The 55,542-nt window shown below is 38.0% G+C and overlaps 1 protein-coding gene and 2 long non-coding RNA genes across 4 annotated transcripts; 1 reads left to right on the top strand and 2 right to left on the bottom strand.

The window, feature by feature from the left end:
- The first annotated feature begins 15,695 nt into the window (after positions 1-15,695).
- LOC133783714 (ferredoxin--NADP reductase, root isozyme, chloroplastic-like) lies at positions 15,696-21,251 on the top strand. Of its 2 annotated transcripts, none has more exons than XM_062223362.1 (6): positions 15,696-15,824; positions 16,543-16,608; positions 16,727-16,795; positions 18,949-19,170; positions 19,891-20,068; positions 20,597-21,251. In XM_062223362.1, exons 1-6 carry the CDS (start codon positions 15,804-15,806, stop codon positions 21,100-21,102), a joined length of 1,062 nt encoding a protein of 353 aa, XP_062079346.1. In that variant the 5' UTR covers positions 15,696-15,803; the 3' UTR covers positions 21,103-21,251. The 2 variants fall into 2 exon arrangements, with proteins under 2 accessions (XP_062079346.1, XP_062079345.1); XM_062223361.1 differs by having other exon boundaries at positions 18,946-19,170.
- Positions 21,252-23,044: 1,793 nt separating this feature from the next.
- Positions 23,045-24,449, bottom strand: LOC133783712 (uncharacterized). The gene is made up of 3 exons (XR_009870928.1): positions 24,284-24,449; positions 23,467-23,661; positions 23,045-23,070 (listed from the first exon to the last, which is right to left on the bottom strand). It is a non-coding gene; the product is annotated as an uncharacterized LOC133783712 (long non-coding RNA).
- On the bottom strand, positions 24,449-25,266 carry LOC133783713 (uncharacterized). Its single transcript, XR_009870929.1, has 3 exons — positions 25,209-25,266; positions 24,583-24,836; positions 24,449-24,503 (listed from the first exon to the last, which is right to left on the bottom strand). It is a non-coding gene; the product is annotated as an uncharacterized LOC133783713 (long non-coding RNA).
- Positions 25,267-55,542: the final 30,276 nt, after the last annotated feature.

Below are 55,542 nucleotides of genomic sequence, written 5' to 3'. Positions count from 1 at the left end.
ATCCTGTATAAACTTAACAAATGGCCAGAACCTTCGCCCCACGAGGTCAACTATATTTTTGACCTCAAATCTAACCCACAACACAACGGGACGGGCTTCTTCCACTTCTGCCACCAGGAGACCAGCCGGACGTTCCTGAGTGACACTACCCATATATCAAACGTGGGGCATTACAATAAGGAGTATTTCCTTACTCCAGACATAACCAGCAACAACTTGGCCTTCGCTCGAGGAGGTAAGAGCTTGTCTTTGACTGGTCGATACTTTTACTCAAGGTGCCTTCTTTCGTTTTTCTCAAACTGTAATATGTTTTTCAGGCCCTTGGTTACGTCCGACCCCAACACCAGACATGGTGTTGAGGTCCAACACTCTGGCCAGGACGTCTGACGCAGTAAAGAGTGTCAAGACCCTGATAACTGAAACAAACTTGAGGCTGTCTGGCCTCCTGGCTCCTCGCCATGAAACTAGAGGGTCCGTGGTGGACGACGCCACTGCCGAGGGGGTTCCCGAGCAGCAACCTCCTGTGTCCCCTCCTAGAAGGAGACCAACGGGGGTTACAATCAGGGAACCCACAGGCAATCCTTCTGCAGAGAGGCCCTCTGCTCCCCAAGGCAAGGGGAAACAAAAGGCCAAAGAAACCATTGTGGACTTGGGAGAATCCTCTGATGATAATGGTAAAGTTATTTTGCTTTTAAATGGTTTACCAATTCCCTGTCATCTGTTTGACGGGGAGGGTAACTTTACATATGCTCCAAACTTAGGGCCAGACTTCTTCATGCCAGATAATGAATATATGACTAATAGAGTCAGTAGTGTAACGACCAGTAGTTGTAGCTCGGGTATTCACTTTGTTGCCTTTCTTCTGTTGCATATAATATACTTATATCTGCCTCTTATTCTTATCAGTTTCCTGTGTTTAATTTCATGCAAATATGTCTACTCCCAATATCTTCGACATGTACCAGGCCGAGGAGGAAGAGGAGGTTCCCCAACTTCAGCGGAGATCCAAAAGGAGAACTGGCGAATCCAGCCGAGGCCCTCCAGCCAAGAAAAGTCGAACAGAAGATCTTCCTCAGGACGTGCCATCTGGGCGAAGTCCTGCGCCAACTGGGAAAAGTCCTGCCCCTCCTCCAGCTCCTTCTGAGCAGCAGACTACTCCTGCCCCAACGAATCCTCTAGCTGCGCCTGCCAAAGAGCAGCCTACTCGTGAGGAAGCTCTCGGGGCCAAACTCATGAGCCGCGCTCTTCGATCAGCCAGGGATCGCCTCAACCGCATTGGCAAAAGCGACCGTGTCAGAGATGCAATGGTCGAGGCTGAAGACATGGGGGCTGACCAGGTTCTGAACAGGACCTTGAATGAAATTTCCAGTGTGAGTAACTCTTCACTTTTTTAATGCCTTAGTCTTTTATTTTTCACAGCAGGCTCTAACTTTTTCCTTTATTCACAGGCCTTGCTGTCTGCTCTCACTGCTCGTACCCGCATCCAAGCTTCCATCGAGGAGGCCAAAGCAAAGGCCACTGAGAGGCACCACGTGAAGGCAGCTGAGGAGCTTTCGGCTACAGAGGCTAAGCACGCCAAGGAGTTGGAAGCACTGGCTCGGGAGAGGGATGCTACGGTGACCAAACTGTCAGAAGCTGAAGCCGCAAAGGATGCCGCAGTAAAGTTGAGGCAGCAGTATCGAGAGGCCAACCAAACCCATCTTCGTGAGATCAAGCATTTGGAAGGGACACTCAAGTCCAAGGACGAGGCTATTGTCACTATTGAAGGCAAGGTGAAGCAGCTGGAGCTTGACAACTCCAAGAATCTGGAAAAGTACAAGAGGACAACACTCCGATGTTTCTACAACTTCTGGAAACATAATCAGGGTGCCGACTTTAGCTATCTTTCGGAGGAAGTCAGGACTGCTGAGTTGGCTTGTTGCACTGCCCAACTGGCCGAGGAGGAGGCAAGATTGAAGATCCCTGTCTCCCCAAGCATCGTTGGCGTGGAAGAAGAAGAAGTTGTCGAGGACGCGACCAACCAGGATGCTGCCCAGGACCCTCCGGCTCCAAATGCCTCTTAAAACTTTCCATTTATTTTTTTCTTTCTTTTTGGATATACGACCCACGGGTCGTGATGTAAAAACAATTATTTCTTTTTTAAACTTTGCTGCATGGGCAGTAAATATTTTTTCGTTTACCTGAACAGTTACATCCAAGCAGCGATGCTTGTGATGTAAAAGCTTAAATCTTGATGCTATAATATTTTTATTTATTATAACATTTGTCCGAATGACCGAACTTAGCATAGTACTTTGGCATGATTTAACAAAACATAAAGTTTGAAAAATACTCTAAGTACTGTAGCATGCTTTCACTCATTTTGTTCATGTGTTTACATACCTTGAGAGTATGCTTTGCTATCGATGTGCCTTATATGCTCCCCAAGTGATCGAGGAGCTTTAGGTCCTTGGTCATTTGCCTTGACCATGTCCTGTTCGAACATTCCTGTTCGTGTAAAAAATGATACTTGTAATATAGCAAAACAACACACGTAATGAACAAATACTTGCAAATGTAAATTCACAATGGTTGGCAAGAATGACTGGCTACGCACAGTCCCTTATAATCTCGTATTAAAAATGGACTAAACATGTCTTTATGAGTGATTCTATAATAGAACCATACATATACGAGCAGTTAGCCATACAACGTGGCTAACCCTCTTGCAAAACTTGTAAAATTCAGAAGAAATTTAATACAAGCCAGTCCTTTAAAAAGGGTTGTTTACTGATAATACTTGTGCAGGTGTTCTCCATTCCAATAGCGGGGAACGAGATCTCCATTTAAGCGTGCAAGTTTGTAGGTGCCTGGATGAAGGACTTCTTCAACTTGGTAAGGTCCTTCCCAATTGGGTCCGAGCACTCCAGCAGTAGGGTCGCGGGTATTTAAGAAAACTCGTCGTAGCACCAAGTCACCGACGTTGAATTTTCTTTCTTTAACTTTGGAGTTAAAGTACCAGCGACTTTTTGCTGGTATGCAGCAACTCGGAGTTGAGATTTCTCTCGTATCTCATCAATTGTGTCTAGGGACTCCATCATTAGCTGGCTGTTCTGATCCTGGTCGTAGGTCAAGCGCCGATGTGAGGGGCGATCTAACTCGACAAGCAACATGGCTTCATATCCATAGGCTAATGAAAATGGAGTATGTCCTGTCGCTGTTCGGTGGGACGTTCTATACGACCACAAGACTTCAGGCAGCTGCTCCGGCCACTCTCCTTTAGCTTTTTCAAGTCTTTTCTTCAGGGTGTCTTTAAGAGTCTTGTTTACGGCTTCGACCTGCCCGTTTGCTTGGGGGTGTGCAACTGAAGAAAATCTTTTAATAACTCCATGCCTTTCGCAGAAATCGGTGAATAAATCGCTGTCAAATTGGGTCCCATTGTCTGAAACTATCTTTCTGGGAAAACCATACCGACAGACAATGTTCTTGATAACAAAGTCGAGAACTTTCTTGGTCGTGATGGTTGCTAGTGGTTCAGCTTCGGCCCATTTGGTGAAGTAATCAACTGCCACAACCGCATATTTTACTCCGCCTTTCCCTGTAGGCAGGGATCCAATTAAATCTATCCCCCACACTGCAAAAGGCCACGGGCTCTGCATCTGCTTCAATTCGTTTGGAGCTGCTCGTGGGATCTTGGAGAACCTTTGACACTTATCGCACCTTCGTACATACTCCATTGAATCTTCATTCATCGTTGGCCAGATGTAGCCCTGCCTTAGAATCTTTTTTGCCAAACTCTGCCCCCCAGCGTGATCCCCACAGAAGCCTTCATGCACCTCCTTCATGAGCTCCTTAGCCTTTTCTGGTGTAACGCACCTGAGTAGTGGCATTGAGAATCCTCTTCGGTACATAACACCATCGACCAGTATGTATCTAGCAGCCTGTCTTTGTAGAGTTCTGGCTTTGTTCCTATCTGTTGGCAGCGCACCATTTGTCAGATACTCCAAGTAAGGCGCCATCCATGTATCCTCCATTCGAATCTCCATACTGGCCTCAGCTGCTCGTATGCTTGGCTTACTCAGTCTTTCTACTGGCACAATGTTCAAAGTGTCAGCATCCTTTGCGCTCGCGAGTTTGGCTAAGGCGTCTGCGTTTGAATTCTGATCTCGCGGGATTTGCTGGAGGGTGTACTTCGTGAACTGGGCTAGTAGGTCCTTTGTCTTATTTAAGTAGGCTACCATTTTCAAACCTCGCGCTTGATATTCTCCGAGGACCTGATTTACCACCAGCTGTGAATCACTGTAAATATCAAGCGTCTTTATGCCCATATCCTTTGCCATTCTCAATCCAGCGAGGAGTGCTTCGTATTCCGCTTCATTGTTTGATGCAGTGAAGTCGAACCTGATGGCGCAGTGAAATCGATGCCCTTCCGGCGTTATCAATATCACTCCCGCTCCAGCGTGGGATTCGTTGGATGAACCATCCGTGAATAGCTTCCCCGAAGGAGTTTTGTCTTGGGGCATGGGCGCTTCAGGCAGTTCGAACTGCTCACTGTCTGGGAGTTCGGTGAACTCCGCAATAAGATCAGCCAGGACTTGTCCCTTTAAGGCTGCTCGCGGTGAATAGGTTATATCGAACTGCCCTAGCTTGACTGCCCATTTTAACAATCGCCCAGCCGCCTCAGGTTTTTGGAGGACTTGCCGAAGGGGCTGGTCAGTTAGAACTGTGATAGGATGGGCTTGGAAGTAGGGGCGTAGCTTTCTAGAGGCAAGGATCAAGCAATATGCTAACCTCTCGATCGGCGAATATCTCAATTCTGCCCCGATCAGTCTCTTGCTGACATAGTAGACTGCTTTTTGTACACCTTCTTCCTCTCGTACTAGCACCGCGCTGGCAGCAACTTCAGTAATCGCAAGATAAATAAACAAAGTTTCTCCTTCGATCGTCTTTGACAAGATGGGAGGTTGCGCCATATGAGCTTTCAATGCCTGGAATGCTTGCTCCCAGTCTCCCGTCCATTCAAACTTCTTATTGCCCCTAAGTAGATTGAAGAAAGGGACACATTTGTCAGTTGATTTCGAGATGAATCTACTTAGGGCAGCGATTCTTCCTGTCAAACTTTGTACATCCTTGATCCTCTCCGGCGACTTCATGTCGATCAGGGCTTTTATCTTGTCAGGGTTGGCCTCGATTCCTCTTGAATTTACTATAAACCCTAAAAACTTCCCTGATCCGACTCCAAAGGAACATTTGAGGGGATTCAACTTCATCTGGTACTTGTTTAGCACATCAAAGCACTCTTGTAGATCCCTCACATGTCCTTCTGCCTTCTTAAGCATGTCATCCACATATACCTCCATGTTTGCACCGATCAGCTCCTTAAACATGTGGTTGACTAGCCGTTGGTAAGTCGCACCTGCGTTTTTCAGTCCGAAGGGCATGACTTTGTAACAGTATAAGCCCGTATCGGTCCGAAAGCTGGTGTGATCCTCGTCAGGGGGATGCATGCTAATCTGGTTGTAGCGTGAATATGCATCCATGAACGAGAGGATCTCATGTCCTGCAGCCGCATCGACCAGTTGGTCGATCCTTAGGAGTGGGAAGCAGTCTTTTGGGCAGGCTTTATTGAGGTCTGTAAAATCCACACAGGTCCGCCACTTGCCGTTAGGCTTGGGGACCAGCACCAGATTTGACACCCACGACGGATAAAACGCCACCCTGATAAACCCATTCTCCTTAAGTCTTTCGACTTCTTCTTTCAAGGCTCTTGATCTATCTTTATCGAGCAGCCTTCTTTTTTGTTGCAGGGGTGGAAAAGTTTTATTTATGTTCAAGATGTGGCTGATTACCGCAGGATCTATCCCAACCATGTCTTTGTGCGACCAGGCAAAAACTTCCTAGCTCTTTCGCAAGAATTCCACCAGTGCATGCTTCGTGGTAGGCTCTAAGTTTTTCCCAACTTTCACGACTCTGGTCGGGTCTTTTTTGTCGAGTTGGACCTCCTCCAGGTCCTCGACGGGTCCAACATTCTCTTCAAAATCCCCAAAGCGAGGATCCAAATCTCCATCCTCGCTTTGGGCAACACCCTATTTGGTGACTTCACCACCTGATTGGGCTTGCGTATCAACTGCCATCTGTAATCGGTCTGGGGTAGTGCTCCTCGACGTTCCACTTTTCGCCTTTGTGATCGAGGCGTTGTAGCACTCCCTGGCTTCCCTTTGGTTTCCTAAAACGCGTCCTACCCCCGCGTCTGTTGGGAACTTCATGGCTAGGTGCCACATAGAGATGACGACCCGTAGATCAACCAGTATGGGCCTTCCGACAATGGCGTTGTACGCCGAAGGACAATCGACCACTACAAAAGTGGCAAGTAATGTCCTTGTTGCAGGCGTTGTACTCGTCGTTACTGGAAGTTTGATCATTCCGGCTGGGGCGAGTCCTTCTCCAGAGAAGCCGTATATCGTTTGATTGCAGGGCTCCAAGTCCTTTATGGACAATTTCATGTGTTCCAGTGTTGACTTATACAGGATGTTCACTGAACTTCCTGTATCGACTAGTACCCTCTTCACCATCATATTGGCCATCTGGATGTCCATGACCAGCGGATCGGAATGTGGGAACCGGACGTGCTGGGCATCGCCATCAGAGAAGCTTATCTCTCCTTCCTCTGACCGAGCCTTCTTTGGTGCACGGTCCTCCACAGTCATCATCTCGATGTCCTGGTCGTGGCGCAGAGTCCGAGCATATCGTTCTCTGGCCTTTCCACTATTTCCCGTGAGGTGTGGGCCTCCACAGATGGTTAAGAGTGTCCCAGCCACGGGGGCAGGCTGTAATGGTAGCGAGCGTTGGTGTGTGGACGCCTGCTCGTTGCCACCTGGAGCTTCTCGTTGGGAATTTCCCGAGGCCCGTACGTACCTTCTCAAGTGTCCTTGTCTAATAAGGAACTCGATTTCGTCTTTTAACTAGTTGCATTCATTAGTGTCATGTCCATAGTCGTTATGATAACGACAGAACTTGGTAGTATCTCTTTTCGAATGGGTCCAGGTTTCTTGTAAGGCACACTAGAGCTTGTGGCCTGGTAAACCTCTCCCCGAGACTCAACGAGGGCAGTGTAGTTAGTGAACCTAGGTTCATAACGATTACCCTTGGCTCGTTTATTTTCGGAGGTGGAAGGCTCATTGTGCGGCCATTTTCCACCATTTTTACCATTTCCGTTACCGTTCCCATTGCCTTTGCCGTTGCCATTGGGTTTGGACCCATTGCCGGCTTTGGCGGGTTCGGCAGCTTTCCTGTCCTTGCTTGAAGGCTTTCCACCATCGGCAATGGCCTCTTCAAGCTTGATGTAACGATCAGCTCGGTCCAAGAACTCCTGGGTGGTTCTAACTCCTTCCTTTCGGAGACTTTTCCAGAGGGGAGAGCAACGCTTAACCCCTGCGGTAATGGCCATCATCTTGCCTTCGTCTCCTACTGTTTTTGCTCCAGCTGCCGCTCGCATAAAGCGCTGGACGTAATCCTTCACTGACTCCCCGTCCTGTTGGCGAATTTCGACTAGCTGGTTTGCTTCGGTTGGGTGTACACGACCCGCATAGAACTGTCCGTAGAACTCCCTTACGAACATTTCCCAGGAAACTATGCTTGCAGGCGGGAACTTAAAGAACCACTCCTGTGCTGCTTCAGAAAGTGTTGCAGGGAAGATCCTGCACCGAGCGTCTTCGGACACTTTCTGAATGTCCATCTGAATCTCAAACTTATTCACATGCGAGACAAGGTCCCCATATCCATCAAATTTTGGGAGCGTAGGCATCTTGAATTTGCTGGGAGTTTCGGCGTTAGCTATCCTTTGGACGAAAGGAGTGCCTTTCCTCCTGTCGTGGTCGATGTAGGATGTCCTTCCCCCGACCAGCTGTTGCACTGCTTGGTTGAGGGCATCAATCTGGGCCTGTACAACGGCAGGAATCGCTGTGGCCTCTATTGTCGGGGGGACGTTCTCACCGTGCCGCTCGCGGCGATCGTTGAGTATATCTCTCAAGTCCTCTTCTCTTCTCCGCTGCTCGCTACCCCCGAGCCGGTTGAAGACGTTATTCTATTTAGGTTGCCCCCCAGCGTCTCGTCTGTTGGGATGGTCATCTTGGGGTACCTGGCTCCTGCCCTTACCCCTTTCTTCGTGCCTCCTACCAGCATCTCCTTTTCCTGAATCGGCCTCATTATACCTGTGGCCGTCTCTGAATCTCGACTGGCTATGGTGGGATCGGCTGTTCCCTCTATTCTCGTCTCTGGCAGAACCGTCCCGAGCGTGAGAGGGTGGCCTGCGTTGGTCGCGGTGTCCCCGTGCATTATCATGCTGTGGGGGACCTCGGACCGCAGAGCCTAACTCTGAGTCCCTCCTATTACCAGGAGGGTAATGACCTCTGTTCGGTAGGTTTGGCCCATCATCCCCATGGCGTCTAGGACTACGAGGCTGACACTCGGCCCTATTTTGCCTTTGTTGCGGGGGATTACCCCAAGCAACTTGGGATGGTGGATGCGCCTCAGGGTTCAGCGGGACATCGTCATGGGGCATCTGAGGCTGTTCGGGATTTTGCAGACTTGAAGGATGGATTGGTGGGCTAGGATTGGGACCCTTCTGGGGTGGCCCATTCATTGGTTGGTCAGGCTATGAGGCAGGTGCGGTCTGATTTCTAGCCAACAGCAAAGCTGCCTCCAGGGCTGCCATGGCTTCGTTCTGGCGGCGATCCACCTCCGCCTGCCTTTCGCTTAATTCCGCGCGCTACCTTTCAATCTCCTGCTGCTGCCGTGCCATAACTTCAGCGGCGGTCTCCTGACTGGCCTTCAGGCTAGCCAGCTCTTCCTGCAACGCGCCCAGGGTGCTCTTCAACGTTGCATCATCCATTTCCTCCTCTTCAAAATCCAGTTGCGGCTCATCCTCCGCCATGCTTGCAGGAGGAGGAGGAGGTGGTGGATTCGACGGTGCAGCGGCGGCGGCCTGCCCAGTTTTCTTTCCTGCTTTCGCCATTAATTTTCTTAACAGCAATAAATCAACTCTCTCAATAAAAGCACCAGAATGTTGACCCAAGATTTGGCCAACTGACACGGAGTCAAAATGTGATTGATATGAATGAATGTATAGAGAAGAACGTATGGCAAAAACAGTAAATCACACAAGAATTTTATAGTGGTTCGGCCCCAGGATCTGGTAATGACCTACGTCCACTTAGACTGATATTGATATAAGAATCAGAAGAGTGATCAAAGAACTCGGGTTCAATGAGTTTCACCAACCTCTCAATAACAGTACAATATTCCTAGGGAAATAATTATAGCCTCAAATGATTTAAAAGCCAAAAATTCCCTCCCTTGAGCTATCTCTTGCTATTTATAGGCTCAAGGGGGATTACAAAAGATTGTTACAGATATTCTCCCCTGAATAATCGGGTACTCAGGAGATTGAGTGAGATAAATTCGGGATTACAAAGATCTTCCCATTAATGTTGCCGTGTATGCGGAACTACCGACCAGCCTGGTCGCAGGTAGGACTGGGCCGTGTACTACCTTCAGCACATCTTCTGGTCGATACTCTAGCCGAACATTTCCAGGTGTCAGCCACGTGTCCAGGGATCACTTGCCACGTCACTAATGCGAATTTATTGGATAACAGTCACCACATTACATTTTTGTGTCGGCAAAAGTGCTATTTAGACGGGGGTACGTCGTTGCTTTTTGTTGACGCAAAAGTGCGTCGGTAAAACCCATAAGGATTTTGCCAGCGCAATACCTGACTTTTGCCGGAAAATTTCCGCCGGCAAAAGTCAGATTTTTGGTAGTGTGTATTAAGTGTAGAGGGATTAGATTTAAAAGAATATATATATATATACATATTAGCTTTATTTCATTAAAATTGGAAAATTAAATAAATTAAAAATATTTGGCTAATGTCATTGCTAAACATTCACATTGAAGTATGCAAAAGAGAGTAAAAAATTGAATTTTCTTAGCATTCTCAAAAAGATATCAGATTAGTGTTGTCTACATTAAATTGAAAAATTAAAGGTGACTATCATCTAATAAATGCCCTCGAGGATGTGGAACCCTAGAAGGAGACTTCTGGATGTAGATTTGAAGCTTTGAGGATAGAGATTATCAGTTTGTTGGTTGTTATTTTAATCTTGTGTATAACTCTGCCAACTGGCCGATTTGGTATTCTCTTTGGTTATATATATATATATATATATATATATATACCCCTTCGTCAATCCCAAAGGAGGAATTATGTAATGAAGTTTAATGGTAGTTTTACTTTTTATAATGCTGAAAATAGTGTTTAAACAGACTATTTCCACACGCATAAGAAAAAATAACCACGAGTACAACAAATTATTTGGACCTTATTTTTTATACTGTAAGTTATTTGAAATTTATCAAAAAAAAATCGAGGATGCTCTAAATAATTACTATATATACAATCAGAAAAAAAAAAATTGTACCTGTTATACTCCAAATTTTGAGATGGATTAAATTACCTCGAAATGAAAGCTCGAAGAGAGAATTAAGTTAAGGACAAATATATATATATATATTGTAAAACATGTATATATTATTAATGTTGATGCCACGCAATCATCATGGCCTGAAACGGAAGGTTAGCTCGGAAGGTCTGGATTGTGATCAGAGGTTGACCTCAAACGATTGATAGACGACGGCTCCGACAAGATTTAAGGTGTTAGCTCGAAGATTATTGTGTAGGCTCGAAAGCGTGTATTTAAAAGACACCAAGCGATTACGTTTGAGAAATTGAAGCCTACATTTGTAGATTTATTTGTGTATTAGTTGGATCATGCTGATTCTTAATGGATTCAATGTATTCCAAATTCACAATGTAATATTGTTGTAACTTCCTTAAAAATATGGGAAAGAATATATGAACCCAGTATATGAACATTGGGATTGTTCACTTGTATTTTTCAAGCTCAATTCTATTAGTTAAAAGCTTTGTGAAATTACTTTTAAATGTTTAATGCAGATACATTAATAATAGTTACTCGTGGACAGGAAAAATTTAATTATTGAACCACGAAAAAAAATTGCAAGGGAGCCACACATTAATTCTATTGAATTGTTTTTCCTTGCCCATCGACCTAGTCATCATTATAATAATATTTGTGGTATATGTTACGGCCACCCATGCATAAGTGCAATTCAAAATTCATTGTCACTCTTGAGACAAAACATTATTAAATAAGACTCAACTCGTCTCAACTTTTTAACTGGCACCCCACCACCAGTACGTAATTTCTCATATTTAGGTTTATTACGACTAGAAGAGTAGTAAATATAATGAGGTTGTAAATGATGATAAGAAAAGAAAACTATAACATTTTGTCAATCAAGAATTTACATTAAAAAAAAAAAATTCGCGTGGAAGGGAAATGAGAATAAACACAGAAGAATCTATTAATTATATTAACTATTCTATAAAATATATTTTACAAACTACAAGAATCGATGTTACTATTAACATAAAAACAGTCTTTTCTGAAACATACTTTTACATAAGACAGAACAGATGAGTCTCATAAGATTGCATTAATTTCTTGTATGGTTATAGAAATAGATGGGTCAATTCCTATTTGACAGTGTTTTATGTTTTGATGGGATCATCCATACTAAAATGTTGAAATATGTGCAATCTTATTTAATGATTTTTTTCTCTCTCATACCCAAAGTCGACTCACACTCTAATTTCTCAGATGCATACGTCTTTGGTCCACCAGAGTTAACATAAGAATGAACCACAACGATTTCTTCTATTATTACTATCTCTTCTCTATACTACTAATATTTCATATGCTATAACTCTAAGAACTGTTTTTGTTTGTATTTTCTATATTTTCTTATCTTCAAGTACGTTAGTTAAGAATTGTAATGACCGAACTACTCTAGACTTTTGGACCATTAACGAAACTACTCATACTATTCCTTAATAAAACTTACATTGTGAAAATACCATAACTTTATTAGGAACTTGTAAAGATAAGAGTTACTTACATAAAATATCAAGTAGGATATGGGATCCCATTGTCTTTAAAACAAAACATAATTTGAAGTGAAAAGGAGTTACATATAAAGTGCGGAAAAATACATGTAAAACCATAAAAAGGTAAAACAAGACTACATCCTCGAAAACCGAACTCTCGACTCCTTGACTCCATTCACCACCGATACACATCCTCCCAAGCATCCACGAATCTTTCCGCCACTATAGCTATTTTCCTACACATATAAACAAAAAGGAATGAGCCTAATGCCCAGCAAGGAAAATCTACCACATAGTTCATATACATAAATTCCATAAGAAACATAAAAACATAACAAAACACTTTATGATACACATACTATAATGGCCATTATTACTTGGGGTCCCATAGACTAAACAAGTCATATGCCCATGAGATTAGTGGGGTCCTACTAGATAAGTAGGTCATATGCCCATAATCTATTTGGAGTCTTGTTAGTCATATGGGTCATATGCCCAAGCCTACAAACATACATATCATAACACTTATCATAACATAAGAAACATAAGATAACATATAAAACATATAACATATGAATTTCTATCCTATTTTCCTTACCAAAGTTATCGAGATATGAGGACAGAGTTGGGACTTTTGGAACACTCCTAAAACCATATATAACAGGGTGAGTAGATTTGAAGAAAAAGAAATGAAAGGAATGGAAGGACTAAACCATTGAGAAACATACTTACCAAAACCTTTTTGCTCAAGAGCTTAGATTTCCTAACCAAAATAAAAATTAAGGTTAGAGGCTGAGTAGAAGACTATGAGAACTTAAAAGAACAAGTATAGAAATGAACTAGAGTTTTGGGTTACCTTGAAGACTTGTAAGACCAATCTACACCTCAAACCGAAATACTATAAAACCTTACTTCCCAAAGTGTTTGATAAGCTTATGATGATCAAGCTTATGATTCCCCAACCCAGGTGTATACACTCTCACACTCACTTAGCATTTGCAGCCTCTGAACTTAGAGCAAAAGATGAATAATGGCTGGGTACTAGGTCCTATTTATAGAGTTTAGGAATGAAAGGATCTTAATTTTACTTAAATAAAAATAATAGCTTTTTAGGTGAAAATAATTTGAATTGTTGTTTAGCAGAGGCTGAAGACTCGTTCAAAAAGATGTTGGACTTATCAAGAGGTTGAATGGCTGAATGGAAAACGATTTCAAAATGTTTCAAAATATACTGAAGGAGTCGATATATCGCCCCCTGTAGGCGATATATCGCCTGGGCCAGTATGCCGAGGCTGTCGTGCATCGTCTCATGTTTTCCGTATCTACGTGCTGCGATATATCGGCACACGCTGATTATTTAAACACGAAATTACACATTTTTAGCTAAGTTTGAATGGAGTAAATAGCCTTGACTAAGCCCTCAACGTATTCAAAGCTGCTGACTGACCTTAAAGCATTCAAACTTTACCCTTATTAAATTTAATCCTCAAAATACTTAATCCTTAATCACACATTCTTAACATGTGCTTAAAATCCTATTGGTTCTTATCTAAACCTTATAGTATAATAAATATTATCCTTAATATCAGTCATATTAATCAAACCTTAGGTTAAAATTAATATTCTTAAACTATAGGTTAAACTTAGAAAATCTATAAGTACTACTATGAGTGTCCAAATAATTCCCGGTCTGAACCAAAATCCACAGTTACAAAGATAATACTATAAATATTATAATACTACTATCTATCTTAGCTAAGTAAAGTTCTTAGACTCTACAAGAATATTGGTAATTGTGTGGTACATCATAACTTTAGGTCCAAGTTAAATATATTTTTAATTTTGATAAATAAAAAACTGTTGTGAAATTAATCTTAAAAATGATACTTACACATCCTAACCACATCATACTTCTTATAAGAAAAATAAATAAAAACCCAAAAATAATTATTATTTACAATTTATTATTTTACATTTCATATTACATACAATCATTTCACCTAAAATTATTTTTAGTCACAGACTTTTTAATAATGGCATATATAAATTATGGTTAACCCCTAAAACAGGGATGCACCGCCGCACCCCCTTGTGTTTTTCGCTTGTGAATAGTTTTAATCATAGTTTTTGTGTATGACGGTATACATTGTAGTTTTTTTAGAGTATTTAACAAATTATCAAAAAAAATTAGAATAATTTATAGTACCGAGAACAAGGTTCATATAATTTGTTACATACGTTACGGTTTTTTTAAGTATATGTATAATAACATGTTTAAACCTTATTTTTGACAATTTAAGTTATTTGGAATTTTTTAAAATGTGGAGCATGTTCTAAATAACTATAATAGACATGATTGTTAAATAAATAGAAATATTTTAGAAAATTTTGAAAATTTTAAATAATTTAAAGTTCCGAAAACAAGGTTAAAATAAGCTGCTATCCACGCACATAAAAAAAATAGTTACGAGTGTAACAAACTATTTACACATCGTTTTCGGCACTATCAATTATTTAAAATTTCAAAAAAAAAATTAGGTACTTTGAATAATTAAAATGTACACCGTTATACAGAAATATTGGGATGAAAACTATTCACGAGCTGAAAATGCAAGAGGAGTACACCATGGAAACTACTTATAGTTTATTATTTTATATAATTGGCCCTAAATTATTTAAAAAAATTATAATTATATTGAAGTTATTTCTATAGTAACACTTTATTGCACTTTTTCTCCCTAGTTATTTATAAGTCATCTTAGAAAAAAGAGTTTTTTTTATTCTCTTTAAGCACATCTTTATAAAATTAATAAAATGCACATACATGTTATTAGAATTAAGAGTATGTGTGGTTTAAAGGAATGAAGATGGGAATGGAATATTGAGGAATGATATTCGTATGTTTACTTTGCATGGTTTAATTGTCGAATACCCTAAAATAATTACCTAGTTCTTCAAGTCAATTCAGTGTGCCCTCGAGAACTAACGAGGAATATCGCACGAGGAATGACAAATATAAGATTTAAATTGCTATGGGGTACTACCGGTGTCCAACACTAGAAGGATGTGACATTTAAATTTATTAGTGCAATTCAATATCAGGTCCGACACATTTAAATTTAATAAGTATTATAGGGTACCTCATGTAGACGCCTTAAAATACGAAATAACAACACCATATAATATATCATCATTTCCATCCATTCTCTTTAAACACCCTCATTCATCAAAGTCTCCATTCATCCACTACAAAAAAAAGTAACTTTTAGTGATAACTTTTTAGTTACAACATATATTTTATGTGACTATATGTCACTTTTAGTAATAACAAAAAATTACTTGTGACTAAAAAGCCATATTTAATCACAAGTATTGTCACTAATGTAATTTTAGTTACAACTTATTATTTTTAGTGATAAAATTTGTTGTGACTAAAAATATATTTAGTGACGATAAATTGTAATTTTTGTGACTAATAATTTTAGCCACGAACTTTTTAGTGATGACATAAGTAAGAAAGATGATTATTTTTAGTCACACATTTTTTCTAAGATTTTTTTGTAGAGATCCTCCAAAATATAAGGTATGCATAATAAATGTGATGACGTACGCATAATAGACAAAGCAAGCCAACGGAAGCTATCAAATCAATGGTGTGAACAAAAGCAAGAAAAAAGAATAGAAAACATCTTCCGTTTACTCACTATATAAATCCCTCAACTCAAGCCTTATCAACTCACTCAACTCAAGCCTTCATTGTTACTTTATTGCTGTAATTTTCCGTCTCATATCCATGGCCCTCATCCTCCCTCAGGTTAGTACGTATATTTCATCCAGAAAAATAATATGAAGGGCTGACATTTTTTTTTCCTTTGCAATAATATAGTGTGTGACTTTTGTTTTTATTATTTTCAAATATCAATATTAAGTTCTTAATATCCCTTTTATATAACTAAATTTCATTTTATTCATTTTAATTTGGAAATTTTCCTATACATGTAATTTCGAGAAAATTTTGGAGTGTATATATAATTTCTAGAGTAAAAAAAATTTACTTTTGAAAGTTTAAGAAATTTGTTTGACAATTAAAAATAAAGACTAATTAGTATAGTGTTTTCTAAAACACAAGGAATAAATTGCAACCAAATTAATAATGATAACAAACTCAGGGAATATTTTTGAGAAAACCCCAAATAATAATACATCAAAATAATATATACTTTAACAATTTTAGGCAAAAACTTAAATAAAAGAACTAATATACCCAAAATATGCATAAAGGTGAAACCAAAAAGTTATGAATATAATTTTTAGAGAAATGTAAAGATAGGAAAACAAACAGAATAACAATTAAGAAAATGAAAGAGAAAAAACGCTAGGGAAAAATATTAATAAAATAATTTAAGATATTTTTTTCAATAAAATAAGTTGCCTGTATATATTATTGAAATCTTATTATCGCTATGACTCTCTTTGTTATAGTGGCTAGACTATATATATATTCTTGGGGTGTAAGGCTTGCAAACATGCAGGTTGCTGCAACTACTTTTCTTGTGAGTGATAGCTCCCTGAAGCTCAGACAATCTTTGTTCATCAAGGTAATTGTTTTGTTTTTCGATTGAATGTACTTTGTTAGGGTTTCATGTTTTTAGATATATGCAAAAGAGTTCTTGAACAAATGATCACTGCTTTCCATTTTGTTTTTATCTTTTGTAGACTAGAAATGTAAACTCATTCCACAAGGCGGTACCTTCCGTGTTCGCTAATTTTGAGCCATTAAACCAGGTGAATTTTAATAAGTAATAATTAATAAGAATATTGTATCCATCTAAATATCCTCTAGTTGAGCCAGCAAGCGCCTGCCCAGATATTATGGAGCAGCTTAATTTGGTTAGACTTTAATGTGCTTAAATTTATTCTTTTATTAACTAGTATTTATTTTATTATGTAATATTTTTTATTTATCCAAATATAAAGACATAAATATATACATATATATATATCTTCTTATTTTGTCAATTTAGTTTTCTATTAATGAGAAATTATTTATTTTAATTACTCTAGCCTTTAATTAAATAATATATATTTATATAAAAAAAATTTGTAGGCTTTACATTTTTTTAATTAAATAATTAAAAGTTTACCAAATAAACTAGAATGCATCATTTTTATATATAAAAAAAATGGATATCTAACAGATTCTTGATTTAACATTTTTTATTTTTTTTTAAATTAAAAATTATCTTTTTTTTTTAAATTATAAACAATAATTTGGATTTAATTTTTTTAATATGTTTATGTCATTCTTTTGTAATATATGACATTGTTTATTTATTTAAAATTTATATGATAATTACAAATTTAATAAAAATAAAAATATATATATTTTCTAATAAATTTGTTGCTTTTACCTAGTACTAGGAAGAAGCAACGTGCGATGCACGTTTACTTAGTTTTAAAGTTGTAAACATTGTCTATAATTTCACTTTTTTTTTAAATATACATATAATAGAGTGAATTATAGTTCTATAGTATATATAAATATTTATATCAATAATCTATATATATATATGACATCTAAACATAACGATCACATATATATATATATTTACTTGACTACATGACATATATATATAATATAATAATATTTAAAAAAAATTAATAATAGAAATAAAATAAGAATAGAAAATGTCATAATGTAGAAAGTAATATACATGCATCAACTATTTTTGTTTCTAATATATCTCGCAATGTCCTTTGGTAAATTTGATGAAGAAAAAAAGCTTCAATCACTTGATAAAAAATAATTTTATTTAAGTTTAAGTTATGTTTACAATCTACCGTTAAATATAAGAATATTCTGTTAAATATAGGAATATTCTCTTAAAATTAATGGAAAAAAATAAAAAACTGTTAAAACCAAGAATTTCTGCTATCTACACACTTTTTATATAGAAGATATATATATATACTAGATACACTTAACTTGCAATGCAAATTTACTTAGTTTTATTTATAGAATTTATTAATTACTTTTATTAAATTTATATTAATGTCATATAAATTTTAAATAAATATCTTATTTTAATTAAATAATTTATTTATTTTTGTTTAAGTTTATGTTTGTTCTAGTTTTTTAATTTAGGAGTGACAACAAGAGATTATATATTATATGTTTAATGTAATATTAAATATTATACATAGATTTTAAATTTAAATTTCTTGCTAGTTTTTTTTAAAAAAAAATAATTTATTGCTAATTGACAGCAAATTATATTATATGTTTAATATGATATTATTCTAATAAGTGAATTTAAGTTTAATTAAATTTTATTTAAGTTATAAAACATATGATTTTATTATTTTTAAATGATTATCATTGTAAAATATCTTATTTTAATTTGTTTAATTATTTATCATTTTTAAATAATTATCATTATAAAATATCTCAAAAATATCTTATTTTAATTTTTGAGAAAATTTATTTTATTTAAGTTTAAACGATGTTTACAAACAACCGTTAAATATCAAAATATTCGTTTATATATAAAAATATTCTGTTAAAATTAACATTAAAAAAATAAAAAATCGTTAAGACTAATAATTTCAGTTGTGATATAGAAGAGATATATTTGATTAGTAAAACATTGCCATAATCTTGAAGGTGGTAGTCTCCTGATTATTCCCATATACAATTTAAAGTTTAATAAAAAATACAGCAGTATCCCGATTAATAATGCGTTTAATATTACCTAATTATTGTTTATTTAATTCATTTGTAAAGAATATGTTAGAAATTCTAGTACTTGCTAGGACTAGTACTATGCTAAGCATAAATAGCACTATGCTAAGCATAAATAATTTTTGAAATGGTATTATAATAAACCTCTAATTAAAAAAAATGTCGAGCGGAATATAATAGATATTAGCCTCAGCAGGAATTCGATTGTCGAAGAAACGTTAGTCCCTCGTGTCTTGAAAATGCCGGCCCAGCTCCCAAAAATTTATACACGGTCAATTCACCTCTTACAGCCACCATTCGCAATAAGATTCCGATTTCAGGCGACAGCCCTCGTAAAAGGCAAGCTTACCATATCGTATTGGATCATAAAGGCAAGCTTCCTCTCCGGGAGGGACAAAATGTTGGTGTAATGCTCCCGGTATGGTAGCAAAATATTTTTTAATCATATATATTTATTATTACTATTTATAATTTTGCATGCTGTATTATTTGGCCGATTAAATTTAACCAATATATTATATTTATTTCTACATTCTAGAAAAAGTTAAAATAAATAGTATCTGGAATTTATTTTTTTATTTAAACCTTAATTCCCTGAACTTCAATACTGTAATATATTAAAATAGGTTTTTCGAATATTTTCTATTATTACAAAATTATATTTTAAAAAGTATTTATTGATGATAAAAATCTAATTAACAATCGTTTATACTATTTCTAAAAAATTAAATTAAAATATTAATTAAAGAAAAATAATAAAAAGCAATTTATTTTAATTAATTTGAAAAAATATTATTTTTTTTATATTTTAAATTTAATTTTATAAGAATTCAAAAACTATATATATTTAACAAGTTAGGGTATCAAATCTCAGATCATTTAGGCTTTCCACTAAAAATAGACTGATGATTTTATTTTGGACTCAATTAATGACAATTAATTGCAGTTTTAACTTTATTTTTTGGTTAAAAAAACTAACTAGTAATAAATTTTTGAAAAATAATAAAGTGGTATTTGGTTTAGTAAAATTGGTCCTAAATTAAATGGTACATCCCCGAACTACTATATATATATATATAATTCGAGCCTTATATAAATTATCTTATATTATTATTATAACTATTATTCGCATAGCCAGGCCAAAACTTCTGTTCTACCGGACAACGCCAAAGAGCCTCGTTACTTTCCTTGTGCTTCTTCTAGGTATGGAGATACATTTGACGGTACAACAATTAGCTTATGTGTACGCCCTGTCCCTGAAACCATCAGTGAATTTTTGTGCAATTCAAAGGAAGGAGATGAAATTCAACTTGTAGGTAAATGCTCAACTTTACTATTCTCATATATATATTTAAAGGTCATGAAGTGCCATCTTAAAACTAATTGGTTTTAAGATGGAATCCCAAAAATCTTAACCTAGTGGATATTATTCATTCAAAACTGGTCCAATTATATTGAATAAAAAATAACTAAGCTGCTTAAGATCAAATTAGTGAAAAAAAATAAAACACTTGAGATCCACAAAATAGAGAGCTAAAAAAGAAAAAACTAAGGTGCCTGGAACCAATTATTGCAAAAAGATACTTGAGATAAAAAATTATAATAAGTTGAGAAAAATTCACTTGTGATTTGTAGTTCAAGAGTTGTGAGCAAAATAGCCACCGTCTTAAAAGAAATGTTAGAGCATAGCATCCCACATGTAAAATGTGGGTGAATATTGAACTATTTTTATAAATATGGATCACCAATTAACTACAAGATGAAAACCCATAAATTCTAATAGTATATATTTATAAAATTATACGCATATATATATATATATATATGTATGTGTGAAATTGCAGGTCCAACTGGCGAGAAGCTGATTTTGGGAGATGATGATGATAAGGCAACTCACATATTTGTTGCTACTGGGGCTGGCGTTGCTCCATTTAGAGCCCATCTCCGTCGGTTTTTCAGAGAATATATTCCAAAATTTACTTTTAATGGGTTTGCGTGGCTATTCCATGGGGTATACAATGTTGAAAGTTTAGATGCATACTACAGAGAATTCCAGAAATATCAAGTAGACTACCCAAAAAATTTCCAGTATAACATTGCATTGAGTGAACGAATTTCGTCAAATTATTGGCGAAAGACATATGTTCAGAATATTTTTGAAGAACATGCGGAATCTGTATTTGAAAAGTTGGTTGATGAGGGAGCATACATATACTTTTCTGGGCGAAAAGAAATGGTGACTCCAATTCAAAATGCCTTAATGAAAGTTGCCGAGAAAAAATGCAAAAATTGGGAGAAAGAACTGGCAAAATTGAAGAACAACAATCAATGGCGTGATGAAGTCTACTGACAATGTTGGAGTACAAGTGTTTAACATGGATATGTCATTTTCTATAATATCTGTTCATTTCCAGTTATTGTGTACTTTTGATTATGTGTGTTATCTCTAGCTTCTTTTCTTGAACTTATAAAGTGGAATAAAATTTAATCATTAGAGCATGTGTACTAGCTAGTATAGTGCTATAAAAATGTATCCCGTGATCTGCTGGAGGAAAGATTGGGTAAAAAGGCTGTGCAATCCCACATCACCTAAGGAATGTCAAGTGCGATGATTCTAATACTGTGTAGGTATGAGACTACACAGTTGAAGAGGGTTAAATTGATTGATGGGTATGACCTATGCCTACAAGATGCATCTTCTTTTCGGTAGCCCATCATTTTAGAACTCCAAAGTTAAGCATGCTTGACCTAGGGCAATCTCATGATGGATGACCTCCTGAGAAGTTTTCTCACGAAGCGTGCGAGTGAGGACAAAACACGCTCGAAAGACTTGTGTTGGGTTGCAGAGCCAGTCGTCATTCCAGGAAGCAGTCTTTGTGACGTGGGGCGTTACAGTATATATGTTTGTTGTTGAAAAATGGAGAGTAATATTATTAGTAGAAATAAAGAGACTAGAGCTATAAATACGTGTTGGGATTTTTAACATGACACAATGTGATGAATTGGCACGGCACGACACGACACAAAAAATATGGGCTTGAGCATGACATGTCCGACAGCACGACACGTAAGCATGAACAGAGTAGCTCGGTAGAACGACATGTTGAAAGGCCCAATAATTTGACATTAATAATAATAAATATTTATTTTTCAATTATCTATAATTTAAAATAATAAATGTTGATGACGTTTTTCGTCAACCAAAAGATGATTAAGACACTACAAGAAAATGGACTCTTTACTTACACCTATATGTGTAAGTAAAACTATTTACTTACACATAAAATAAGTGTAGAGATGTGTAAGTAATATTGAGTAGCTAAAGGTTTACATAATTATAAGATGATGTGGCAATGACGTAATTGATTACATGTCAATGAATTCTTGTGACGTGGAGATGACATGTCAATGATGTGGTCGGTGACATGGCTAAAGATGTAGCGATGACATGTTGTTGCCATGTGTCAAAACAAAACAGTGACACGTGTGAGAATTTCATGTGTAAGTAAATATTTATTATATGTACAGAAAATATAAATTATATGTAAGTAAAACATAAATTATATGTGGACAAAATACTTTCATATGTAAATAAAACTTAAATTATGTGTAAGTAAAAGATTTTTATGTGTAAGAGTATTTAAATTTTATTGAATTTAATATTGAAATAGATCAAAATAACTAACAATATCTTATTAATGTTTAAAAAAGCTAACAATATTTTTTTATAAAATGGCTCATCTGATTAATCTCTAAAACACTACATATAAGAGTAATTTATAGAATACAAACTAATAATAAGTCATCAAGGTAACCAGTAGAATACAAAGACTAAGTTCTCTCATATCAAAGTATAGAACACAAATACTAAGTCATTACAATCTCTAAAACACATATACTAAGTGTCACAGTAATATCTAAAGCACATGTATATACCAAGTATCCTAGCTAGTAGTCTCCAAAACACATACTACAAGTCATCATAACACTCTGAAAACTCTTGAGAGGTGTGTATCATCATAATCTGAATTCGGATCGAACACAAACGTGCAATGTCTTGAAGGTGGCATGAGATTGTTGTCTTTTAGCACTTGCGACACTCATTAAGACCCTTCAAAACCTCTTGAAGTTTCTCATGTAACTCATCATACGTCGAGCGTCTGCAACTACTTGAATCAGTATCAGAAGTTGTTGTGGAAGCAGGTGAGCGCCCCCACCCTTGTAGGCGAACAGAATTCCGCCCAAGAACACGCTCCATGATATCCTTATTAGACAATACTTCTGGAGGATGCTCATTTCGTAAAGTCATCATACGATCCTACCAAAAAAATCACAATATAATTATACAACTTATAAATAATAATTTTTAAACTTATGAAGAATGTTTGAATTTGACTCAACACCAAGATTTCTTGAATTTGCAATAGTCTCAAAAACAAACAAAACCAACAGAGCATACATGACAGAGAAATCAAATATGAAAAAAAAATTACCAAAGAAAAACATCACACCAAGTTTATCCTAGTTCATCAATAAAAATATATTTCCCACATAAAAATTGGGCACAAAGACAATGCTTTTAGACAAATGACAAAGGACCTTGCCTATATATACCATCCTAATACAAAAGCAGTGGATTAAAAGTATAAAAATATTAAAAAAAAACATTAGGCAGGGGTCATTTAATTCAAATAAAGTTATAATAATTACTTACATAGATCTCCTCAAGCTCTGGGGCTATCCATCCATTGTGAGGATCACAATGCTTCAGTCTCCATGTCTCAATTTGACCACTGGGTGCTGTCAACACAACTCCTCTACGAATGTGATGTCGTGGAGTGGAAACTGACCCATTTCTTGATCCCCACTTTCTCTTTGATCGACTCTCTGTGTTCTTTGTTGACCAATCCTGATTGAGAATAATCATATCATTAACAAAGTAGTTAAATGTCGAGAATGATCAACAAAAGACTCACCTATTAACATTATCAATCAAGACTAACAAAGAAATGAATGAAATCAAGTACAAAAACTAAAATAAATGATAGCAAACCAGATAAACAACACAAAAAATTATCTTAGTTCAGACTAAAATCAATGATAGTAAACCAGAAAGAAAAAAAAAATTATCCTAGTTCAGACTAAAATCTTAGTCCTACATTAAGCAGAGTCCACCAACAAGCTTCACTAATCAAAAGAATGACTATATAGCGGTCAAAAGTCTTAGTTAACTCTCACGTGCTTGATTGCTCACACACATCTAGTCCATGAACACAAGTATATATCATTTTGCTAATCTCTCCAAAACAGTAATTAGATATCACAAACTCACAAGACATTATTTCCTCTCTTCTCACATCACAATTCAATAAATGAGATTACTAAATTGCTATTTATAATAAGAGTCGAGCCCTCTTTATTGATAAGCCAAGCCATTTAGTTATAACTTAAAAAAAAAACAAGAGAAGAGCAGCTGAGAATTTGGAGATTAACCACAAAAATTTTAATAGTAAAAAAAGTTGTATAATTACCTGAAATTTCTCTGACGTCCAATAATCACATAAAATCTCCCAATCTCAATGTTAATTAACCTTTAACTCTGGATGGGGCTTCCTCTTAGCTAACTCAACATCTCTTTCTCCTCCAATCTCCTTGAAATAAGTGTGAAGCTTGTACTTGTGTCCTCTCCATGCCTTTCTCATCAATGAACTTGAATGTCGTCTTATCACACAAGTTGATGTCAAAACTTTCCTACGACATGAAAATAAATTTAGCTATTGAATATTAAAATATATATGACAAAAATATGTTAAAGTAACAAAAAACCTACCAAAAGATATTGTCTCAATGGCGCTCTCACCTCCTCCGGCACAAGCCTCCATTCTTTATAAGTAAATGTGCCATGATTACGAATAACAAATCCAATCTCATTGTTAAACTTTTCAGCATTTGTACAAATAGCTTGGCGACAATCACTATTAAAAGTAACAGATAACTTGCCACCCGGAGCAACTCTGGCAGCTATGACAGTCCCTTTACCACGAGTAGGCCCTCGTTTAGAAGACTTTGTGGTGATACAAGGCTCTGCAAAATTAATAATTTATTTATTGATAGCCTAATCTAAAAATTCAATTTATGTAAGAGTGTGAGATATGTATCAAATTGATAATAAAACAAACTTTTAAAATGGTTCCAAGTTATTCGAGATGCATGGGGATCTCCTTGAGTAAATGTTACTCTATAATTTACAAAAACAATGATACCCAAAAAAATAAACTAGTTTAAGTATATATAATCTATGTTACACACTTATTCCTTAATGGCTAGCCAATAGGGTTAAGATTAAATGACAGTTCATTAAAAACAAAACACTCCAGCCACTTGTACAGATAAAACATTAAAAATTTAGCTACAAACATTCATACAGACATAAGATATAAAATCTAAAAACCAAACCTGCTTCTGATGATGAAGGTGCATAAGAGAATGCACTGCTATCTTCTGTGCTAGGCTCTGAAAAAATAATTAATTATAAAAATAAAATTCATACAAATATTTAGATAATAAGATAGCTAAGTTTATGAAAATTACTTACCCATTGTAGAAGAAGATGGTGAAAGTGGAAATTGCTTTGTAGCTTGAGTGGTTGAGCGCATAAAATGACTAGCCTCAGTTGTAGTATGTCTCCCTCGTCATCCAGGTGCCATGAAAAACAAATCTATAAATATAGAAAATAGTTTACTACTAATTTTTTCATTCATAATTTGAAAATCTAAGAATCACATCATCATCATCATTAAACTCCTGTTCTTTTTCATTATCTGAATTAACTTGTGTTTCTTCAAATGGTAATTTTTCATCATTAAAGAAAGGATTTCCGTCATCATAATGATTGTCTTCCTCGTAATCATCTTCATCTTCATCACTTAATATAAGATGAGTATTGATATTCAATTCCACAAAAAGATGACCAGGCAGTGTTAATAGTTCTACATCTTGTCGGACTAATGTTGATTTTTCAACCACTTCCTCAACTGGTTGAAAAGGAGGCAGCTCTGTTGACTCTTCTTCTTGAAATATTTCTGCATGTAATAACTCATTAGCATTCACATGTGTCTCGAGAATATCATAGATGTTACGATGATTCACTTTTTGAACAACTTTCCAATTTGAACCTTTCTTTGTATTATCAAGATAAAATACTTGTTGTGCTTGTGTTGCCAAAATGAATGGATCATCGTGATACCAATTAGCACTTGTGTTGATGGATGTTAGATTATGCTTGACAACAATGGACTGACTACTAGAATTGTACCATTTGCACCGAAAAAGAAATACTCTTCTATCTAAGAGGAACGATAATTGCAAGATTTCTAAAAGGACACCATAGTATATGATTTCTTCATTATTATGATCACCTTCAGTGCAAACATGTAGAGTCCAAGAACTTTACTTAGCTAAGATAGATAGTAGTATGATAGTATTTATAGCATTATCTTTGTTACTTTGGATTTTTGGTTCAGACCGGGAGTTATTTGGACACTCATAGTAGTACTTATAGATTTTCTAAGTTTAACCTATAGTTTAAGAATATTAAGTATAACCTAAGATTTGATTAATGTGACTGATATTAAGGATTATATTATTATATTATAAGGTTTAGACATCAACCAATAGGATTTTAAGCACATGTTTTGAATGGTAATTAAGGATTAAGATTTTTGAGGATTAAATATAATAAGGAGTAAAGTTTGAATGTTATAGGGTCAGTCAGCAGCTTTGAGTACGTTGAGGGCTTAGTCAAGGCTGTTTACTCCATTCAAACTTAGCTAAAAATGTGTAATTTCGTGTTTAAATATTCAGCGTGTGCCGATATATCGCAGCTATAGGGGGCGATATGTCGCAGCACGTAGATACGGAAAACACGAAACGATGCACGGTCGCCTCGGGCATACTGGCCCAGGCGATATATCGCCTACAGGGGGCGATATATCGCCTCCTTCAGCATGGATTCAAACTCTTTTGAATTCATTTCCTTTCAGCCATTCAAACTCCTTCAACAGTCCAGCATCTTGTGAACGAGTCTTCAGCCTCTGCTGAACGATTATTCAAATGATTTTCACCTAAAAAGCCATTATTTTTATTCAAGTAAAATCAAGATATTTTCATTCCCAAACTCTATAAATAGGACCTAGTACCCAGCCATTATTCACCATTTGCTCTAAGTTCAGAGGCTGCTAGTGTTAAGTGAGTGAGAGAGTGTAAACACTTGGTTTGGGGAAAAAAACTATAAGCTTAAACATCATAAGCTTATCAAACACTTGGGAAGTAAGTGAGTGTTATAGTATTTCGGTGGATGTTAGATTGATCTTGCAATCTTTGAGGTAAACCCAAAACTCTAGTCCTTTCTGTATTCTATGTTATTTCTTTTCTCAAAACCTTCTACTCAGTCCCCTAACCTTATTCTTATTTTGGTTAGGGAATCCAAGCTCTTAAGCATATAAGTTGGTAAGTATGTTTTTATGGTTTAGTCTTTCTTTCCATCTCTTTCATTTCATCTCCTCTCTTTAGACTCACTCTTTCTTATGGTTTTAGGAGTGTTCCAAAAGTCCCAACTCAGTCCATAATCCCGGTAACTTTGGTAAGGAAAATAGGCTAGAATCAACATGTTATGTGCTTATGTTATCTATATGATTTATGTTATTAAAAGTGTTATGATATGTATATGTGTATGTTTGTAGGCTTGGGCATATGACCCATATGACTAACAAGACCCCAAATGGGTTATGGGCATATGACCTACTTAGCTAGTAGGACCCCACTAATCCCATGGGCATATGCTTGTTTAGTCTATGGGACCCCAAGTAATAATGGCCATTATAATAAGTGTATTATGTGTTATGATATGTTTTTACGTTATTATGAAATTATGTTTATGTTTATGACTATGTGTTAGATTTTTCCTTGCTGGGCATTAGGCTCATTCCTTTCTGTTTATGTGCAGGAAATAAGCTTTAGAGGTGGAAAGATTCGTGACGCCTAGAGGATGTGTATCGATGGTGAATGGAGTCAAGGGGCCGAGCGTTATTCGATTCGAGGATGTAGTCTTGTTTATGCTTTTATGGTTTTAAATGTATTTTCCGCATTTTCTATGTAACTCTTTTTAGTTTTTAAGTTATTTTTGTTTTAAAGACAATGGGTACCCATATCCTACTTATTTTATGAAAGTAACCTTTGTTTCCACAAGTTTCAATAAAATTATGGTATTTCCGCAAAAATGTAAGTGTTATGTATAGATTCGTTAATGGTCCAAATAGTCTAGATTAGTGGGTCGTTATAGTTGGTATCAGAGAAAACGGTTCCTTCGCATGAAGTTCTCCTCGATACACATGCTCAAAGCTCCGAATCGGACCGCCAAGTAAGTGTTTAAGTTACAAGTTACAAGTTACTTTGTCTATGTGTATAGCTAACGACTTTAGTGTTTATGTTTCAGTTAAGAATGAATGGAGCTTTAAGCAATGAGGATATCCGAGCCATTAAGGCTTTAAAAAGAATAAGGGAGCCAAGAAACACCGTAGGAGTACTAGAAAAGATCACTCGAAGATTGATCTTGTTCCACAAAGAGATAGGTCACCTTCAAGGGTCTAAGCAAATCATGATGAGAGCTGCAGAACAATATGTCCTAGTAATTAGGCTTTTAAAAGATTTTCCGTCAGCAATTTTAACTTTAGAAGAAATATGGGAGAATATAAATAATGACGATGACTTACAAGCAGCCCTAAGATATTATTCTCTCATACTTAAGTTCACCTATGATTTAGAGTTTCAATTCACTAATGAGCAACAACATAGGATCTTCTTGAATCTTCCCCGAGGAAATTTTGAGGCTCAAGACAATGATGATTATAAGGAGATAGATGATGATATGCTAGATGAAGGATCGGATGTAGAAGATCCCGATTTTTAGAATAGCTAGTTTTTCATTGTTTGTTTTGTTTATTTCTGTAATAAGTGAAAATCTTTTTTCCAAATCAATAACATGTCGTTTTTCTATCATGTATGAGTTTGATTTTTTTTTTTTCGCAATCATAATAAGTAATAAATAAAATAAATAATGACTAAGTTCAGTGAGGGTGGATACAAATCAATGAACCAAGTTTCCTTATTGAGAGTTAGGGGGCCTTAGTAGTGGGAACGATTTTACTGATCCCAGCCCTCCCTCAATATGGTTAACTTTGGAACAAAGATAAGTTTCGAGCCTGAGAATTAAGTCATATAGGATAATTAGAAACACACTTAGAAAATAAAGATGACTTGTTTTTCTAAGTATAGAAACCCACTCTAATAATAAATAAAGACCTATATAATTTTTCATAAGAAGTCATAATACATAGGTCCGAGATATGTTTGTTTTAGAATAAGTTTTTGCCTTAGAGCCTATTAGGGTAAGTTCTAACAAGTTCTCGACTGTTAGAACTTTTGGTGAAGATGTCGCTCCGAAGATCTGCACGCACCAACGGAAACGCCTCCAACGTTGTTCCAACGACCAATGATGCCCTCCAGTGCACAGAAGAGGAGTGCGTGCTACTACTAGCCGCAACACGCCGACACCGCCATCTGACATCACCGCGGAAATCGCTAGACGACAACAACAAGTCGAGGAACTCTTGCAGCAACAACGTCAACAGGCGCAGACTCAGCCTCAGCCTCCGCCGCAACCGCAGTCGCAGCTACATCAAATGGCCCTAGCACCCCAACAAGTTGGTCCATATGGGGGATGGCCAGTGACGAACTACGCGCCACATCCAGTACCGAATATGGAGTCAGTGTATGAAAGGTTCCGCAAGCAGCACGCTCCAAACTTCGAAGGGACTATAGACCCCTTTGAGGCATAAGAGTGGCTAAGGAATGTGAAGCCAATTCTTACGCGCATGAACCTCAGTAATGCGGACCGCATATCCTGCGTCTCGTCATTACTAAGGAAGGATGCCAGAATATGGTGGGACTTAGTTCAGCAGACTAACGATGTCACCACCATAATATGGACAAGATTTGTGGAGCCGTTCCACAAGAAGTATTACACCTCGGCAGTCATCGCTAATGGTAGAAGAATATGCTCGTCAGTTCAACAGATTAGTCAAGTTTGCACCAGAGTTGGTCCCAACCGACTTTACGAGGTTGACCAAGTTCGTCAGAGGACTTAGACCAAAGATGGAATTAGGGGTTAAGCTAGCAGACCTGGGAACTACAACAAAAAGGATTCAGAGGAATGCTAAGAGGGATTAAACAATGGTTCCAGACCAAAGTCTTTGCATTGACCCAAGGAGGAACCCATGCTAGTAACAAGCATTTATAGGTCAGATCATATCCTCAATAGTATATGTATCGCTAGATTGGTAGCAGTATACTCGTATATCTCGTTAGGAATGATAGAAAATCTAGACAAACCTAGTGAAAGATTTAGAACTAGGTTTGTAACCGAGTTGCCTTCGGGCAGAGTAGTTCTATCATCACGAATAGTACGAGGCTTACCGATCAAGATTGAGGGCATAGGACTAGAAGGAGACCTGATAGAGATAGTGATCAAGGACTTCGACGTAATACTAAGCATGGATCGGCTAGCACGGCATGGCGCAACGATCGGCAGCAAACGCAAGAAGGTGATGTTCGAGACTCCTGACGACCAGAGACGATGCTTCATGGGACAAGCTCCAGGATTACGCACCCCGTTAGTGTCATCTCTCAAAGCTCAACAAAGGATAGAGAAAGGATGCCAAGCATTCTTAGCCAGCATCACGAATGTGGAGAAGGAGACATCACTCAAAGTTGGAGATGTTCGGGTTATACAAGAATTTCCAGAAGTTTTCCCCGATGACTTGCCAGGATTGCCGCCAACTAGAGAAATAGACTTCACGATAGAATTAGTACCGGGCACCGAGCCTATCTCTAAGGCACCATACCGGATGGCACCTACGGAACTCAAGGAGTTAAAGACACAGCCATAAGAACTCCTAGACTTGGGTTTCATTAGGCCAAGCCATTCACCATGGGGAGCTCCGGTACTATTCGTGAAGAAGAAGGACGGAAGTATGCGCATGTGCATAGACTACCGTGAGCTGAATAAAGTGAACAAATACCCGCTACTTCGGATTGATGATTTGTTTGATCAACTCCGAGACGCGACTGTATTCAATTTACGGTCCGGGTATCATCAGCTCAAGGTAAAGGGAGAAGATATTCCTAAGACAACCTTTAGGACTCGTTATGGACGTTACGAGTTCTTGGTTATGTCTTTGGGTCTTACTACCGCACCAGCCGCGTTTATGGACTTAATGAATAGGGTCTTCAAAGACTATTTGGATAAATTCGTCGTTGTGTTCATCAACAATATCTTAGTATACTCCAAGGATGAAGTAGAGCACGAGGAACATTGAGGATGATTTTGACGCGATCGAACGAGCATCAACTTTGCGCCAAGTTCAAAGAAATGCGAATTTTGGCTTTCGCAAGTGGCGTTCCTCGGGCACATCATATCAAAAGACGAAGTTGCAGTAGATCCATCGAAGGTAGAGGCCATGAAGGATTGGCCTAGACCAAAGAACGCGTCAGAAGTAAGAAGCTTCTTAGGGCTAGCAGGTTACTATAGAAAGTTGTAGAGGGCTTATTCTAAGATAGCCACTCCACTCACCAACCTGACCCGGAAGCAACAAAAGTTTAACTGGAACGATAAGTGTGAAGAAAGCTTCCAATTGCTTAAGGATAAGCTTTGCTCAACACCAGTACTTAGTGTACCGATACCCGACGATAAGTTCGTTGTCTAATGCGATGCATCAAAGCTAGGATTGGGATGCGTGTTGATGCAAAAATGACAAGGTGATAGCCTACGCCTCACGTCAGTTGAAGGAGTATAAGCAACACTATCCAACTCATGATATGGAGTTGGCAGCGGTGGTCTTTGCGTTAAAAATCTGGCGCCATTATCTTTATGGAGAACGGTGCGAGATTTACACGGACCACAAAAGTTTAAAATACTTCTTTACGCAGAAGGAGCTCAACATGAGGCAGCGCAGGTGGTTAGAGTTAGTAAAGGATTACAACTGTGAAATCCTATACCACCCAGGGAAAGCGAATGTAGTTGCCGATGCACTCAGCCGGAAAAACTATGGGAATTTAGCAGCCTTATCCGGGATAGAAAAGCCACTACAGCAGGAGCTTATCAGTGCTGGAATAGAAATGGTTGTAGGCAAGCTGGCTAACTTGTCTATCCAATCAAATCTGCTAGAGGACATACGGATTGGTCAGAGACATGAGGAATCGCTAGCACCACACATGGATGCAGTCAGAGACGGCAAGACTACAGATTTCTCAATATCCAGTCAAGGTTTATTGAGATATAAGGATTGGGTATGCGTGCCAGACGATCAAAGTATTAAGAAGACGATCCTAGAAGAAGCGCAAAGCACCCCATACTCGGTTCATCCAGGGTCTACCAAGATGACTCATGACATCAAGGCAGTCTATTGGTGGCCAGGGATGAAGAAGGACATAGCGGAGTATGTGTCTAAGTGTCTGGTATGCCAGCAAGTGAAAGCAGAGCATCAGCGCCCTGCAAGATTATTGCAACCGCCTAGCATACCGGAATGGAAGTTGGACGATATAGCCATGGACTTCGTGACGGGTCTGCCAAGGACGAATAAGCAGCATGATTCTGCTTGGATAGTCATAGATAGACTAACCAAGTCGGCTCATTTTCTGCCTGTTAAGACTTCTTATACGGCAGACCAATATGCAGACATCTACATCCAAGAGATTGTACGATTGCATGGGATCCCCAAGACGATAATGTCAGATAGAGGATCAGTATTTACGTCAAAATTTTGGAGAAACTTACAGATAGATATGGGTACTAAGTTAAGCCTTAGTACAACTTTCCATCCTCAGACAGATGGGCAGTTTAAGCGTACGATTCAGATCTTAGAGGTATGCTACGCGCGTGTATACTTGATTTCGGAGGATCGTGGAACAAGTACTTACCGCTGATCGAGTTCTCGTACAACAACAGCTACCAGTCAACGATCGGAATGGCATCTTATGAGTTGCTATATGGACGAAGGTACCGATCACCGTTGCACTAGGACGAGGTAGGAGAAAGGCAGCTTCTAAGGCCCGAAGCTGTTAGACAAGCTCAAGAAGCTGTAACGCTTATTAGACAGCGTATGCTGGCTGCTCAAAGCCGTCAGAAAAGATATGCGGATACCAAGCGACGTGATGTGGAATTCCAAGTTGGAGATCAAGATATCTCCTATGAAAAGTGTCAAGCGGTTCGGAAAGAAAGGCAAGCTTAGTCCCCGATTCTTAGGTCCTTTTAGATATTGGACAAAATGGGAACAGTTGCGTATAGACTAGCCCTACCGCCAGCATTAGCCGATAGTCACAACGTCTTCCACATCTCGATGTTACGCAAATATGTGTCAGACCCATCTCACGTCCTCAAGTACGATACGATAGCGCTCCAGAAAGACTTAAGTTACGAGGAACGACCGATTAGCATCCTAGATAGATGGATGAAGTAGTTACGGTCTAAGAGCTTTCCTATAGTCAAAGTCCTATGGAGCAATAGTTCTGAATGCGAGGCAATGTGGGAGTTGGAGGAGGACATGCAAAGCCGGTATCCGGAGTTATGTGATAAGTAAATTTCGAGGACGAAATTCTTTTTAGTAGGGGAGAATTGTAGAGTCCAAGAACTTTACTTAGCTAAGATAGATAGTAGTATGATAGTATTTATAGCATTATCTTTGTTACTTTGGATTTTTGGTTCAGACCGGGAGTTATTTGGACACTCATAGTAGTACTTATAGATTTTCTAAGTTTAACCTATAGTTTAAGAATATTAAGTATAACCTAAGATTTGATTAATGTGACTGATATTAAGGATTATATTATTATATTATAAGGTTTAGACATCAACCAATAGGATTTTAAGCACATGTTTTGAATGGTAATTAAGGATTAAGATTTTTGAGGATTAAATATAATAAGGAGTAAAGTTTGAATGTTATAGGGTCAGTCAGCAGCTTTGAGTACGTTGAGGGCTTAGTCAAGGCTGTTTACTCCATTCAAACTTAGCTAAAAATGTGTAATTTCGTGTTTAAATATTCAGCGTGTGCCGATATATCGCAGCTATAGGGGGCGATATGTCGCAGCACGTAGATACGGAAAACACGAAACGATGCACGGTCGCCTCGGGCATACTGGCCCAGGCGATATATCGCCTACAGGGGGCGATATATCGCCTCCTTCAGCATGGATTCAAACTCTTTTGAATTCATTTCCTTTCAGCCATTCAAACTCCTTCAACAGTCCAGCATCTTGTGAACGAGTCTTCAGCCTCTGCTGAACGATTATTCAAATGATTTTCACCTAAAAAGCCATTATTTTTATTCAAGTAAAATCAAGATATTTTCATTCCCAAACTCTATAAATAGGACCTAGTACCCAGCCATTATTCACCATTTGCTCTAAGTTCAGAGGCTGCTAGTGTTAAGTGAGTGAGAGAGTGTAAACACTTGGTTTGGGGAAAAAAACTATAAGCTTAAACATCATAAGCTTATCAAACACTTGGGAAGTAAGTGAGTGTTATAGTATTTCGGTGGATGTTAGATTGATCTTGCAATCTTTGAGGTAAACCCAAAACTCTAGTCCTTTCTGTATTCTATGTTATTTCTTTTCTCAAAACCTTCTACTCAGTCCCCTAACCTTATTCTTATTTTGGTTAGGGAATCCAAGCTCTTAAGCATATAAGTTGGTAAGTATGTTTTTATGGTTTAGTCTTTCTTTCCATCTCTTTCATTTCATCTCCTCTCTTTAGACTCACTCTTTCTTATGGTTTTAGGAGTGTTCCAAAAGTCCCAACTCAGTCCATAATCCCGGTAACTTTGGTAAGGAAAATAGGCTAGAATCAACATGTTATGTGCTTATGTTATCTATATGATTTATGTTATTAAAAGTGTTATGATATGTATATGTGTATGTTTGTAGGCTTGGGCATATGACCCATATGACTAACAAGACCCCAAATGGGTTATGGGCATATGACCTACTTAGCTAGTAGGACCCCACTAATCCCATGGGCATATGCTTGTTTAGTCTATGGGACCCCAAGTAATAATGGCCATTATAATAAGTGTATTATGTGTTATGATATGTTTTTACGTTATTATGAAATTATGTTTATGTTTATGACTATGTGTTAGATTTTTCCTTGCTGGGCATTAGGCTCATTCCTTTCTGTTTATGTGCAGGAAATAAGCTTTAGAGGTGGAAAGATTCGTGACGCCTAGAGGATGTGTATCGATGGTGAATGGAGTCAAGGGGCCGAGCGTTATTCGATTCGAGGATGTAGTCTTGTTTATGCTTTTATGGTTTTAAATGTATTTTCCGCATTTTCTATGTAACTCTTTTTAGTTTTTAAGTTATTTTTGTTTTAAAGACAATGGGTACCCATATCCTACTTATTTTATGAAAGTAACCTTTGTTTCCACAAGTTTCAATAAAATTATGGTATTTCCGCAAAAATGTAAGTGTTATGTATAGATTCGTTAATGGTCCAAATAGTCTAGATTAGTGGGTCGTTACAAAACACTAGAGCATTGTGTTTTCATCATATCATCGCGTTGTTTACAACGAAACTGAACACCTTTTACAATACAACTAAGATAGCTTGTGTATCGTTCCAATGGTCCTTGTGATAATGAATACAAGTCATCATTAGCCAGAGGCAATTTTTGAACTCGCATTTGAGTCACCTATATTACAATAGAAAAATTAGAAATTTCATAAATTCATTTACAAGGTGCAATAACATCGGTTATATTAATAAAGGTTACCTTAGTTTTAAACCAAGAAGGGAATTCTACTTTTTGTTTCAAGTTAACTTCCACTTCAGAAGAACCCATTTCTTTCAGTAAAGTCTTATGCTCACTATAGTCATAATAAAAGTTAAGTTATTAGCAAAAATGTAACGTAAGTCTTAAGCTCACTATATTAGGAAAATGGAACATCATCACAAACTCCAAATGAAGAAAAGAGACAAACTTACTTAAGATACTCCTCAATATCATCAGCACAATTATTAAGGATATACCAATGAACTAATTAACTCGAATTGTCTAATGATTTGACATGTCCAGCACCTAGAGGACGAACTTTGGAGTTGAACACCTCTAATTTATGATTTGGAGAAGGTGTATCCCGATTGCGATCAAGTCTTGTGAATCTAGTCGCTATATTGGAAACATATCTAGAAAGAAATGTTACCGCCTCATCAACCACATAAGCTTCAGCAATTGACCCATCTGGACGTGCTGCATTTCTAACATACCCCTTATACACACTCATTTGACATTCTGTGCCAAACATCCATCTTTGAAAAACTGGCCCTCCTAATAAAGCTTGCTCGGGTAAATGAACACAAAGGTGAACCATGATTGTGAAGAATGCTGGTAGAAAAATCTTCTCCAACTTACAGAGAATTATAATTATCCCTTATTTCATCTCATTTAGATCATTAACTTGTAAAGTATTTGAGCATATCTTTTGACACAACTCAATCAAAGTTCCTCGAATCTGTTTAGTTAAGTATGGAAGAATTGCAACTGGTAAAATCTTTTGAAGTAATACATGACAATCGTGAGTCTTCATACCCCTTAGTTTGTCATCTTCTGTCACACACCGACTTAAATTTGAGGCATATCCATCTGGTAACTTGACATGTCGAATAAAATCACAAAAACCCTTGCTCTCTTCTTTGGTGAAAGTATAACTAGCATGAGGCTTCACATACTTGTCATGGCTTGTTTCTTTCAACCAAAGTTCTGGACGAATGTTGAGGTCTTTTAAGTCTAGACGAGCTTTAATTGTGTCTTTTGACTTTCCCTCTATATCCAATAAAGTACCAATGATATTATCACACGCATTTTTTTCTATGTGCATAACATCAAGGTTATGGCGCAATAATAATTTTGACCAATATGGAAGCTCAAACAATACACTTTTCTTAGACCAATTTAACTCTTTAACCCCACGCTTTCTCTTTCTATGTGGATTACTTGGTGCTTTTCCAGGAATCCTAGTGATCACTTCATTCAACTGTGTTAAAATGTCTTCACCTAAAAAATCTCTAGGAGGACCACGACTTTCTCGAGCCCCATCATACTCCTTACTTCTTCGCCAAGAGTGGCTTTCGTTCAAATAACAACGATGGCCTATGAAACATTGCTTCCCTCTTATTTGTTTATATCTTGTATCCTCTAAACAAATTGGGCAAGCTAATTTACCAGCAGTGCTCCACCCAGACAAATAAGCATAAGCAGGAAAATCACTAATTGTCCAAAGAACTACAGCTCGAAGATTAAATGTCGATCTACTGTATTCATCATAAGCTTCAACTCTAACCCACAATTCTTTAAGCTCATCAATTAATGGCTTTAAAAACACATCATAGTCCTTCCCAGTTGATTTTGGTCCAGGAATCAACAAGGACATAATAAAATTAGTACTGCGCATTGAGACCCAAGGCGGCATGTTATATGGAATTAATATAACTGACCACAAGCTATAAGTTGAGGTCATGTTACTAAAAGGGTTAAAACCATCTGATGCCAAACCCATTGGCACACTTCTTGAGTTAGCAACATAGTCAGGATACAAACGGTCAAAATGCTTCCAAGATTTCCCATCAGCAGGATGACGTAATACCTTAGATTCCTCCTTGCGTACCTCTTTATGCCAACGCATAGCTTCAGCTGTGTGCTTAGAACTATAAAGCAGCTTAAGTCGAGGCTTCAATGGAAACCGCCTAAGCCTTTTATGTGGAATCTTCTTATTCACATACCGACTAGAGTTACATACACGACAACTCTTTGCATTTGCATGCTCACCATAAAATAGAGCACAATCATGAGAAATTAAGCTTTTTTCAAACATTTAGGAAGAAAAGAAATGAACATGGATTTTTACGTGATTCGGTAGTTTAATCTACCTAGTCCACGAGTTACTATTATTTAGATGATCTGTGTTAAAGCTAAAAAGCAATTTCACAAAGATTTTTAGTACAAGAATTTGTGTGTGCTTTACAAATAAAGAGACCCAGTATTTATAGGTTGGGTTTATATATTACTTTCCACATATTTAGGGAAGTTACTACAATATCTAATCACTACTACAAAATTCTCTTTACGGGACACTTTTTTAGGACACACACATAAATGCAAGTCCTTAAAAATATTTATGGAGTTTTTAGGACACTCATTGAGAGTCCTGAAAAAACACAATTTAGGACTCGTAATGAGTGTCCTAAAAAAATATGAGAGTCATAAAACAATCTAGGCTAAAAAATGAGTGTTTTACTTAGCAATTTTAAGGACTTCCTTTGTGAGTCCTTAATACTCTTTAAGGACTTGCTTTGCGAGTCCTAAAAATACCTGGGCTGAAAAATTAGGAATTATGACTTTTAAAGACTTGCTTTGCGAGTCCTAAAAGAGTATTAAAGACTCTCAAAACACACTACAACAATTTTCACTTTTAATGACTCTCTATAATGACTTACACCAATGGTGTAAGTCATTAAAAGTATTCAGGGATATTTAAAGTCTAATGGTGTAAGTCATTAAAAGTTCTTGTTGATGACTACCAAGGTAAGTCATTAAAAGTGGTGGGAGACGTTATTTGTTATAAATTAAAAAGTCGAAAAAAAAATAATTAAATCTGACAATGGGAGCCCTCTAACGTCTCCCTTGGGTAGACGTGTACACATCCAACGTCTCCCCTGGGAAGACGTGTACACATCGGACGTCTTCCCAGGGGAGACATTGGAAGTGTACACGTCTTCCCAGAGGAGACGTTGAATGTGTACACGTCTTCCCAGGGAAGACGTTGGAAGCCTCCCCTATATATCTCCTTCCCCGAGCCATTCACCAACCAGACGAAACCAGAGGCGATTTCTGGGCATTTCTTTGGCGATTTTTCTTCCGTTTTCCTCCTCCGAAAATTGATTTGAGGTAAGTTTTTAAGTTTAATTAATGTATAATAGTTATGATAATATATTTTTATTTATTTTCTTTAATTATAATGGGTTAATATTGAGATTTTAGGGTATTGTGGGTTGCGGTTTTGGGTAATATTTGCTTGATTTGAAGAAGATTTGAGATATGATTTCATTATTAAAACAATGCATTATAGTTAGAATGATAGAAATAATTATTTTTGTGCATTTTTTTTATGATTTGTGAGTTTATTATAAATATTTTTTTAAAGTTTGAAAAATGTTTTTAATGAAGATTTGAGATATACACAATTGGGATTTAATAGTTATACCATGTTATTTACTATTTTTTATTTTTTTTTACTATTTAATTCGAAAATTGTAGATTTTTTTTTAATTAAATTTTTAGGTTGATTAAGTATATATATGTGTCTAAAATAAGGAAAATAATTTAATTTTAATTTACATACTAAATTGCATGTATAGAAATAAGTAATTCAAGTATATATGTTTATGATTTTTTTTATTTATATTATTATATTATTCAAAAATTATATATTTGTATTTATATTTTAATTATTTTATTAACATTGAAGTAGGTTGATTATATATATTATGTTTTATTTATTTATTTAGTAATTTCTTATTTATTAATTAATTCAATTTTGTTGGTTGTGAATTTAATAGCAAAGTGCATTGCAAAGTGAAGTAAATTTTCTAGCTAGGACTATTAATTGCAAGAGGTAAGTACATTATCTTATCTCTCGTTTTAGTATTATTAAATTTTTGTTAGAGAAGTTTGAATATCTTAAATATTCATCCATAGTTAAGTAGGTTCTGAGATTAAAATTGTGTGTTGCGGTGATAACAGAAGGTTGAGAACTGTGTGTTTTAGTGAAGTAGGTTCTGGAAAATTTGTTTGTGTGCTGTGGAGCTATAAGGAAGAAACTTATTGTGTGATGTTTGACTTGTTGTTAACAGATGGTTAGATCAATATTATAGGGGAAATGCTGTCCGATTTTGTCTAGAATTATGTATTCTATTATTATATTTGAATTGTGTTGTGCTTATTTGATTGGATTTGATGATAAGATTGACTGATGGCTAGGTTACTAATATAGAAGAAATGCTGCCCAATTTTTCATATGCTCGGCCATATGCTTATGTAGTTTTTATTGTTTAATTTTTCATAGACATAAGAGAAGATATGGATAGAAAATGGATGTCAGCGAATAGGTTATCCGTGGAATATAAAAACGGGGTCGATTTATTCTTAAGATTTTGTTCGGAGAATGTGAAAGACCTAAAATTTACTCGTTGCCCATGTATTAAGTGTGGAAATGTAAGAAAAATGGATCTTAGTAAGATCAAACAACACTTATTTTTCAATGGAATCGACAAAAGTTACACGGTTTGGTATATGCATGGGGAGAGAATGCATATCGCACCAACTCCACCAAGTAGACCCAATGAAGTAAGGAGAAATATAGTTGTAACGACCCACTAATCTAGACTAATTGGACCATTATCGAAACTATACATAAAACTTACATTTTTACGAAAATACCATAATTTATTGAGTAACTTGCAAAATAAGAGTTATTTACAAATAAACAGAATACTAAGAAGGATTTTGGGATCCCATTGTCTTTAAAACCAAAACATGATTTAAAAATAAAAGACATTACATAATAATGCGGAAAATACATGTAAAACCATAAAAAAACATAAAAGGAGACTACATCCTCGAATCGATAACGCTCGGCCCCTTGACTCCATTCATCATCGATACACATCCTCCCAAGCATCACGAATCTTACCGCCTCTAAGCTTATTTTCCTGCACATAAACAGAAAGGAGTGAGCCTAATGCCCAGCAAGGAAAATCTAACACATAGTCATATACACCATTTCATAAGAAAACATAAAGACTTAACATAATACATATAACATACACTTATTATAATGGCCATTATTACTTGGGGTCCCATAGACTAAACAAGCATATGCCCATGGGGTTAATGGGGTCCTACTAGCTAAGTAGGTCATATGCCCATAACCCATTTGGGGTCTTGTTAGTCATATGGGTCATATGCCCAAGCCTACATACACATATACATATCATAACACTTTTAATAACATAAACATATAGATAACATAAGCACATAACATATTAATTCTAGCTTATTTTCCTTACCAAAGTTACCGGGATAAAATGGACTGAGTTAGGACTTTTGGAACACTCCTAAAACCACAATGAACAAGAGTGAGTCTAAAGAAAGGAGATGAAATGAAAGAGAATAGGAAGACTAAACCATTAAAAGAAAATATGCTTACCACCACTTAAGTGCTTGAGAACTTGGATTGCCTAACCAAAATAAGAATAAGGTTAGGGGACTGAGTAGAAGGTTTTGAGAAAAGAAATAACATAGAATACAGAAAGGACTAGAGTTTTGGGTTTACCTCAAAGATTGCAAGATCAATCTAACCTCCACCAAAATACTATAGAACTCACTTCCCAAGTGTTTGATAAGCTTATGATGTTTAAGCTTATAGTTTTTCCCCAAACCAGGTGTTTACACTCTCACACTCACTTAACACTAGCAGCTTCTGAACTTAGAGCAAATGGTGAATAATGGCTGGGTACTAGGTCCTATTTATAGAGTTTGGGAATGAAAATATCTTGATTTTCACTTGAATAAAAATAATGGCTTTTTAGATGAAAATTATTTGAATAATCGTTCAGTAGAGGCTGAAGACTCGTTCAAAAGATTATGGACTGTTGAAGAAGTTTGAATGGCTGAGAGGAAATGAATTCAAAAACATTTGAAATCATACTGGAGGAGGCGATATATCGCCCCCTATAGGCGATATATCGCCTGGGCCAGTATGCCCGAGGCGACCGTGCATCGTTTCGTGTTTTCCGTATCGACGTGCTGCGACATATCGCCCCCTATAGCTGCGATATATCGGCACACGCTGAATATTTAAACACGAAATTACAAATTTTTAGCTAAGTTTGAATGGATTAAACAGCCTTGACTAAGCCCTCAATGTATTCAAAGCTGCTGACTGACCCTATAACATTCAAACTTTACCCTTATTTAATTTAATCCTCAAAAATATTTAATCCTTAATTACCATTCATAACATGTGCTTAAAATCCTATTGGTTGATGTCTAAACCTTATAATATAATAAATATAATCCTTAATATCAGCCACATTAATCCACCTTAGGTTATACTTAATATTCTTAAACTATAGGTTAAACTTAGAAAATCTATAAGTACTACTATGAGTGTCCAAATAATTCCCGGTCTGAACCAAAAATCCATAGTAACTAAGATAACACTAAACAGACTATAATACTACTAACAATTAGCTAAGTAAAGTTCTTGGACTCTACAATTCTCCCCTACTAAAAAGAATTTCGTCCTCGAAATTTACTTACCAAATAACTCCGGATACCGGCCTTGCATGTCCTCCTCCAACTCCCACGTTGCCTCGCGTTCAGAACTATTGCTCCATAGGACTTTGACTATAGGAAAGCTCTTGGACCGTAACTGCTTCATCCCTCTATCTAGGATGCTAACCGGTCGTTCCTCGTAACTTAAGTCTTTCTGGAGTGCTATGGTATCGTACTTGAGGACGTGAGATGGATCTGACACATACTTGCGTAACATCGAGATGTGGAAGACGTTGTGACTATCGGCTAGTGCTGGCGGTAGGGCTAGTCTATACGCAACTGGTCCCACTTTGTCCAATATCTCAAAAGGACCTAGGAATCGGGGACTGAGCTTGCCTTTCTTCCCGAACCGCTTGACACCCTTCATAGGAGATATCTTCAAGAAGACTTGATCTCCAACTTGGAACTCCACATCGCGTCGCTTGGTATCCGCATAGCTTTTCTGATGGCTTTGAGCAGCAAGCATACGCTGTCTAATAAGCGTTACTGCTTCTTGTGCTTGTCTAACAGCTTCGGGCCCTAGGAGCTGCCTTTCTCCTACCTCGTCCCAGTGCAACGGTGATCGGCACCTTCTTCCATATAGAAACTCATAAGGTGCCATTCCGATCGTCGACTGGTAGCTGTTGTTGTATGAGAACTCGATCAGCGGTAAGTACTTGTTCCACGATCCTCCGAAATCAAGTACACATGCGCGTAGCGTATCCTCTAAGATCTGAATTGTACGCTCAGACTGCCCATCTGTCTGAGGATGGAAAGCTGTACTAAGACTTAACTTAGTACCCATGGCTTGCTGTAAGCTTTTCCAAAATCTTGACGTAAATACTGATCCTCTATCCGACACTATCGTCTTGGGGATTCCATGCAATCTTACAATCTCTTGGATGTAGATGTCTGCATATTGGTCTGCCGTATAAGAAGTCTTAACAGGCAGAAAATGAGCCGACTTGGTTAGTCTATCTATGACTATCCAAGCAGAATCATGCTGCTTATTCGTCTTTGGCAGACCCGTCACGAAGTCCATGGCTATATCGTCCCACTTCCATTCCGGTATGCTAAGCGGTTGCAATAATCCTGCAGGCCGTTGATGCTCCGCCTTCACTTGTTGGCATACCAGACACTTAGATACATACTCCGCTATGTCCTTCTTCATCCCTGGCCACCAATAGACTGCCTTGATGTCATGAGTCATCTTGGTAGACCCTGGATGAACCGAGTATGGGGTGCTGTGCGCTTCTTCTAGGATCGTCTTCTTAATACTTTGGTCGTCTGGCACGCACACCCGATCCTTATATCTCAATAAACCTTGACTAGATATTGAGAAATCTGTAGTTTTGCCTTCTCTGACTGCATCCATGTGTGTTGCTAGCGATTCATCATGTCTCTGACCATTCTGTATGTCCTCTAGCAGATTCGATTGGATAGACAAGTTAGCCAGCTTGCCTACAACCACTTCTATTCCGGCACTGATAAGCTCCTGCTGAAGCGGCTTTTCTATTCCGGATAAGGCTGCTAAGTTTCCATAACTTTTTCGGCTAAGCGCATCGGCAACTACATTTGCCTTTCCCGGGTGGTATAGGATTTCGCAGTCGTAATCCTTTACTAATTCCAACCACTGACTCTGCCTCATGTTGAGCTCCTTCTGCGTAAAGAAGTATTTTAAACTTTTGTGGTCCGTGTAAATCTCGCACCGTTCTCCGTAAAGATAATGGCGCCAGATTTTTAACGCAAAGACCACCGCCGCCAACTCCATATCGTGAGTTGGATAGCGTTGTTCATACTCCTTTAACTGTCGTGAGGCGTAGGCTATCACTTTGTCATTTTGCATCAGTACGCATCCCAATCCTAACTTTGATGCATCACAATAGACAACGAACTTGTCGTTGGGTGTTGGGACACTAAGTACTGGTGTTGAGCAAAGCTTATCCTTAAGCAACTGGAAGCTTTCCTCACACTTATCATTCCAGCTAAACTTTTGTTGCTTCCGGGTCAGGTTGGTGAGTGGAGTGGCAATCTTAGAAAAGCCCTCTACAAACTTTCTATAGTAACCTGCTAGCCCTAAGAAGCTTCTTACTTCCGACGCGTTCTTTGGTCTAGGCCAATCCTTCACGGCCTCTACCTTCGATGGATCCACTGCAACTCCGTCTCTCGATATGATGTGCCCGAGGAACGCCGCTTGTGAGAGCCAAAACTCTCATTTCTTGAACTTTGCGTAGAGTTGGTGCTCCTTTAATCGCGTCAAAATCATCCTCAAGTGTTCCTCGTGCTCTACTTCATCCTTGGAGTAAATTAGAATGTCGTCGATGAACACAACGACGAATTTATCCAAGTAGTCCTTGAAGACCCTATTCATTAAGTCCATAAACGCGGCTGGCGCGTTAGTAAGACCAAAAGACATAACCAAGAACTCGTAATGTCCATAACGAGTCCTAAAGGCTGTCTTAGAGATATCTTCTCCCTTTACCTTGAGCTGATGGTACCCGGACCGTAGATCGATCTTAGAAAATACAGTCGCGCCTCGGAGTTGATCAAACAAATCATCAATCCGAGGTAGCGGGTATTTGTTCTTAATCGTTACTTTGTTCAGCTCACGGTAGTCTATGCACATGCGCATACTTCCGTCCTTCTTCTTCACGAATAGTACCGGAGCTCCCCATGGTGAATGGCTTGGCCTAATGAAACCCAAGTCTAGGAGTTCTTGTAGCTGCGTCTTTAACTCCTTGAGTTCCGTAGGTGCCATCCGGTATGGTGCCTTAGAGATAGGCTCGGTGCCGGGTACTAATTCTATCGTGAAGTCTATTTCTCTAGTTGGCGGCAATCCTGGCAGGTCATCGGGGAAAACTTCTGGAAAATCTCGTATGACTCGAACATCTCCAACCTTAAGCGGTGACTCCCTTTCCAAGTTCGTTATGCTGGCTAAGAATGCTTGGCATCCTTTCTCCATCATTCTCTGAGCTTTGAGGGATGACACTATCGGGGTGCGTAGTCCTGAAGCTTGTCCCATGAAGCACAGTTTCTGGCCGTCAGGAGTATCGAATGTCACCTTCTTGCGTCTGCAGTCGATCGTTGCGCCATGTCGTGCTAGCCAATCCATGCCTAGGATTACGTCAAAGTCCTTGATCACCAGCTCTATCAGGTCTCCTTCTAGCTCTATGTCCTCAATTTTGATCGGTACGCCTCGTATAATTCGTGATGATAGAACTACTTTGCCCGAAGGCAACTCGGTTGCAAACCTAGTTCTAAATCTTTCACTAGGTTTGTCTAGTTTATCTATCATTCCTAACGAAATATACGAATGAGTGGCTCCCGAATCAAATAATACATGACATAATTTATTGAGGATGGAAACCTGACCTGTGACCACCTTGTTGCTAGCATCCGCCTCTCCTTGGGTTAAAGCAAAAACCCGAGCAGGAACCATCTTTTCGTCCTTCTTTCCTTCCGGCTTTTGCTGAGGACAGTCTCTTTTACGATGCCCTTCTTGACCACAGTTGAAACACTCCTTGGTGTTGGCACGGCATTCTCCAGGATGCTTCTTTTGACATTTGGCACATGGAGGATATTCCACGTAGCTCGACCTATTTCCCCCATTGTTTGGTCGTGCCCTTTTATTGTTGTCGGCTTGCTTGCTGTCAGGATGCCTTCTCTTTTGCCCATTACCGTTTTTGTTGGACTGATTGTTGCCGCTATTGCTAGGCTGATTGTTGTTCCGATTGGCCTGAGGTTGGCTCTACTGTCTGGGTTCAGGCTTGCTAGCTTCTTCTTTGCTCACGTTGGCCTGCAACCTTTCTACTTCGATTGCCGTCTCAAGAACGTCGGCATATGTAGTGTTTCCCTGATTTGCTAGCTTCACCCCCATCTCGATCTTCGGGCGAAGTCCTCTAACAAACTTGTTCACCCTCAGATAGTCGGTTGGAACCAACTCTGCTGCGAACTTGGCTAAGCGGTCAAACTGACGAGCATATTCCGCCACTGTTAAATTCCCCTGCTTCAGATTGGTGAACTCCTCAACTCTCGTAGCAAGCACCGCTGAATTGTAGTACTTCTTGTGGAAGAGCTCCACAAATCGGGTCCACGTCATGGTAGCAGCATCATGGGATTGCTGGACCAAGTCCCACCATATCCTGGCATCTTTCTTGAGTAAAGATGAGACGCAGGATATGCGGTCTGCATTACTGAGGTTCATGTGGGCTAGGATCGGCTCCACATTTCTTAGCCATTCTTCTGCTTCAAAGGGGTCCGTAGTCCCTTCGAAGTTCGGAGCGTGCTGTTTGCGGAACCTCTCGTACACTGGCTCCATGTGTTGCACAGGATATGGAGCGTAATTCGTCATAGGCCATCCCCCATACGGACCAACTTGTTGGGGTGCTGGGGCCATTGGCTGTGGCTGCGGCTGCGGCTGTGGCGGAGGCTGAGGCTGAGATTGAGCCTGCTGGCGTTGTTGCTGCAGAAGTTCCTCGACTTGTTGTCGCAGTCTGGCAATCTCTGCAGTGTTGTCGGCTGGCTGTGCCGGCGCGTTGCGGCGAGCAGTAGCACGCACTCCCCTTCGGCGAACGGTAGGGACCGCATTGGTCGCTGGAACATCGTTGGAAGCGTTCCCGTTGGTGCGAGCAGATCTTCGAAGAGACATCGTAGCAGAGTTCTAACAGTTAAAAGAAACATGTTAGAACTTTTCCTAATAGGCTCTAAGGCAAAAACTTATTCTAAAACAAACATAACTCGGACCTATTTATTATGACTTCTTATGAAAAATTATATAGGTCTTTGTTTATTATTAGAGTGGGTTTCTAAACTTAGAAAAACAAGTCATCTTTATTTTCTAAGTGTGTTTCTAATCATCCTATATGACTTAATTCTCAGGCTCGAAACTTATCTTTGTTCCAAAGTTAACCATATTGAGGGAGGGCTGGGATCAGTAAAATCGTTCCCACTACTAAGGCCCCCTAACTCTCAATAAGGAAACCAGGTTCATTGATTTGTATCCACCCTCACCGAACTTAGTCATTATTCATTTTATTTAGTATTTATTATGATTGCGAAAATAAAATCAAACTCACACATGATATTCAAATAGCATGTTTATTCATTTGGAAAACAATTTCACTTATTACAATCAAAAGTAAACAAAACAAATAAAAACTACTAATCTAAAAATCGGGATCTTCTACATCCGATCCGTCATCTAGCATATCATCATCTATTGCCTCATAGTCATCATTATCATGGGCATCAAAATGCCCGCTAGGAAGGTTGGTGAGAATCCTATTCTTTTGCTCATTTGTGAACTGAAACTCAAATTTTGCGGTAAACCTAACTAAGAGGAAATAGTATCTCATTGCTAAGGGTAGTTCGTCTTCCTCATACATCTCTCCCCATATCTCTTCTAAGGCTGCTATTACAGAATGAAAATCCTTAAACAACCTAATTACTAATACATATTGTTCCGTTGATCTTAACATTATTTGTTTAGCCTCTTGAAGGCCACCTATTGCTTGGTGAAACAAAAGTAACCTTCGAGTAATCCTTTCTAGGGCTCCTACAGTGTCTCTTGGCTCCCTTATTCTTTTTAAGGCCTTAATGGCTCGGATATCTTGGTAGGTTAAGGCTCCGTTCATTCTTAACTGAAACATAAACACTAAAGTTGTTAGCTATACACATAGACAAAGTAACTTGTAACTTGTAACTTAAATACTTACTTGGCGGTCCGATTCAGAGCTTTGAGCATGTGTATCGAAGAGAACTTCATGCGAAGGAACCGTTTGCTCTGATACCAACTGTAACGACCCACTAATCTAGACTAATTGGACCATTATCGAAACTATACATAAAACTTACATTTTTACGAAAATACCATAATTTATTGAGTAACTTGCAAAATAAGAGTTATTTACAAATAAACAGAATACTAAGAAGGATTTTGGGATCCCATTGTCTTTAAAACCAAAACATGATTTAAAAATAAAAGACATTACATAATAATGCGGAAAATACATGTAAAACCATAAAAAAACATAAAAGGAGACTACATCCTCGAATCGATAACGCTCGGCCCCTTGACTCCATTCATCATCGATACACATCCTCCCAAGCATCACGAATCTTACCGCCTCTAAGCTTATTTTCCTGCACATAAACAGAAAGGAGTGAGCCTAATGCCCAGCAAGGAAAATCTAACACATAGTCATATACATCATTTCATAAGAAAACATAAAGACTTAACATAATACATATAACATACACTTATTATAATGGCCATTATTACTTGGGGTCCCATAGACTAAACAAGCATATGCCCATGGGGTTAATGGGGTCCTACTAGCTAAGTAGGTCATATGCCCATAACCCATTTGGGGTCTTGTTAGTCATATGGATCATATGCCCAAGCCTACATACACATATACATATCATAACACTTTTAATAACATAAACATATAGATAACATAAGCACATAACATATTAATTCTAGCCTATTTTCCTTACCAAAGTTACCGGGATAAAATGGACTGAGTTAGGACTTTTGGAACACTCCTAAAACCACAATGAACAAGAGTGAGTCTAAAGAAAGGAGCTGAAATGAAAGAGAATAGGAAGACTAAACCATTAAAAGAAAATATGCTTACCACCACTTAAGTGCTTGAGAACTTGGATTGCCTAACCAAAATAAGAATAAGGTTAGGGGACTGAGTAGAAGGTTTTGAGAAAAGAAATAACATAGAATACAGAAAGGACTAGAGTTTTGGGTTTACCTCAAAGATTGCAAGATCAATCTAACCTCCACCGAAATACTATAGAACTCACTTCCCAAGTGTTTGATAAGCTTATGATGTTTAAGCTTATAGTTTTTCCCCAAACCAGGTGTTTACACTCTCACACTCACTTAACACTAGCAGCTTCTGAACTTAGAGCAAATAGTGAATAATGGCTGGGTACTAGGTCCTATTTATAGAGTTTGGGAATGAAAATATCTTGATTTTCACTTGAATAAAAATAATGGCTTTTTAGATGAAAATTATTTGAATAATCGTTCAGTAGAGGCTGAAGACTCGTTCAAAAGATTCTGGACTGTTGAAGAAGTTTGAATGGCTGAGAGGAAATGAATTCAAAAACATTTGAAATCATACTGGAGGAGGCGATATATCGCCCCCTATAGGCGATATATCGCCTGGGCCAGTATGCCCGAGGCGACCGTGCATCGTTTCGTGTTTTCCGTATCGACGTGCTGCGACATATCGCCCCCTATAGCTGCGATATATCGGCACACGCTGAATATTTAAACACGAAATTACACATTTTTAGCTAAGTTTGAATGGAGTAAACAGCCTTGACTAAGCCCTCAACGTATTCAAAGCTGCTGACTGACCCTATAACGTTCAAACTTTACCCTTATTTAATTTAATCCTTAATTACCATTCATAACATGTGCTTAAAATCCTATTGGTTGATGTCTAAACCTTATAATATAATAAATATAATCCTTAATATCAGCCACATTAATCCACCTTAGGTTATACTTAATATTCTTAAACTATAGGTTAAACTTAGAAAATCTATAAGTACTACTATGAGTGTCCAAATAATTCCCGGTCTGAACCAAAAATCCATAGTAACTAAGATAACACTAAACATACTATAATACTACTAACAATTAGCTAAGTAAAGTTCTTGGACTCTACAATAGTAGAGGAGAATTGTGATGCATTAGATGATATGATTGATGACGCACATTATGGATCCGGAGTAGACCCAGATAAGTTTGAGACACTACTTAGTGATGCTGAGAAACCGATTTACCCCGGTTGTAAAAAATTTATAAAGTTATCTGCACTCCTTAGGTTGTACAATTTGAAAGCTAAACACGGTTGGAGTGATAAAGGGATGACTGATCTACTTTGTTTTTTGAATGATTTGTTGCCGGAGTGTAATGAAATGCCAACTTCATTTTATGAAGCAAAGAAAACATTATGCTCATTGGGCATGCAATATGAAAAAATTCATGCATGTCCTAATGATTGCATGTTATATCGGAATGACTTTGCATATGCAAAAATGTGTCCTACTTGTGGTGAGTCACGATGGCAAAAGAAAAGAAATGGTGAGGATGTCAAGGAAGGAGTACCCGCCAAGGTCTTGTGGTACCTTTCTCCTATTCCTCGTTTCATCCGGTTGTTTAGAAATGCTGAACATGCTAAAAATTTATCGTGGCATGCTAATGAGAGAATAAATGATGGTAAATTAAGGCATCCAGCTGACACCCTAGCTTGGAAGAGGGTTGATTTGAAGTGGCCTTGTTTTGGAAATGAATCTCGTAATATTCGTCTAGGTCTTTCGACTGACGGGATTAATCCACACACTTTTCTTACTATATGTTTAGCTAGCTAGTGTAATATTTGTTAATTTTGTATGTTTAACAACAAATATTACAATTTTGTATATTTAGCTAGCAAAAACATATTAGATATACACATTTCGGTTTTATTAATGAAAATTCAAAATTTGTATATAATTTAGATTTTTTAATTAATATATTTAATTCTATTTCAAAAAAAATTAATATATTTAATTCTATTAATTAATATACTGAAAATAATTATTTAATTTTTTTTTTAAAAAAATACAAAAACCTATGACGTCTCCCATGGGGAGACTTTGTAGACATCCAACGTCTCCCCCTAGGAGACGTCATAGGTTGTACACGTACACCCTCTGACGTCTCCCAGGGGGGGACGTTGGATGTCTACAAAGTCTCCCCATGGGAGACGTCATAGGGCCACTTTAGATGGCCCCTGCAACAACGTCTCTCCTAGGGGGAGACATCAAATGTCTACAATGTCTCCCCCATATAGCCATTAAATGCCTATTTTGTTGTAGTGACAAGTCCTTTAAATTGTTAAGTAAAAGAGTATAAAAACATTTATTGTTTCGAAAATATAAGGGTCAAAATACACATTTGGGATTTATTTCAGTCACACACAAGATGTTTTTAATTTAAATAAAAAATAAATTGTGTTAACTAAAAAAGAATTTATATATTAGATATCAGATTTTTTTGTAATTAAATAAATAAGAAAATTTTTAAATAAAAAAAATTTGAAACATAAACTCTTTCCCTCTTTTCCCTCTATCTTCCTCAAAGCCCTCTTTCTGTCTCTCAATACTGTGTTGCCTCTGCCAGGCCCAAACGACCATCATCCCATCGCCGGAGCCGTACACGCGCCAGCCCAATCGAACCGTCGGCCCTCGAAACGTCGGCCCTCGAAATGTCGACCCCCGCAAGCTCACCACCATGTGAATTGTTAGAGGAGATGGCTATAAACAATTATCAGTGGCCTGCCGAACGAGACACTTCACAGAGAAAAGTAGTCGGGGTACATGAATTAGATGCTATAACTGCTTTAACTGCTCAGGTTGCTTCATTGACAAAGCAGTTGCAACAAAACAAGATCTCAGCTCAAGCCCAGGCTATACAGATGCAATCAGGGTGTGAAATATGTGGAGGGCCTCATTTATATGAACAGTGTACAGCGGCCAACATGTGTGGTAATATGCCAGTTAATCAGGCTCAGGTACAGGCAGTTGGTAATTTTCAAAGGCCTTATCAGAATCCGTTCTCCAATACTTATAATCCTGGGTGGAGAAATCACCCAAATTTCTCATGGAGAAATAATCAGGGCCAACAGTCACAGTTTCAAGGGCCATACCAGCAGCACATGCCACAACAGCCTATGAATCAAACCTCATCATCACACCAGCCTAGACCGCAAGATCAACCAGAAAAGCCTAATGAATTGCAAGCAGCCTTGTTGACCCTCACTAATACTCAGACTCAATTCATGACTGAGACCAGATCCTCTATTCGAAACCTTGAGACACAAGTGGGTCAGTTGGCCAACATGCTTAATAACAGACCGCAAGGGAATTTGCCTAGTAATACTGTGGTAAATCCTAAAGAGAATTGTCAAGCAATTTCGTTGAGGAATGGTAAGCAAGTGGAGCAGCCCAGTGTACAAAAGTCAGTGGTTCAGAATGAAGAGTTGGGTGAGAAATCAGATACTAAAGCGAATGGGGTTACTGAAGACCACCAGGGATCAAACAAGTGTCCTCCCGTTGTTGATAGTCAGCCAGTTCAAGTTCCATATCCTCAGAGGCTTAGAAAAACTACACTTGATAAACAGTTTTCTAATTTTTTAGAGGTATTCAAAAAGCTGCACATCAATATTCCATTTGCTGAGGCATTAGAGCAGATGCCTAGTTATGTCAAATTTATGAAAGAGATTCTGTCAAAGAAAAGAAAGATGGAGGAGTATGAGACAGTGGCGCTCACTGAAGAGTGCAGTGCGATATTGCAAAGGAAGTTGCCCCAAAAGTTGAGAGATCCGGGGAGCTTTACTATACCGTGTACAATTGGAAAGTTTGAATGTAAGCATGCTTTGTGTGATTTGGGGGCGAGTATAAATCTGATGCCTTTGTTTGTATTCAGAAGACTTGGTTTGGGGGAGGCTAGTCCTACAACAGTCACTCTACAACTAGCAGATCGATCGGTAAAACATCCACGAGGAATTATTGAAGATGTTCTTGTGAAGGTGGATAAGTTTATTTTTCCTGCTGATTTTATCGTTCTGGATATGGAGGAGGATATGGATGTACCAATCATTCTGGGCAGGCCATTTTTAGCTACTGGGCAGGCTTTGATTGATGTTCAGAAAGGTGAGTTGACACTGCGAGTTCAGGGCGAAGAAGTGGTATTCAACGTGTTTAAGGCCTTAAAGTTTGCAAATGTCAATGACAACTGTTTCAGAGTTGACCTGGTAGAGAAAGCGGTGGCTGAAATTAATCTCACAGAGGATTCACTTCAGAAGAGCTTGACAATTGGGGATATAGATGCTGAGTTAGACAGTGAGGTCCAAGAGTGTGTACAGTGGTTGAATTCTAAAGGGCCAATTTATAATCGAAAATATGAAGATTTGGGCCAAGGACCTGAAAGACCATTACCATCAGTTCAGAGACTCCCAGAGTTGGAATTGAAATCATTGCCAGCACATCTTCGATATGCTTTCCTGGGTGAGAAGGAGACTTTACCAGTTATTGTGTCTTCTTCTCTTTCTAATGAGGAGATGGAAAAATTGTTAAGGGTGTTGAGAACTCATAAGTTGGCAATTGGATGGACGTTGGCAGATATTCAGGGGATAAGTCCATCCACATTTATGCACAAGATCTTGATGGAAGATGACAGTAAGCCCTCTATTGAAGCACAACGTCGATTGAATCCAGCAATGAAAGAGGTGGTAAGGAAGGAGATCTTGAAGTGGTTAGATGCTGGGGTGATCTATCCTATTTCAGACAGTAGTTGGGTGAGTCCAGTTCAGGTAGTCCCTAAGATAGGAGGGATTACAGTGGTGAAGAATGACAATACCGAACTTATCTCGACGCGTACCGTAACTGGTTGGAGGATTTGTATAGATTATCATAAACTGAATAAAGCAACCAAAAAAGATCACTTTCCACTGCCTTTCCTTGATCAGATGTTAGATAGATTGGCTGGACATCAGTATTACTGCTTTCTGGATGGCTATTCAGGGTACCATCAAATAGCCATTGCGCCTGAGGATCAAGAAAAGACGACCTTCACCTGCCCATATGGTACTTTTGCATTCCGTCGTATGCCGTTTGGTCTGTGCAATGCCCCTGCCACTTTTCAACGGTGTATGATGGCTATCTTCTCTGATATGGTGGAACGGAGCATTGAGATCTTTATGGATGTTTTCTCTGTGATGGGGTCTTCTTTTGACAATTGTTTAATGAATTTGGAGGCTGTGCTGAGAAGATGTGAAGAGGCGAATCTAGTCTTGAATTGGGAAAAATGCCATTTCATGGTAAATGAAGGCATAGTACTTGGGCATAAGGTGTCTAAGAATGGTATTGAGGTCGATAGGGCTAAGATTGCTACTATTGAGAATTTGCCGCCACTAGTTTCAGTTAAGGGAGTGAGAAGTTTCCTTGGTCATGCGGGGTTTTACAGAAGATTTATAAAGGACTTCTCCAGGATTTCTAAGCCACTCTCGGCTTTGTTGATGAATGGGGTGCCATTTGAGTTTGATGAGAAGTGTCTTGAAGCTTTCAGGATACTAAAGCAGAAGTTGGTGTCGGCACCTATAGTAATTTCACCGGATTGGGACCAGCCATTTGAGTTAATGTGCGACGCAAGTGATTTTGCAGTGGGTGCGGTTCTGGGGAAGCGTGTTGACAAAGTATTTCGGACTATTTATTATGCCAGCAGAACACTAAATGGCACTCAGTTAAATTATGCCACCACTGAGAAGGAGCTTCTTGCCATTGTCTATGCATTCGACAAATTCAGGCCGTATTTGATGGGGAACAAAGTTATTGTGTATACTGATCATTCCGCAATCAGGCATCTTATTGCTAAGAAAGATGCTAAACCCAGACTTATTCGTTGGGTGCTTCTTTTACAAGAGTTTGATATGGAGGTTCAGGATAAGAAGGGTACAGAGAATTTGGTGGCGGATCACTTATCAAGACTCGAGTTGGGGGATAAGTCAGAACTTGCTGCAGGAGAGATTAATGAGAGTTTCCCAGATGAACAATTATTTGTAGTGGAGGATGAGTTTGTGCCATGGTTTGCGGATTATGTGAATTATTTGGCAGCCAACGTAGTGCCACCGGAATTTGTTGGGCAGAGACTGAAAAAGTTTTATCATGATGTGAAGAACTACTACTGGGATGATCCTTTCTTATTTAAACAAGGTCCGGATTTGATTATCAGAAGATGTGTGCCGGAAAGAGAAATGAAGGACATCTTGTTTCATTGCCATGCATCGCCGACTGGTGGACATTTTGGGGGAGCAAGGACTGCTACAAAGGTCCTTGAATGTGGATTCTATTGGCCAACTCTGTATAAAGACAGCTATGACTATGTGAAACGGTGTGATCGTTGTCAAAGGGTAGGTAATATCTCAAGACGTCATGAAATGCCTCTCACTAATATATTGGAGGTTGAATTATTCGATGTTTGGGGTATTGACTTTATGGGACCCTACCCACCGTCGTTCGGTAATTTGTATATTTTATTGGCGGTGGATTATGTAAGTAAATGAGTTGAAGCAGTTGCTACTTCGACTAATGATGCTCAGGTGGTAGTCAAGTTTCTGAAAAAGAATATTTTCTCTCGTTTTGGCACACCTCGAGCGATTATAAGTGATGAAGGGACTCATTTCGCCAATAAGATTTTTGATTCCTTAATGGAGAAGTATGGGATTAAACACAAGATG

This window comes from Humulus lupulus, chromosome 6, assembly GCF_963169125.1.
Source record: "Humulus lupulus chromosome 6, drHumLupu1.1, whole genome shotgun sequence".
In the NCBI taxonomy this organism is placed as follows: Eukaryota; Viridiplantae; Streptophyta; class Magnoliopsida; order Rosales; family Cannabaceae; genus Humulus; species Humulus lupulus.
This window is presented reverse-complemented; position numbering and strand designations above follow the sequence as displayed.

Coding starts and splice junctions, on each gene's coding strand:
- LOC133783714 (XM_062223361.1), top strand. CDS start 15,804: ATGGCCCTCATCCTCCCTCAG. Junction 19,171..19,890: donor ATGTTGGTGTAATGCTCCCG/GTATGGTAGCAA, acceptor TCGCATAGCCAG/GCCAAAACTTCTGTTCTACC. Junction 20,069..20,596: donor AGATGAAATTCAACTTGTAG/GTAAATGCTCAA, acceptor GTGAAATTGCAG/GTCCAACTGGCGAGAAGCTG.